The following is a 72089-nucleotide window of genomic DNA, read 5'->3' on the forward strand; positions in this document are numbered from 1 at the left end:
ATTATTATTATTATTATTATTATTATTATTATTATTATTATTATTATTATTATATCATCATCATAATTATTATTATTGTTATTATTATTATTACTATTATCATTTGTTATTATTATCATTATTATTATTATAGAAAATTGTGGAATCAAATGAAAGAAATAGCATTCCTTTGTTGAAGTCTTTAGTATTTTTCTATATAAAGTCATGGGGGCCAAATGGACCCCAAATCAGGAAATCGTACTTTCTAGTATTTTTCTCTTTAAAAGTCATGGGGTCCATTTGGACCCCAAATCAGAAAATCTCAAATTCCAGATGAGCATGTTCAGTGTGAGTAAAATATGCACGTGACAAACATGAAATTTGGCATGATCATGGACCTCATCATTTTAGGAAAAGTCACCAAATTTCAGGTCTCTGTGTCAAAAATTGACTGTTTTATGAATAAAAAACACCCCCCTGGGGTCTTTTTGGCCCCCAAGTATGGAAATAGGGTTAAAGCCCAGCCCGTTGACATTCTAACGTCGCGTCAGGCAAAAGTGGATACCAAATACTTAATAGTATTAGCTAACGAATGAAGTACTGAAAATATTGAGGACTTGGTATTAGTGTCCTTTATTAATCTTTAATATATTTGACATCGTATATGGAGATTAGATTAAATGCAACGTTGTGCTTTCGGCTTTGGAATTAATTTGCGTGTTGTAAAGCCGCCAAATTCCATACCGTCTATACCATTACCTCGTTCACTGCCACTAACTCATTGAATTCTCCGTGAATTAAATCTACAATTCTGTTATACAGCTCGTCTACTCAAGACGGTACAACTTATAACAAAATTTTCTGAAGTTAAAGGACATGTCTCGACATTGTTCAAATAAATGAAAAATGTTGGCTAAATTCAAGCCAATATTGATGGCCCTCACTGAATTATCAAGATTATAATATTTTTTAAAAACTGCTTCTTAAGAGATACGTTGATGTTATTGGGCTGCTTATATTACTATGACTAATATAGTATTTTTGACAATTTTAATACTAGTCATTTAAAACAAATAGTTATTGAGTGTTAAACCACTATCATAGATAGAAAAAATGTTATAAAGGCCCCCCCCCCCCCCCGCCCACACACACACACACATACACAACAAATTTTATTTTCTTTAAAGAAGAAGAAAAAATTAAAAAATCAACCCCCCTCCCCCCCCCCCCCCCCCCCACCACCAAAAAAAAGAAAGAAAAGAATACCTGACGAATCTTCCTCTGTGCCCAACCAACCCAAACTTTCGAGCAGGCATTTGAATAGGATACTTGCCAAAAAGAGAACACGAAAATAGTTCCTAATAAGGAAACGATCACCATTCTGGAAAAAAAAAATCCCAGAAGAAAACCAACCCCCCCCCCCCCCCTTCCCCAAAACAGAAAACAAAAAAACAACCCCCCCCCACACACACACACACACACGAAACTAACACATACACGCACGCACACACACACACACACACACACACACACACACACATATACACTCAACTGATTATTTGACTCACTAACAAAAAAATTTAAGACGATACGGATATATCAAGTAATTACGTAGAATCGAATCTAGCTCAGTACAATCAGAAACGGAATAGTGCCCAGCTGTAGTGTGAAGTACGAATAGTGCAAGCAACACTATTTGTCCTTACGGACGGCAATGGCGGTTGATGCTATTCGACCTTAAGGACGAATAGCAGTAATACCAACTGGGATGAATCCATGGAGCTTCGCCAACCAACCTCTCTTCCTGAGGATGATCCTTATTCGTCTTCTGATGACTTGCATTTCATTTCACTGACTCCGACTCCGACTCAGATACTGACTTGGAAGGCATGGAAGCTTCCGCATCAGAAAGAAAATTGACTCATCTTAATTCATCGTTTATTCCTGATAACAACGATTTCTTCGTTCCAATAAATTCAGCCCTGTTTCAATTAATATCAACGTTGGCTTGCCCAGCCTGCAAAATGTCAAGCCTTCAATTATCAACCAAATACAGCGGTGGACTCAACAATGTGATAGTCATTGATTGTGATTCGTGTGGGGAGAACATTTTCAACAAAATCTCTTCGTCTGGTGGTAAGGTGAAGGACATTACTCTTCGAACAGTGGTGGGCATGAAAGAATGTGGAATAAGCCATGCACACATTTCAATTTTTTTTCTATTCTTGGATTCAATGTGCCATTCCATCATAAAACATTTCAGGACCTGTCAGAAAAACTCAATCGCTCAGCAACAAATGCTGCTGAGGAATGCATGAATCGAGCAGCAGTTATTGTTAAAGGTAATTTGAGTTCAGATAACATTCCAGAAACGGCTGTCTCTTATGATGGAACATGGCATAAGAGAGACTTTTCAAGCCATACAGGTGTTGGTGTTGCCATTGACATTGGTACAGGTTTTGTTCTGGACACTCAACTTTATCCAATTTCTGTTTGGCTTGTGAGAAAGGGTCCCGGCAAGATGATGAGAGATATATTTCATGGAGAGCTGCTCACCAGTGTCAAAAGAACTGTTCGACAACAGCTGGTGCTATGGAGACAGAAGCTGCCTCAGCAATATTTCATCGCTCTGTTGCCTCCAGGGGCCTCATGTACACAAAAATGTTATGTGATGGAGACGCGAAAGCTCATGAAAGAGTGAAAGATGTTTATGGTGAACATATCCAGGTAGTGAAAGAGGACTGTGTTAATCATATTAGTAAAAGAATGTTTAATACCCTTACAAAATTAAAATCGGAAAATAAGGCGACTCTAAATCGCAAACTAACAAAGTGTGCCATAGAAAAAATTACGAATGTGTACACTGCTAATTTAAAAAGGAGTGCTCCAGATGTTGCGCAGATGCGCATTGATGTTCAAGCTGGTATGCTGCACATGAAAAGCACGGATGACCATCCACAACATCATCTTTGTCCATCAGGTCCTCTCTCTTGGTGTTTCTACAATCGAGCATAGGAGCCACGGAAACACCGTCCAACTTTTTCGTCTTTTTTCGGGAAAATTCTTCGTCCTGTTGTGGACCGCCTTACGGATGAGACATTACTGAGTCGTTGTTCGTCAATGAAGACCCAGAATGCCAACGAGTACTTCAACTCGACCATATGGGCACGGTCTCCCAAGGAGACTTTTGCGAAATGCTCAACAATGGAGACGGCAGTGGCTCCGGCCATTCTAAATTTTAATTGTGGCCCTCGAGGCATTCTCCATGTCTTTAGAGAAATGAAAATCCCAATTAATTCCTTATTGTCCTTATATTTAGAAAAGGCCTCTGGACTTAGAGTTAAAAGAAGTAAATGTTCTCAAGAAAAGGAATCAAAGTGGGCGAGAAGGCAGAAAAATACAAATAAATTATTGAAGGAAGATGAACTGGAGAAGCGTGAAGGTCTGATGTATGGTGCGGGTGAATTTAACGAATAGGGTTAATTAATTAAATTTTTTTCTTTGAATACTGACAATTTAAGGGTGGTTAAAATGAATTTGCAATTTATTTTTTGGGGTATATCTAAGTTTGGGTTAGTTTTTATGGTATCATCCAGGTTCTGGTAATGCGTGTGATTTTATTTTATTTTTGGCGTATCCGCCTAGTTAATCTCAATTTCAATTTTGTGTCTAAATTGATTTAATTTAATTGTATTTTTTAAAGTACAGTGACTATTTTAGTCCTAGAGAGTTGTGTTTTCCATTAATGTAAGAAAGTTTGATGCCCGGTTCCAGTTTCTATGTTTTCAACATATGCGAAATCTTTAAACGCGGTTTTCTCAAAACAGTGTGTTTGGGTCACTGACTATTTTTAAAAATCTATCATTGGTTGTTGGAATAATTTATTATTTTTTTTTGCGTGGAGTGTTGTAAGTAGTTAGAAAAGGTACTCTTTGAATTTCATTAAGCTACTTTGAGAACTTTTTTACGTATGGTGGTTTTTGTTCGATTTATTCTCTCGAAATCCGAAGATTTTTAAAAGCCTTACAATTGTAATATTTTGATTGCATGCTGACAATGAACTATTAGAGATAGTCATTTCAAACTTGAACATTACCTAGATCAATGCTCTTTAAGTCATTTAAAGCAATCAGTTGATGTGTTGTTGAAACATTGAGGCTATGATAGATTTTTAAAATAAACCCCTATTTTCATGAAAAATCCAAGATGGCGGTCAGTTTTTGTGAATTTTTGAAGAACTTTTTTTTCAGTATATATGTGTTCTATCACCTAACCTCTCTCAATCTCATAAATGGTTGCCATATGTGTTCAGGACTAGCATTTGAAAATTTCCCCCTCATCTTGCCTGTCTTAAGGCACTTAACATACATTACCCACTCAACTCAGGTTTAGATACGAAAAGATACAATTTATAAATATTTAAAATGGATTTTCTTACTATAATCATAGTTTTTTATTTAGTCATGGAAAACACTTTTTAAATTTTGAAAATCCAAACATAAATCAGGAAATGATAGCAAATTCATTTTTCAAGACCAGAAATTTTTGCTTGCCAATTAAAGTAAGAAAATGCAATTACTGTAATGTAAGAAAATGTTCCAAATTTGATGTCACGTAACTAAACACCAAAAGATTTATCATACTCCTGAGACACATTAAAAGCTCAGTGACAAGATTAATAAAAGATAACAAGATTTGAACCAGATACATTTTTTCCCCCATATCTACAGTCAGTTGAAATTCCCTAATAACACTCATGAAACTAAATGTTTTGACCTCAAGCATGACGAAATAATAGCAAAACTAAATACCTAAAGATAATGATAATACAAAATGACACGTACTTCACGTCAACAGGTTGAGAGTACTCCAGTGAAGAAGTCCAATTTTTTTCAGACATTTTCTTCAAGTGGTTTTTGAAAAATGAAGAAGAGGACATAAGGAAACACGCATATTTGCACATTGGCAGAAAAATACTTTAACTATGAGCAAAATGCATAAAAGACTAACTATCTCGCCTTGGTCCTCTCTGAGATCCTTAACCGAGAGGGTACAGTAAGATGCATTATTCCATTTATGGAGGATGAGTTTTCCACTGTAAATTGTCTCTGTCTGTTATCATGGGTATCGATATAGAACGCTTTCCTCTTATACTGTGGATCATGCGCTTGTGCCCAGCAGGTGTGTCTATTGTGGCCTCAACCCCTTACCACCCCCAAAGTCGTTTAGCGTCTTATGGCGACTGTATCCTGATTTCTATGTTACTGAATTAACAATAAAATTGTTTGCTACCCTTTAGATAGGATGCTAGTCTGAAATAAAGTACTTTCCACGACAGTCTAAAGATCTTCCCACCTTATTATTTTTGATTAACTCCCTTTGTTTGAGAGGCAAGTGTTGTATATAAACTGAGGTATCGTAAATATCACTTTTTAAAATAATGAAGAAAAAAAATCATCTCTTTATTAGTTTCTTTTCTCGTCTTAAATTTACATCTCTTCCCGATTTTAAAAAGCACAAACCAAACAAATCAACAAACAAACAAACAAACAAACAAACAAAAAATACACATCACCCTTTTATCCGTTTTGATCCATTTCTATTGGTGTAAAGAATGATTATTTTTTACCTTCTACACATTTACTGCTTCATTAGCCACTAGTGGACTGAAAACACAGCCGTGTATAGAGCAGTATAATTAGGTGCCCCAAACGTAAACAAAGGTCTAGAAGCACATGGCAAACCACATGTTCCTGTCTTGACAGCTCAAGTTCCAATGTAAATCATAGAAAAAAATAACCTTTAAAATTTGGCTGTTAGGTGGCAAAAGAAACACATATTCATAAATACTCGATCATGCATCAAATAATGTCTAGATATGGATATTTTATGGAACAAAAGGTAAAATTTATCAAAAGTTACAGTCTATCTATTTTTAGACCAGAGCAAATTATTGCGCTGGTGTGAACAAAACGCGAATTATTCGGAGCCTGATTTTCAGAATAATTTAGTCTTATATTATTTTTTCTGCAACTGTTAGATTTTATGTAAACATATTTTCAATACTGAAAGTGTATTGCATACAACTCAAACTACAAAATTGGGAGACCTATATTGTGCGTAAATTTTTCCGGTCCCTAACGAAAATCACTAGCAACTTGTTATTGTTTACGTTTGGGGCACCTAACTTTATTGCTCTATATGGTATATAATTGATACCTTAATCGATAATGAAGACATTGCTATTGACCCTATTATAGTCATCATCAGAAATGGACAGGCATATAATTTATGGCAATTCAACGGCTTAATAATATCATTTACAGCGTTTTATTTACTCTCGGGAAGTCTTGATTGAGAGTTGGTCGAAATCCGGCTCCTGAAATAGATCTCAATTCTCGATACCGATATATCAATTATTGACGAGATTCTTAGCTTGCTGCCAGATGACCATGGGCCTGGCCAATTTGAACAAAATTGGCCACATAGAGAATATTGTTTCTACAATTAATTTAAATTAAGATTTATATCTATTTTTAATTTTACCTTGGCGGTTAGAATTTTTGTGATTATGAAAACCGATGAGTTTTCCAAAGAGATCAGTTTTAGCATTGTTTGCCCATCTAAGGTTCTATTTGGTTACTTTTCACATTGATCACCTGCCTTGAGCACGCCCGTACCTTGAGGCCTAAGGCCAAGGGCCTTCATCTTCCCCCCCCCCCCCCCCCCCACCCGCCCCAGTCTTGACTTTGTCATCTTTCAACATCCTTTCTTTCAAAACCATTCCTTTGTCTTGTAGAGCTAGTCCATTGTTCATTGTCTATCATTTGAACAATGGCTACTCAGACGCATGAACCCTCGAGTTCTTCGCTTGATTTGTATGTTGGAAGAAAGTTTAAAACATTAGATGAATTCCTGAAAGTTCTCGAGCTAAGGAAAGGAAGAGGTGAAACGTGGGTAAAAGCAACGGGTGGCAGCACTGTAGCCTACGCAAATAAATTCATAAAGAATGATGAGCGGCATTATCCGGAGGGTCTTAGGATCAAAATAGGCAACTACAAATGTTTGCACAGTGGAACCAGTTCGTCAATCGCCAAGGAAAGATAGTTCCTGCAGCTTTACTATTATCCAGGGACGGCTGGTAATAATGGGCAAGGTGGGCAAATACCAGCCTGTTTTTTCAAGTTAAATGCTGTATTACCAGGTCCGAAATAATCAAATTTAAATTAGATAATTTCAAAAGTTACTACTTAAACTTGATACTTCGTACTGAAATCAATTTGTGTGTATTTTTGATAGATTGCGAATCACCATGCCCCCCTGAATGCATAAACCAGGATACGCTCCTGTTCTTTTTTATCCCCCCCCCCCCCCCCCAACCACTCCACTCAGCCCACATCGTTATCTCATCGTCACGTCGCCTGACGATTTTTGCTGTCTGGCCTCTCTAGTATACTAGGTCGGGCTAATTCAAATGAGCCCACCTTATTAACCAGTGAAAACTAAATAGGGATTTTGGCAAACGAACTTTTTCTTATTTATTGCCTTACTTGTGCTGGTACCATTGATGTACCATTGATGTAATGACTTTGGGAAGGTTCCAGTATTGAATTACATTTATTAATTTACTAATTTTATATCAATTTAGTATTAATTTGTGTTGTTTTTATATATTTGTTTATCCATTTACACCATTTCTTTTTTTCTCGTTTTCTTTAGTGCTTCTCAAAACTCATTTATTTAAATTGTTTTCTTATTTGTTTTTTGTTGTTGTTGTTTTTGTTTTGTTTTGTTTTGTTTTGTTTTGTTTTTTGTTTTTTTTTTTTTGTTTTTTAACAAATTAATTTGTTAGTTTTTTTTTTAATTCTTAAAGTAATTACCGCTGTATTTTTATTGCCAGACAAAATAATTTTGCAAAACAATGCAATTTTCTATTGTATTCCGTCTAATAAAACAAAACACTTTTATTCAAAAGTCACGACTAAATAAATATATAAAATACAACCACCATTTTGGTTTTCTCAAAAAATGAATAAGTATACGAGAAATTCTCTTCTGAGAAAGGAGAGAGTTGAATTCTAACTAAGTTATAGAGGAAATAAATACGTTTAAAGGAAGGGTGGGCAGATTCCGTACTTGCCCGTCCTGAAGCTAATAAATACATAATAAGATAGTTCGCGATGAAAGGCGGGAAGCTAGGGGTTGGTTGTGTGAGGAGTAAAGATAACACGGTCGTTATTGTGATAGTCCCTAACGAATGCATGAGGAGAGATTGGTAACATTATTTTGTCTTAATTGTATTTTACTTATTTGATTTGTTGAAAAAATATATTCTTGTATGAGTTACATTGGCAATTGCCTAAAATAAACGTTTTTGAACTTTGAACTTTGAACTTTGTATTGTATGAAGTATTGGCGAAAGCCTAAGATTAAATAAACTCTGTTTTTGCTTGTCTTATTTTGACTATGGAACTAATACTTGTCATAGGAGACCTGCTTACTTGAAATAGGAAAATAAAAATCGCAGTTTTCAGGGCTAATAAAATCGTAGATATTTTAACTACCCTTTAAAAAAATCACCGGAATTTTCGTCTGTAGATATCAAATTTTAAAAGACGAGAAAAAGTGATTGGAAACGTAATAATGATGGTGATGGTGGTAGTGATAGTGGTAGCGGTGGTGGTAGTAGTAATGATGGTGGTGGTAGTAATGATGATGGTAATATTATTATTGTTATTGTTATTATTATATTATTATTATTATTATTATATTATTATTATTATTATATTATTATTATTATTATTATTATTATTATTATTATTATTATTGTACGTATTGGTGGTATTTCTATTGTTGTATTTTTTTTTTTTTTTTTTTTTTGGTGGTTATTAATGGTATCAGTTTATTGTTTGGTTCCATTTACCATTTTTTTCCACCTTCATGTATGTGGTCATCAAATTGTATGATTTATTGTCGAAAGCCTAAGATTGAATAAACTTTGTAATATCGTATGGTAACTATCATTGTCGACGACATAGTTGTTGTCATCATCATCATCATCATCATCATCATCATCATCATTAACAACAACAACAACAACAACAACAACAACAACATTAACAACAAGTACTACAATAGCAATAAAAACAATATCAAATTATCATACAATTTCCGTCATCGTCTCCACAACTATCATTCTAACCAACAGCACCACCAAAACCACTACCATAATTACATCCTCCTCCACTACCACCACCACCGCTACCACTATTCCAACCACTACCACCATCGGCACAATCATTCTAACCACCAAGACAGCAGTAAAAATGATGCAATTTGAGCTCTGAGTGAAACTCGAGTCATATCGCTGTTGTTGCTTCTCGATGAAAACTTTTAATGTTACTACATACTACTGAAAACCAGTAATGTAACAGAAATATTAATCTCGCCGTTGAGGGATTAAAGCATCTCTTTAATTTTTCGAGTGAACGAAATGGACTTGTATTGTCAGGGTGTTGTCGCATTATGTCTCGTCGCTTTATTTTTTTGTTGTATTCTCTTTCGTGATTCATTTTTTATTGCGTTTGGAATAATTAAAATCTACTGGTATTGTCATTTCATTGTGAATGTGATTATTTGTGGTTGAAATATTATTTTTTAAAGGTGAAAAAAAATAATTTAAAACAATAAAAAAAATAAAAAATAAATAAATAAATTAGTTAATTTAATCATCATCATCATTGCCTTTTTCACCCTGGGTCAGGGTATAGGCCACAGACAAACAGTTTCCATCCTTCTCTATCCTGAGCCAACTTTTTTATCCCATTCCAGGTCTTACCACTTCTCTGTACATCAGCTTCTTTAATTCTTCTCCATGTTCCTCGTGGCCTTCCCCTTGATCTTCTGCCCTGAGGGTTCCAGTCCAATACTTTCTTTGTTATAGTTGAGTCATTCTTTCTAAGCGTGTGTCCAATCCACCTCCATCGTCTTCTTCCTATATCCTCTCCCACTGGTTTCTGCTGTGTTCTTTTCCATACTTCTTCATTTTTTATTCTATCCATCCATTTTATTCTGAGTAGCTTACGCATGCACCTGTTTACAAAAATCTGTACCCTCCTTATACATGCCTGTGATGCGTTCCAAGTTTCACATCCATACAGTAGGACAGACTTCACGTTTGAGTTGAAAAGTCTTAGCTTTAGTTGAAGGGAGATATCTTTAGTTCTCCAAACTCTGTTCAAAGATGTGAATGCAGCCTGTGCCTTTCCTATTCGTGCTTTCACCTCTGCTTCCGTGCCTCCATCCTTGTCAATTATACTTCCGAGATAGCAGAAAGTGTCTATATCTTCGAGTTCCTGATCTTTTACTTTGATCTGCTCCCTTTGACGCGTACCTATCCTCAAGACCTTTGACTTTGCAGGGTGAATTCTTAGACCAATTGATTCCGAGAGGCTGTTTATAATTGTGGTTTTTGCTTGCATCTGGTCCTGGGGGTGGGACAAAAGAGCCAGATCATCTGCAAAATCCAGATCATCCAACTGTGTCCAGGGGTCCACTGTATCCCATTTCTTCTCCCTTTGGAGGTTTCCTTCATTAGCCAATCAATGGCAAGGATGAACAGGAATGGAGAGAGCAAGCATCCCTGCTTGACACCAGTCTTAATTTCAAAGCTGTCAGTAAGCTGATCTTCATGTACAACCCTGCAACTTGATCCTTCATACATTTCCTTAATGAGGTTTACTATCTTTTCAGGGAGTCCATAATGTGCCAGAATTTTCCACAATGTTGCTCTGTCAATACTGTCGAAAGCCTTCTCGTAATCCAGAAAGTTGACAATAAGAGGAGAGTTCCATTCTATAGACTGTTCCACTATGACTCGCAGAGAGGCAATCTGGTCGGTGGTTGAGTTAATTTAATAGTATATATATATATATATATATATATATATATATATATATATATAATATATATATATATATATATATATATATAACCGAATCATCTTTGCCCCACCACTGTAAATAGGCTAGAACCGCCACTGCTATTATCTATATTGCTTTGTTCAAGTACTACATGTTTTTTTTTTTTTTTTTGTTAGAACAGTTTATTTGACGGAATAGCAAAGTTGATTTGCCAATAAGGAGCTTTCAGTCTAGCTGCTAGGACATTGCTTTTCTCTTGGATCTTTGTTATACCTACTTCTTTTCTCTGTCAAATTAGTTTCCCTTTGCTTTAAATTTTCATTTGGTGCGTTAGCAGGTAATCGCAGGCTTGACATCTGAGTGCAATTGGAATGGACTGTTTGAACATTATTATTATTATTATTATTATTATTATTATTATTATAGTTGTATTTTTTTTATTACCATGCACTTTTCACATTTTGTCTTGCCTTTTGAAATATGGTCGTTTAATAAATATTGGACTGAAATCAAACTACATACAATCTATTTGTTTAATCTTTTCCCTCATTGTTACTTTGATTTTATGTCTTTCGTTGCATCTTTGTATTCTGTTCTCGAATTCATGAACAGCCACTTGAATATAGGGGGATAATTAATTCCAATGGACATTGCTGTGAGATTTTGTCCTCGTCCTGGAGTACTGTGGGTGGAATTCCCCTTAGGGTAGGGGAAAGCTGACTGTCTTGGGTGGTTGTTGATTGGCCCTTTACTTTGCTGTCTTCCCCATCGCCCTTTTATCATTTATTCTTTCCATGTTCTTGTTCTGGAACAGAATTGAGACCATGTGGCTCCCCCTGCCTGGAATCATATAGTAGGAGAGAGATAGTTAAATGACTTTGCCCAGCATTTGACATGTCTGTGAGAAGTGATACTTTTATTTTTTTATTTTTGTAAATCATCTCTCTGACTCTGAGTCTTGATAAAATATGAGTATGAATAACCATCTAGTATTTATCTCCTTTTGGCGAGCAACACCGTCTCAATGTCTGTGTGTGTTGATACTTGGTGGTCGTACATTGGGTAGACTGCTGCTGTGACATATTTAGGCTTTATTCTTAGGTGCCTGTGACCCAAGATTGCAGGCATTTTTTATGTTTTGTGTACATTTTTCTCTTTCATTAAAACGACCGCAAAACGTCATAATCACACCCCCTCTCGGTGGACTCTCCATCGGTCAACATCCTGACTAAACTATCACTTTTTCCCTCTATACTAGACCATTTGGATTCCATGTCATTAACTGTCACCTCTATGTGTACAGTTCTTCGGGACCATTTTGTTTAGCCTGGGACTGGGATCTTGAACGAAACGGTACATATGTTAGCTTTTATAATAATTTGCATTTGCACCCATTTGAGTGTATGATATGCTATCTACGTAGGCCTTTTTATTGGCGAATTCGTCCCCAAGTGGTACAGTAGAACTCGGAAATAGCGAGTTCGACGTGTCCACTCCTGATTACTCGCTATTCCCGAGTTCTCGCTATTCCCGAGTTGCCAGGAAAGGTCACTCGGCTGTACAAAAATATGGAAAGACAATGTGTGTGGGTGTGTGTGTGTGTGTTTGTGCATGTGTGCCGCGCGTGCGTGCAAATGACTGTGTGGATAAAGTGGGGTGAGGGCGGGGTTGAATACGGCCTTCGTTAACTACGCAATGATGGCCACAGGTTGAAGTTGATCCACCCCTTCCATTTCCATCAAGATTTCGTGTGTGTGTTTGTGCGAGTGTTTGTATGCACTAGGCATGTTTGATGAGGTAAGCAAGCGCATCACTCAATCACTGACCCATTGAAAATGATGGTTCCACGCTCCCCTCTCTCGTTGATCGTGTTGTTCGTTAACGAATGCTACTCGCTGACCGATACTGCTAAGTGTTGACATCTTGGCTGCCAGTGCTTACCTCGCGTGTCGCGTGGCACCACATTGGGTGAATAATTGACCCCCACCCCAATACACACACACGCACACAAACACACACACCCAAATGTGTTTCCCCTACTATGTACTACTACAGACTAGGCTACTACTACTATGTAATGTTACTCGTAACGAAAAATAAAAAAAGGAAAGAAGCTAGGCTAAAAATATTTAAATCGCCCTTGTCTGTTGTTTTGCTTTACTTCGTTCGAAGTCCTAGGCTGGGGCAGGAAATGCTCGTTATTTCCGAGTTGACCTCGTTTTCATACTCGCTACTTTCATGCTAATTTTATTGACTCAAATAAGAGAAAAAAACGGGGATTTAGAGTTTACTCGCTATTTCCGAGTACGTTACTTTCATGTTCTACTGTAATTGACAACCCCCCCCCCCCCCCCCAAATCATGAACAGGGAGATCACTTGCCATTCCCCCCCCCCCCCCCCCCCCCGCGCCTATACGTTTTTGCTCCTGTCTTGGAATAAAATTACTTGGTTTTGTTTTGGCCCTGGTCGGAGACCTTGGCTGAGAGGAAAGCAGTTATTTGTGTAGTTAGTTTTTGGAGATAATGGGGTTTCTTTCCTTGTAAGTCACCTCTTTGTTTTGTAATTTATGTAGGGTTGTATTTTTTTGTTGTGTGTGTATAATGATTTGTAATCGAGTCTATCTGTTTCAGTTGTATCATGTGCTTGTGTCTGGTGAGACTTTTGGGTGATCTCAAACTAAGTACACGGATGGTCCGCTATTGGAATCTACATCTGTTCCCTTTTTTAACCATTTCCGTTTGCCTTATTAATTTTTTCTCGTATGCTAATATAACTTCCTTTCTACTATCCCTAAAATCACCTCAATGTTTTATAACTATTATAAGTGCCATCAAACCTTCAAAAACAAAGTCCTTGAAAGAATGTTTTCCCTGCGGCTCACGCCGATATTGCATAAACCAAAAGTGTCCCAAGCCCGTAACCTTAACTTATAAATAAAAATAGGAGCCAAAAATCATTCTTTTTTTAATCGTGCGGGTGCAAGTAGCTACAAAGCAGTCCTTAATATCTCTCTCTCTCTCCCCCCCCCCCCTCTCTATCTCTCTCTCTCTCTCTCTCTCTCTCTCCCCCTCTCTCTCTCTCTTTCTGATGCTCCGCTCCCTTAAACATATTCAAGACCCTATGACCATAAAATTTTGTTCTCTTTCCTTTTTTGTTGTTGTTGTTGTTGTTGTTTTTGTTTCGTTTTTCTCCGGACTCATATTGCCACGCACAAGAAATGCACAAGGCAATAAATTTTGACGTCTCACTGTGTCCGAAATTAGAATAATAAACTTAAAAGTGAGAAAAGTAAATAAATAAAAAATGTTAAAAGTCAATCAAACTTCTCGAGTCACCAGGAATGGTGTCAACGTGTTGAAGTTGAAAATTAAGAATTTTTTTTTGTTAAGGAAGTTTAGGGCAAAAAAAAAAAAAAAAAAAAAAAAAAATTAAGGAAGAAAGAAAAGATGCCGAGAAAAGAGCTCGAATCCCTAACTCACCCCACCTGGGTTACAGTTACGCTGTGCTAAGCAGCCGGCCACCTCGATTTCTCGCGCTAGGTCAAACAGCCCGTGCCGTAAAATCTCTTCCGGTGGACTGAAAACACACTTCCTTTTATTATCTCTGATCTCTAAATCATAATTATTGTCAGGACTATTTTTTATAAAAATGCACAACGGCAATGTTTTTTCAAATTTCTAACACGCCGGGATGAAACCTTACGCGTCTTTTTACGCGTCTTGCATTATTTAAAAACTCCCAGTAGTGTGTATTCCTATGCAATTATTTTTTAAATGACACCATGCATGTCTTCGACAGTAAAATTCTTCAATAGTTATAACTAGGCCAAACAATAATTTTGTCATAGCAACAACATGGCGGCCATGAGTGTAAAGTGTTATATTATAATTTCGTCACTTGTCTTTTGTTTAGCAATACATAGACATGAAGAGACAAACCAGATAAGACATAAATCAAATGGATAAATTGATAAAATCAACACTTTGTATAAAAACAAGGCTGGATAGTCATCCAAAAAAAAAAAAATAATTAAAAATTACAGGTTAACAAAAATCGAATAAAATAGAGGTTTATTTCGGCTGTTCCATTGTTAAAACATACCCTCTTACCGACCCGAGTTATCAATTGAAATAACAATATATATTGTGTTTATAATTGTTTCTAAAACATAAATTATGATGGTACCTTAATAAATATAATATTCATGTGGTTTCCAAGAACTTTACAGTATTTGTTTTTGTCAATGATTTGAGATCTCCTTCTCATGGCAATTTGTGTGTTGTTACAAACTACAACGAGGTGTAAAAAATCTGATCACACTCAAAGCTGAAAACGAGGATTCGGTGGGCATTTTAAAAATGGGATACATCGGCCATCAAACAACCTTCATTAAAACACATTGGTACGGATAGAGATAAGATGTTTGTCTTTTAGACAGACTCGGTTCAAAATTTGTGTGAACAACATGTCCGTTTTTTTTCCACTGCTATACAGAGTTAAATTTAATGTTCATTTTTTAAATGGTTGAGTAGGTATAGGAATAAAGTTGAAACATTCCTTTTTAAGATGATAATAAATTTAGCTCTGTACGTTTTTTGATGGTCGAGATATTAATGGCTGAATGACCCAGTCATTTTTTCGATGGGTGATGCAAAATATATGGGGCTTTTCTTCTGCCACAAATATGACGTCCATTGTGGTACAAACTTTTACTCTTCACCTCATCCTCCTTTTATACTCATTTCGATAGCTTTATCCTCCAGTTTTTCCACATTTAATTCTATACATTTGCCCCTTCATATAATTCTCCCATTCCCTCTCCCTTCTGTAAGGAAGGAAAATGACATGGCAAGTGTGGGATGGTGGGGGTGGGGGGTGGGGAGAAAGAGGTATTCTTTCATCTGGCCCTCTCTTGATAAAATCACAGAGTAAGATAATTTGACTTTAGCATGGAAATTTTGGTCTTGATGCTGTCTCATTGGTTAAGACACGTAGCATAAAATTACCCCACTCAACTCAGGTGTGAATGACTCTTTTCTGGTCATAGACTGTGACGAATATTGTAATAGTGTTAGTACAAAAATTACACCGAACAGCTGACTGGTACTGTATGTAATTGAAAAATTGCTCTATATTGGCCTGCTTGGGGAAAAAAATGAAAGATTTTTAAGTGCATTGAGCATGGTAAATAAATTAATGGAACACCATCAAGGGTTATACGAATGTAAAGATGGTCAGTGACTTGGGGTATGTGGAGGTCATGGGTTATCATAGTCTGGGCCTGATGAATGACAACAGTGAGAGGTTTTCTGACGTGTGTGTCCTAGCAAAGTATACTTCTCAGTAAATGCCTTTCCACATGTCACACATTTAAGTGGTCTTTCTCCTGTATGAGCTTGGATGTGTTGATTTAAATATGAATTTTGAGTAAATGCTTTTCCACAAGTCGCACATTATTATGGTTTATCCCCTGTATGAGTTCTAATGTGTACTTGTAAATATGAACTCCGAGTAAAAGTCTTTCCACATGTCACACATTCAAATGGTTTTTCTCCTGTATGAGTTCTAATGTGTACTTGTAAATGTGATTTCCGAGTAAATGCCTTTCCACAAGTGACACATTTAAATGGTTTTTCTCCTGTATGAGTTCTAATGTGTACTTGTAATTGTGAATTCAGAGTAAATGCTTTTCCACATGTCACACAATAAAATGGTTTTTCTCCTGTATGGGATCTGATGTGATTTTGCAAATGTGAATTCCAAGTAAATGCCTTTCCACAGATCGGACAATTAAATGGTCTTTCTCCTGTATGAATTCTGATGTGTACTTGTAAATGTCCATTCTGAGTAAATGCCTTTCCACAGGTCACACATTTAAATGGCTTTTCTCTTGAATGCGTTTTGATGTGTCGTTGTAAATAAGAATTCTTAGAAAATGCTTTTCCACAGGTCACACATTTAAATAGCTTTTCTCTTGAATGCGTTTTGACGTGTTGTTGTAAATAAGAATTCTTAGCAAATGCTTTTCCACAGGTCACACAATTATATGGCCATTCTCCATTTTGGATTCTTGAGTGATTTTGCAACTGTGAAGTTGTAGTGTTTTGAGATTTTGTATCAAATTGTGGCTCGTCTATTTCACTAAAACCAAATCTTTGATCTGGTCTATTGTGATTTGTGGAAAGATGTTCCACATTTGTATCATGATTGTTCTGGAAATCAGTGCCAGGCTCTTGCCATACCACACAACTGTCTGTAGTTTCATCCACGTCAATTTCAATTTGGATGTCTTCATGAAGTCCATCATTCAAAGACTGGCCACAGCTGTCAAGATCGTTGTTGTCTGTAAAATAGATAAGAATATTTTTACTTCCACAAACTTAGAAACTTAAAAATATATTGAAGTGATCAATTATCCCCAATGAAAGAATTACAAGTTTGTGTATTATTTATATAGCAATGACTATGAACATTTTTGTTTGCTATTTTTTTGTAGGAAATACTACTCTTAAATCAAAGCCCTGTCTCCACTGAGTAAAAATCTTTTTGAATTTTGAAAATCCATTAATATATAACAAAGTTATGCAGTTTCAAATGTGTTATTTATTTGGATGACTCACAAAGAGAAAAAAATACGGAAAATATGGGACGCTTTTTCTGCGTTTTATTCTGGTTTGTGGCTGTATCTCGCTTAACGTGGAATTAGATATCAAAACTTGAAAATTTTATGGCAAAATTATCCGAAAATATGATGAAGACATCAGAAGAGTTTTAACTTGTATAGTTTTAGAGCTGTATGGCTAGGGTCAACTATAATTTTGTTTTAAAATATACATAATATTGATCATTTGGAATTTTTCCCAAGTGTAATTTTGTGTCTACAACCCATAGAAATGACACGAATAATGCCTGCTAAATTATTATTAATCAGTCCCATAAGACCATGGCTTATGTTATTTCTAGTATTTATTTGAGAGAGAGAGAGAGAGAGAGAGAAGAGAGAGAGAGAAAAGAGAGAGAGAGAGAGAGAGAGAGAGAGAGTGTTAATCTACTATCCCTATGACATAACAATGAAACAATACCTATTTTTTTTTAAAGTGCGCGAGGATTTGTGTCATCCGTCATCGCAAACAAGGTTGCCAGATGGCCACGTGTGTGGCCAAATATATAATTTTGTTTCTTTTATTAAATTTTATTCACCTATTTTTGTCTCAGTGACATTTATCCTAGTCTATTCAATTTTCTGTTTGTTACAATTTAGTTCATTTTAAGTGGGCCAGTCTTAATAGTGAAAGCCATATGATTTTCTATTCAGCCACTTTTGAAGTCGAATTTGGTCAGATAGATCTGGCAGCCTTGCCTCGCTCACGTCATTGTCGTGTCGCACGATGTGGGAGCAAAATGGCCATCTCCATATTTTCACTCATTGAAATGCAAATTGGGTTGATGTTTTGTGAGAATACGGGAAAAGTACTTATCATAATCGAATGAAATTTGAAATATAAATAGAAGAAATGTGCATATATAACCTTATGAGCGACAAAATCTCTCCTCTTTGTAGTTTTAGAAATATTGTACTCCAAAGAGTAAAAATCTATTTTTAATAGTCTTCTGGTAATCGTACGACTTTTGTCACTTGACATAATTCGCCTGACATAATCTAAAATGGCCTCTTTTCATACTGTGTGCCAACTTTCAGTCATATTCATCAATAAACAGCGTCGTAATTAATTTTTTAAAATAACATGTACGGAACGGCTTCGTTCCATATTATGTCGCAAATTTGGGCACTTTGTGAGCGAAAAAGAGGCCCAAAGGTTTGTGCGGGATAGTCATTGCTATATTATAACTATAACTAACATAGAAGATTGATTTTTAGATATGACTCATTCTCAAAATGTGGTTCCATAAATGTCACAAATGGTCCAATCTTTTAACAAGCACTCAAATCTGTGAAATTCCACCAACTGTAGTGAGACAAGACTATTCATTTTCAACAAATCACAAATACCTTTGAGTGAGGACGTAATCAAGAAAAATAAAGAGAAAAACTCTTTATCTCGAAAAATGTTGAGCCATAAGAACGAAAATATCAAAGACCGGTACAAGAAAGTACGAAATCAAGTGACAAAGCTCACCAGAAGAGCAAGAAAAGAGAATGAAAAGAACATATCCAAGGAGGCAAAATCCAACCCCAAGCGAATATGGCAGTACATTAACTCGAAAAGCAAAACACGACAAGGAATAAGAGAATTGTGTACCAATTCCAATGATCCAAAGTCAGAAAGGTCAAACTCAGACGAAGAAAAGGCAAACATTCTAGCAGAATTTTTCAGTAGTGTCTTCACTGTGGAGCCCGAAGGGGATGTTCCAACCTTACCAAATAAAAAAATTGAAATTGATTGGCAAAAAATTACCATCAATGAAGAGGAAATAAGGAGAATCCTCAATAACCTGAAAGTCGACAAATCTCCAGGACTGGACAATATTCACCCTAGACTTATTAAGGAACTTTCCCATGAGTTTTCAAGGCCCCTGATGATAATATTCACAAAATCTATAGAACAAAGAAGAGTCCCAAATGACTGGAAGAAAGCAAGAATAAGTGCAATATTTAAAAAAGGAAATAAGACACTGGCAGGGAGTTATAGACCAGTGAGCCTCACATCGATTATCTGCAAAATACTGGAAAAATTTGTGAGAGACAATGATTACTCACCTAGATAACAACAACCTCTTCACTTCAAAACAATACGGATTCATGTCTGGAAGATCAACAACATTGCAACTATTACGAGTCATGGATGAATGGACTGATGCATTAGACCAAGGAGCATCTATAGACTGCGTCTATATGGGTTATCAAAAGGCTTTTGACACTGTGCTGCACCAAAGACTAGTAAGCAAGTTAATTACATATGGTATTGGACCAGAAATGATAGAAAGGATAGAGAAGTATTTGAAGGAAAGGAAACAGTAAGTAACGATAAATGTTGCATGCTCTGAGTGGAAAGAGGTGACCTCCGGAATCCCGCAGGGATCAGTTTTGGGTCCTCTGCTTTTCGTAATTTTCATCAATGATCTACCAGATACCGCAGACTCTTATGTATATATGTTTGCAGATGATACAAAAATATTCAACATCATACAAATAGCAGATCATATGCACGCATTGCAAGAGGATCTAGGCAAACTCGCATCGTGGAGTGATAGGTGGTTGCTAAGATTTCACCTTGATAAGTGCAAACATATGCACATTGGAAACCTAAATCCAGATGAAAGCTTCAGATATAATCTAATGGGACATGAACTTGAGTTGGTGGATGAAGAAAAAGATATTGGAGTTATCATCGATAATGATCTAAGCTTTGAAAAGCACATCAACGAGAAAGTGAAAAAGGCAACTGCAATGTTTGCAACAATTTGCCGAATATTTCAAAACCTAAATGAAGATACTTTCATTCCACTGTACAAAGCACTAGTGCGAACACACTTGGAATATGCCAGCTCAGTCTGGGCACCATTCAAAAGTAAACACATCGAGCTTATAGAAGGCGTCCAAAGAAGAGCTACCAAGCAGCTCCTGAGTATGAAAGGGATGACATACGAAGAGAGATTAAGAAAACTGAAATTACCAACACTAAGTTATAGAAGAATAAGAGGTGACATGATTGAAGTGTACAAAATGTTAAATGGAAAATATGACCAAAAAGCTGGTAATCTACTTAAACTCTGGCCCGAGCACTCCCTGAGGACAGGAACAAGGGGCACTTCTAAGAAACTTTACACAAAGGGCCAGACTAGATGTGCGCAAGCATAGTTTCGGTGTTAGAGTGGTCCAAGTGTGGAACAGTCTACCAGAGAAAGTTGTCAGTGCTGATTCACTTAACTCATTCAAGAACAGACTGGATAGCTATTGGACAAACCAAGAAATCTTCTATGATTACAAGGCTAGCATCACATTCTGTCTTCACGGTAATCTGCAACCGGAAGAAACAAAGATGACACCTGAGTCCAGCGAAGAGGATCATTGAGAACCTGTGCTGGAAATCATCTCTAAGTATCTCTAAGTAACAATTTTATTTTAATTCTCATAGATTGGACCACAGAAAGTCATAAGTGACCTATTGTATTGACATTGCATTCACCAAAATAGTACGCAATAAACTAATTATGGAAAACTATGATATCACTCATTATGCTCTGATTGTCATTGGCTGGTAATTATTTGGAAGACCTGGGATATCTAATAAACTGGAACTATAGATATTAAATATAAGATGTAAATTGGAAATTATTTTTTCTTTTGAATGCTGCTTTTTGATGTAATCCTCATACACTCCAGCACGATTTCCTCAAACTCATTTGAATGTCCCGAATTTTTTCCTTATTATTCTTATTTATCATTCCATTCCTCCTAGACCTAATTTTTACCTTGAACATGGTTTCCTCAAACTAATATCAAACAGCCAATGTAAAGATTAATTAAAGGTTGTCTTTAAAAAAAAATGTAACGGATGATTTTCACTACTGATGATTTATTGTGACATTGACATTTACATATGTGTGTATCTATCTACACTGCAGGTTTATGTATACAGTATGATACACATACAGACACACACAGCCTAACACATACTCTATAGCCATTTTGCAACACCACTGTGCTTATTCTTATCACTTCGCCATTCATTATAATTTCAATGCCACGCACCATGATTTGCTAATTGTATGCTAGAAAGGTAAATAAATGTTGTGATACAGCAGCCCTCCCCCCATCCATCACACACAAACACACATCAACTCGTTGTAACATGTTGTGTATAATGTTACCTCCCTCAACATATCAATAAAGTAAATAAAGCTCTCTTTATTCGTCCTCCAGCGGAGATTTGTCTTAGGGATTATTCCAAGTGAAGACTGGAATAACTCAGGTATCAACCGCAGACCAGAGCGGCAAATTGAACAAACGAGAGGTGGCTTGCTTAGGGCCACATAATGTGTAAATATTCGAACCAGGTATATTTCAGGTATGAAGCAAAGACCATACCGCTGAGCCATAATACCCCTGACAATAAACATTTCCTTTAGAGAGGTCCCACAATTTAAAAAAGGGACAAATATTTAATGGTCATCAATAACCTCATCAATAAAATACCTTGTACAGTCTTCAAGACCATAGATGTGACCTCTGACCCCAAACCACTGGAAGAGACTGGCCCCTCACAAATTGTTTTACAACTCTGGTCTCCTTTGTTGACATTACAGGGTTCCTGAAAAAGGAAGAGAATACAGAATACAATGAAAAGATACCACGAAGCTACAGATTATTTAGACCTTTTTCAGGTCAGCTATTTTTAGTGTCAACCTGTGGCCACAATGTACAACAAACTTTGTGAACAAAGAGGGACTGGCACTGTACCTTGCCAGATATTCTTAAGTGTATCTGGTTTATCATATGATTGGTCTTGAAAAGAGTGCAACATGTCTTTCATTATAAAGAATATAATATCAATTGAAACTCCTATCTGGTAAACATGAGACACTGTTTTGTTTTTGTTTTTAAGAGTTTTATGGCGCTGGTGACACATTTGGCTCATTTCAGGGTCATTAAAAGGAAGAAAATGGGAGAGTGAATTGCAAGTATCCAAGAAAAAGTAAGACGAAGGAGAATGGTTCAAAAAGGGAACAGATGTAGATTCCGAGAGCACACTATCAGTGTACTTAGTTAAAGATCACCTAAAAGTCTCATCCAAACACCATCTAAGGATCCCACTGAGAGGAATACACTTAAATGTCTACAGAATATATCCAAAACAGACAGTGTAACAATATGTAACAGACAGATGATTTACAAGCAAAAAAATCATCTCCCAAAAAATAATACTAAACATTTCCCTCTTAGCTAAGGACTAAGTATCTGTCATGTAAACAAATGGATCTTGTTGCTATTTTGGTGTGATCTTCTCTGAAAATGTGAGCTAAAATTGAGAGTGAAAAGGTCTATATCAAGGTTGGACAAACACTAGCACCAACAAACTTGTTACAAACAAAACAAAAACAAGTTGAGCCCCTGGAAAAGACTCTTTGCTCACATTCTCTCACCATAATCAGGTGTAAAATGAATACCTGGCTGTTAACAGCGCAGAAAAAAATTGTTACATAATCGCCTAACAGGCGTTATGTCTCTCGTTCTAAATGTTAAGTGCTGCTGTGGGTCAGGGACCCTTCGTAAACTGCTTTGAGCACATTTAGTGGATTTAGTGCACTATATAAAAGCTCTATTTAAATTTTTAAAACTTACTTACAGAGGAACCCCTTGAATAACGACATTGTCGGGACTGGGGAAATGATGTTGTTATCTAGGGTTGTCCTAATTCTGGGGTTTCCAAGATGGTGACAAAAGGGGTTGTGATTAGACTTTGATGCAAAACGCAGACCACGGATTATAATTGGACACATCACAACCATGTTACAAAGTCAGAACAAACCCCTGATGTCAAAGGCTTACAATTACAAACTATGCTTTTACTCTTTGATGCATTATAATTTCATTGTTTTGATTGTAATCAGTGATCGAATGCTATTATTTTCCCTCTGTGGTTTATTGGGACTGGGACTGGAATGAATACAGTTGTATTGTCATTATTAACCATAGGGACCAAGTATGGCATCGCATTGGTTGGATAAAACTAGAACTTTTTTATCAAGAGTCGATGTCAATTGCTGATTATAGGTTATCGGTGTCAGTGATCAGAGTTTTTACTAAAATGTATGTCGCCATATTGAGGCTTTTGTTACTAACAATAACAAAAAAAATCAGTGACAGGGCACTGTGCTATAGAGTGGTTGGACTGTATTTGTAACCATCATCATTGTTAATATCATCATCTTCGTTGTCATCATCATCAGACTCTACATGTAAAAGAAAGAATGTTCTCTTACCTGATATTGTGTCCCCATTGATGATGTCACAGAAGAAAGCTCTGTTGATGTCGTGTCTTCAAGTTTAATTTTATCACTGACATCAATCCTCTGTGAGCCTTCATCTGCTAGTTTAACATGGACATCATTACATTGTGAAAAGCTTAAGGGAGAGTTCTCTGCCTTGATGTCTACAGCTTCAAGTTTAATATTGACGTCACTGAATTGTGAATAAGTGAGGGAAGAACTCTCTGCTTCAATGTCTTCATCTTCAAGTTTAACATTGACTTGCATGGTCTGTGGATGAGACTCTGGTATATTTTCATCTTCTACCAATTCAACTTTAACACCAACATCAGAAGACTGACATAAGGTTTCTGGTGATATTTTAGTCTCCATTAGATCTTCAAGGGCGTCAGTAAATGATGGAATGGAATCCTCTGTCGTTACAACATCTTCCAATCCAACAATTGGATGTGATGTCTTGGAATGTGTGAAATCTTCATGTGAATGCCACTCACGTTTGGTTCAATTTTATAACACCCTTCCATCTCTACTTCTCTCCACTTCGATGTAAGGAAAAACACTGGCTAAAAAACAAACACATGACAAGATATGTATGAGAAAATGAAAAAGATATCAAAGAGAGTTTGTTTTGTTGTTATGTTAGTCTGATGGTGCTTTAGGCACTGACAGGTCACGAAAGCATTATGTTTCTTTCATTGGTCCTTGTTCTTTTCATCTTTAATAATACGAGGATTCAGACTTTTGGCGTTCAAAAAAACGTATGACAGCTCTGATTTCCTCCTTTGACCAAGTTTCAAAGTGGGCCGCCATCTTTAAAATCGTCTAGCAATTCATTGTGCAAAATGATGCACTTCATAATTTCTGGGAATATCCGTAAGGAAATAAGGAATATCATGTCGTTTACAGAATTAAAAAATCTCCACTGGTTGCTGAGCAATGGGCATTTTTCGGTTATTTCTGAAAGAGCCCTCGTAACAATAATAATAATAATAATAATAATAATAATAATAATAATAATAATAATAATATAACAATAATAATAATAATAATAATAATAATAATAATAATAATAATATAATAATAATAATAATAATAATAATAATAATAATAGACTCTTATGAGTGCACAGAATCCTCAACAATGAGGCTCCTGGCGCTTTAAATTACATCAACACAGAACAATATAGAAAGTACTTGACATCAAAAAAGAAATGTTTTCAAGGATTTCTTGAAAACAGACAATCATTTGTATTCTCTGTGGAATGGTGTTCCATACAAACAGACTAAAATGAGAAAAGGGCCTTGCTTCCGCCTTTGTACGAAAGCGTGGGATAGCCAAACGGGTGGTGTCATTGGAGGAATGCAAAGGTTGGGTTGTCGAATATTTCTTTAGAATTTCTGTGAGATAGGGAGTGGCAGTGTTTTCCAGACAACGATGAACTAGGACACACAATTTGACCCTTTTCTCAACAGGAAGCCAGTGTAATCTTCGAAGGAGAGGTGTGGCAGAGTCAAACCCCCACCTTTGAAAGACCAATCTGGCAGCATTATTTTGAACCAACTGCAGCTGCCTGAGCTTATTTTTCTGAGACACCAAACAACAGAGCATTACAGTAATCCAGCTTTGAAAATAAAAGAGAAACAAGTTTCTTGGTAACATCATCAGAAAGGAACTGTCGAATAGATCCAATTTTTTTCAAATGACACATCAATGATTGGTTAATTGTCTTAATTTGATGGTCCATCGACAGTTCCGAATCTAAGAATGCTCCAAGATTTTGACCTTGTCCACAATATCTATTGACAGCTTTCCCCTCGTTCCAAAATCTTCTGTTCCCGACATACATCATCTCTGTTTTGTCGTCATAGGCTGTTCACATGTACTTATGACATTTTGTAAGTTTTTAGTACATTCAGATCCAAACAGCTGGGTGTCATCAGCATACTGGTGGTAGGACAGGCCAAAGTCCCTGATAACCTTTGAAAGTGGATGTATGTCGAGAACAAAAAGCATGGGTCCAAGAACTGACCACTGTGGGACACCACATTCTGAAGGAATTTGATCAGACTTCAAACTATTTACAACTACAACTTCACTTTAGAAGACTAGAAGAGGTGTCTGATGATTTCTAAAAGCCCATATTTTGACACCTATCAATCATAGTGAAAATCCCCCCTCTCTCTCTACCCATCCAATAGAGTACTTTTTAAAAAATGCCTCCCATTAAACCCACCCCCCACCACTACCACCCCGCCAATTTATTTTAAAAAAACCTCTTGCTCTCTCCATTCATCAATAATAAATAAACACAAAATATACCATATGACAACCTGTCAGCTTAGGCAAGATTACTCCACTTGACAGGGACCACATCTTTTTGAAAGTGCCCTAAATTGAGATGATGAGATATGGATTAAAGCCTTGACCACATACAAGTCAGTGATAACAAACCTGGCACTTTTGGGTAGTTTATCAAAATTTAATACATTAGGCAAACAAGACAGAGCTAAGGTTAGAAAACATTGCTCGGCAGGGACCATTTCTTTCTGAAAATACCAGTTTTAAAAAATGAGTATGTTTATAGAAATGAAGCTATCCAAGTTTGCCCAATGACGATACATGATGCTATGGGATCTTGGCTCACTAATAGTATTGTGGATTCATGACGATATGCACTTATTAGCAGGTCTGATACCCCAAATTGTTATGGGCCCATTATTGTATAATGGAAATACTCTCAAACGAATGCTGAATATTGTCCACGACAATAGTGTAAAATCAAGCCTATTAGCTAGGGGAAGTAGGGTAAAATTGTGCAAATTAGTGATGAAAGCACCAATTTTGGTACAAAGTAACTTGAGACCACTGTTAATGGATATTCATATAGAACCACATTGAGAAATTCCTCTAACAGTGTAAAATAGGGAGATGAAAATCCGCCTATATGAGCTATATTAAAACAAAGGGGCGTAATCCATGAAATATTTGTTGACAATTCGGTGCTTTAAAAATATATTATTTTTAGCCCGTGTCAGCGGTTGATTATTTTGGCTTAAATAATTATAATTGTTAAAAATGTGACTTTATGTGATATAGGAACTGTATGGGCTGGTCGTAGAGCTTTATTGCGAGGACTGGAAGGGGGTGGTGGGAGAGGAGGAGATGGTGCTGTTGTTAGTTTTACTTGTGTTGTGTTGGTTGTCATCGTGGTGAAGATGATGGTGGAGGTGATGTTGGTGATAATGATGATGATGATGATGATGATGATGATGATGAGGTGATTATGGTGATAATAGTAGTGATGTTGGTGATGATGATGATGAGGTGGTGGTGGTGGTGATCTTGGTAGTGATGATGATGATGACGAAGACGATGAGGAAGATGATGATCAAGATGATGTTGATGATGATGTTGTGGTGGTGGTGGTGGTAGTGGTAGTGATGATCATGATGATGATGAGGTGATTATGGAGATAGTAGTATTGATAATGGTGGTGGGGATGATGATGAGTGGTGGTGGTGATAGTGATAGTGGTGATGATGAAGATGATGATGAGTATAATGATGATGAGTGGTGGTGGTGATAGTGATAGTGGTAGTGATTATGGTGATGTTGGGAACTATTCGAAAATGAAAGACTTTCTTGGTGATGTATATTAACATTTTTAGATGATTAGGATCCAACAAAAATCATATTTATTAGACAAATTATGACTGTTGAACACATTTTTCTTGGGAGGCTTGAGAGGATTCAACAGCAGCGTTTTCTAGTTTATCCTGATCTCTTTGAATTATTTTAATGGCGCAAGATAAGCCAATACCTTTTTCCACGGCAGTGTGTTCAAGAAAACCATATGTTGTCTTATTGAAGGCTAAAAATGTTTCTTTTCCTGAGGTTAGCTGTCGAGGCCTGGTAGGACTGGCTGGAGTCTGTCTCTGAACATGATTGGGTGAACATACGACTGGGTACAACCTCTTTAACAGCATTCTTTGCTATACATCTTGATTAATTCTGACAATTTATGAACTCTCCCGCTCTCTGCTCTGTTCTATACTTGAATGTTTTATATATAGCATGGCTCCAGAAAGGAGCACTTTTGTGAAACACAACGAATAACAACTGGCAACAACCTAACAGAAAACATGAATAAACAACTCCAAACAGATGCTATATTATTAGACTTTAGCAAATCATTTGATAAAGTCAATTACCATAATCTGGCTAGTAAACTGCGGAGATGAGTAACACACACGACTAGATAATGGATTTTCTCACTAATCATAAACAACTGAAAGATCAACTGAAAGAGCAATGTCAGACTCAGCTCCAGTATTACAGGTGTGTCCCTAGGTACTGTACTATGTCCCCTCTTGTTCCTTATCTACATCAATGAGTTGCCTGAAAGATTGTCGCTAGGAACTCAACTGAGACTATTTGCGGATGACAGCCTTTTGTACAGAGCAATAAGGCATAAGAAAGACTCAGAAATTCTTCATCGGGACCTTGATTCCAGAAAATTACTAACAAAAGGATGATAATACACAATACACAACAACACACGAGAAGAATTCACCAAAGCAAAATATCTCGGAGTAAAGATAAACAATCGCCTGACCTGGAAAGACCACATTGCAAACATATGCAGGAAGGCAAACTCCACCCTGGGATTCTTGAGAAGAAACCTCTACTGCTACAAAGTAACCATAAAAGAGAAATGCTATAAAGTTTATGTTAGACCAACACTTGAGTAAAGCGGTAAGGTATGGGATCCCAATCACACCTCCGAAATTAGGTAAATAGAATCAATCCAAAAAAAGCTATAAAATTCGTTCCAACAAAATCCTCAATCAAATCAAAGCCCTATTTGGCACCATTGAAGGAAAGGAGAGAGAAGAATAAACTAAATGTATTTTACAAAGGTCAGAAAAACCAGGTCAAGTGTCACTACACGGCCTCCAACAGAACAAGAGGAAACCTGGCAAATTTATGTTGCCACAACCTGGAGTGGACTATAATCTTCACTCGTTTCTGCCCTCAACTATAAGACTTAGGAACAATTTGGATAACTCCCAGTAAAACAATTGCGTATGCTGCTGCTGAGCCTTCCACGAGGAAGTTTCAGCTTGAAGAGGAAGAGGAAGAAGAAGAACAATTTCAGCAACAGCAAAACTAGAACCTTGTTTGTTTTGGTAATATTTAGCATTTTTTGATGTTCATAAAATGGACATGACAAATCTTCTGATAATGAACTTCCTGCGCAATCAAATCGCCATTTGAGAATATGGAGAGAATCTGGACATAGTTTATAATTTCTGCAGCCATGCGGATATTTTCGTTCATGTCTTGAATGCAAAGCATACAATGTGTCCTATTTCTTGTGATAACGTCATCTGAGGGAAAACGCATATTCTGCCTCCTTGGACAGTGGGAAGATGAGAGACTGTCTAGATCGGGATAATTTGACAAATTTTCTTGTGATTTCTCATTTTTCACAGCGAGCCTTCTGATTTTTTGTGGCCATATATCAAGAGTGACATAATTTGTGCCATTTGGTATCATTTTGCTTCAGGACCTCCAGTGTATCCTCAGAGTGGTCTTCAACAGACAAATATAGCTTGTCAGTATCATTTTCTAATCCGTTAAAAGTCTTAACATCATAGCTGGTAAAACGCTACGCTACAAAAGTCACATACCATTGACCACAATATTTCCGCTTTGACAGAGCTGGGCATTCTAATTTTTTATTTTTTAATCTCTTGACAAATTAATCATTTTGACCAATCCACATCAATGCTGCACTTTGCCATTATATAATTATTAGTAGTTAGTACAAGATTTAGTACATTGTCAATGCCATGACTTAATGGGTTAAGTGACTTGATCACGGGATTGTTGGTGCTGGGGATGAGGCGATGTTCATGGTGATGTTAAAGATGATGATGATACGGACATTTTCAACCTGAAATTTGATTTGAACCATACTATTACGAAAACCATAATTATAACACAACTGTATTGAATTAGTGTGACACATAAAATTGTTGCTTAAGCGATATCTAGGTGCTCAGTATGCTGCTAATGATGATGATAACAATGATGATGATGGTGGTGATGATGATGATGATGATGATGATGATGATGATGATGATTATTATTATTATTATTATTATTAGGTGGGTAAAAGGCCACAGAGAGACAGACTTCAAGTAGACACCGTTCCGTGACCTCGCCGACCCAAAAGCAGATAACATAACTAGCAGCCGCAGAATGCGATGCATTGTTTATAGATATCTTCACATTAGCGGAAGTCTATTATTTTCAAATAATTCTAATTTAATAAGACATTAAGAAAATAAAAATTATACTCTTTGAAAACTATCGGAATATACAAAAGATATGAGAGGGAAAGCAATCATTATTATTTTTTCTTCCGTATTCGCATTCGACCACCACAACTTTGATTTCTTCAATTTCACAATCTCATGTTCCGCGTCCCAATGCCGGTAAAATTTGAAATAACCAAATTGGTATACTTTTGGATTTAAAAAAAAAATACTTTTGAAAATTGGTAAATGAATGAATTTGATAAGTTGTATGTTATGAATAAATGATAAGTTATACTTCCGATTTCGATTTAAGCAACAGTGTACATGTGTACTTGGTACCGATGACGTAGTCTGTGACCTTTTGACACCAAAGCAAAATGTCGTTGTGAAGGCGGCAAGTTTCATCACCACCGTGAATTTTTACACTATTTAAATTGCTGATATCTCAGCTCTTGGAGTAATGAGAAAGTGGTTCTATATCACAATTTCAACCTTAGAGCACACACTTTTTTTCATTAAAAAATCATGCTTTCATCACTAATTTGCACAATTCGGGGGTTTTGTGTCCCTAATTCCCCTAGCTATATATTTGTGTTCGGTTTACCAGACCTGCAAATATGTGAACACAGCGTACTTCCGATTCACATGTGAGGAGATTCTATAGAGATAAAATGAGTTTGATGCCACACACCTCTTGGCATTGGTTAAGAGTGAGGTCCCTGTCGCCATCTTGCATTGTTTACACAGAGACAATGGTCATATGGTTTAAAGTGTTCCAAGACTAAAAATTCTTTCCAGCATCCAAAGTTTAAACGTGCCAGTTCCAGAGGAACACACTCAAATGTTTACAAATCATATGCTAAAAATATAAAAAAAAAACAGTACATTATAGAGAGATAATTTACAAGGGAAAAAAATATAATCTCCCAAAACTACTATACATTCAACTGTTTCCCTCCCAGCCAAGGACTCCGGCGAGGGTCGGGACAAAACTATGTAACCTCATTCCAAGACAAAGACAAAGCAATTGGAAAAAAAGAGGTAAAGAAGACACAGCAATACGTGTAGTTAATTTGGTTTTTTTTTTGTTTTTTTCAAAATACTATCTCTCTCCGTCCAGAGACAAATGTCCCCTATGGGATGAATAAAGGAAATTTTATTTTGATTATAAAACTTCAAACGTATTAAAATTATTTAGTTAGGCATCAACTTTCATTTTTAATAAGTTTTAATGATTATGACTTTGAATTTGAACTGTTTATGAAGCTCTGCAATCCAAGCCAAAATGTCACAGTTCTACAAATTTTTTGAAACAGTAACAGTAATAGTAGGCAGGTCTGTTTCTCTCTCTATCCCCCCCCCCCCCCCCCCCCCCCCGCCCACTTACTTCTCGCATCCCTTCCCCTCAGTTTGCCATGGTGGTGCTATTTACTACTATTTATCAAGAACATCCAAGGTGACAACTCAGTCTCTGTGCAACCCTAAGTATTTAGTTATTCAGACTCGAGTCTGAATAGTCTCCAGTGGCTATGCAGACTCAAATTCCAATGGCCATGTGCAATCAACAGATTATTTGGACTCAAGTCTAAAGAGCCTCCGGTGGGAGTATAGCTTTTGTTTGTTGTTTTTAAAAAATTAATTTTGATTATTGATAATTACATAAAATTAATGCAAACCAAAATTACGATCTTAGTAACCATCAGCAGGTAGTCTAAACTCGCTTTATTTGACGCGAAAGACAAAATCATTGATCAGTTGGATTTCCAGATAGAAATCAAAAAGAAAAGAGTTAAAACTCTTCAAAAGAAACAAAAGTCCGTCAAAGTAACTGTGGTACAAATGAAAAGTTTTCTAACTATAACATAATACCAAATAATTGTCCAGGACAATAATAAATTAAAATTAATTAAAAATTACCTATTATGATGATAGTGTGAGGCAGGCAACAGTCCGTCTAAAGTAAGGATATGAGCTGAGTCAGTGTGATATGGACAAAACAAAACTTCGGGAGGCCTTCCTGAAGCTCCTACATCCCCACTATTAATGTTCTAGTGTAGGGGGTTTCAACGGTTTGGGCTTGGGAAGGGGGAAACTTTTTAAAAATAGTGTTAGGGGGTTTGGACTCGGAATTGCCTCTTCGAAGTCAAAGTGGTGATCTTGCCCCTTTCTTCTTCTAGGTTCCATGCCTGGTCCAGGCTTCGGATACTGCATGAATTATCTCTCTCCATTCCTCCCTGTCTCTTGCCTTTTCAAACAGCTCTTGGATTGTTAGGCTGGTGAAGCCCTTCAGTTGGTCTATGAGGTTTTTCTTTGTCTCCCCCGGGCGCGTTTACCAGATATTTTTCCACAACTTGCCAGGTATTCATTCTTATCTTTCCTTACTATGTGTCCGAAAAAGGATAGTTGTCGATCCACTATTAAGGGCATTAGTTTCCTTTGTTGGTATGTTTGTTTTAGCACTTCTTCGTTCGTTTTGTGTGCAGTATACGGTATTCTCTGCATCCTTCTCAAGCACCACATTTCAAAAGCTTCAATGTTCTTTTGTGTTTCTGCATTTGTAGTCCAGCTTTCGCATCCGTATAACAAGATTGGCCACACGTATCACTTCAAGACTCGGAATCTAATCCCGAACGACATCTGTTTGTTTTTCAAAATGTTTCCCAGGTCCATGAAGGCCTGTTTGGCTTGAGCTATTCTTGCTCGTATGTCTCGGTTACATCTTCCATCTGTTGTCACTATTGAACCTAGGTATTTAAAACTTTCTACGTTGGTAAGTTGCTCGCCGTGAATCGTTATATTGCAGGTGTTGTTGTTTTCGGGGTTTTTCTGTATTACCATGCATTCCGTTTTGGTGATATTCACTTCCATTCCCTTGGCTTCACTATCTACTACCACTTTGTCAACAATCTTTTGAAGTTGGATTTCTGATGTTGCAATGAGTACCGTATCGTCTGCGTATCTTATATTATTTATGTTGTGACCTCCCACTTTTATTCCCTCCATATTATTTATGCCCCTCATGATTGTTTCTTGGTATAGTAAACAGATCTGGTGAGGCAACACACCCTTGACGGACTCCTTTCTTAATAGGAATGGAATTTCCTGTAGAGTTTCCGATTTTGATAGATGCCTGCTGGGTGTAGTATAATGTTTGCATGAGTCTGAGGTCTTTCTCATCAGCGCCAATGGAGTGCAGTTGTTTTAGTATTTCTTCGTGGCGTACTCTATCAAAAGCTTTTTTGTAGTCGACAAAACAGAGGTATAGTGGGGTCTGAACCTGTATAGCTCTTTCACTTAAAACACGGAGGAGGTATATTGCGTTCCTTGTCCCTCTGTCAGGTTGGAATCCATATTGTTCTTCTGCGATTTCGGGGTTAATCTTATTCCTTAGCCTGTTGATAATTATACGCAACAGTATTTTGTTGATGTGGCTTATTAAACTTATAGTTCTAAAATTTTCGCATCTGACTGCACCTGCTTTCTTTGGTATTGCTATGAAAATAGAGTTACAGAGATCTTCTGGAATTTTCCCAGTAAGTATTGTATATATTGTTGAATAATATGTGAAGTTCATCAATTGCTAGATCTCCTAGGCTTTTTAATACCTCTACAGATATTTTACCAATGCCTAACTCTTTGTTTTTAACCAGCCGTTTTTATGAGTTGATCACTAAATCGTAAAACTTACCCATGAGTATCACAAAATTATATTATTTCCTCGCAATTCTTTCGTTTAGGAAGACTGATTCTAAAACTTGACATTGTAGATATAGCCTGGTAGTTTGAGCACTTTAATTTATTGTCCGTTTTCTTTCTCTGTCTCAATTCGCAACTTTCGTCTTTTAAATTACTTTTATAAGTCTCTCTCTCTCTCTCTCTCTCTCTCTCTCTCTCTCTCTCTCTCTCTCTCTCTATATATATATATATATATATATATATATATATATATATATATATATTATATATATATATATAATATATAATATATATATATATATATATATTTACATATATAGAGATATATATATCGAAATCAATAACTAAACTTAAACTTCTAATAAATTAATTTTCAAAGTGCAAGAAACAAAAAAGAGGAGCTATCAGTCCTAATGGACGAAAAAAATGTGATATTATTATTGGAACCGAGACATGGCTTAAACCTGACGTAAACTACTCAGAAATTTTCCCTCCAGGATTTGACATTGTCAAAAATGATAAATGTAACCATAATGGAGGTGTATTAAAAACAATATCACAAGTGAGCTCCGACTGTAATTCTTTCTCGTGATCCTTATTGAATTTAACCTGACTTAGATGATTAACGATAACACACTTGATTTCATTTAATTGAGATTTATTTATTTGACCATGTCTATATCTAAAACAATAAGAAGTTGGGCGATTCACATACTAATGCTGGGCGTTAGTCGATACCAGTACTCGTAATATTTACTACACATCACATCATGACATCCCCCTTTTTATAAAAGTTCTTTGTTCTGTGTTTGCTTTGAACAGACATAGTGTTTCCTTGTGTCTAATCTAATGAGGAAAAAATAGAGTGAAACCTATCCAATGCTCTAGCAGTTTATTCTAGTGTCTATGGTGCCCTAGTGAGTATTTGTAGTGTTTAGTGGTCGTATTCACAATTCATTCAGAATCTAAATGGCCATGCCTAGCTTGTGAATTTATTGGGTTTTCTAACAATACGACCACTTCTAGTTGTGTAATGCCTTTGGTTGTCTGTATGATTGTGTTCCTGTGAAGACTGTAAGTCTTCACGATCAAGTGCGCGTTCGTGCGCTACTTCATCAGTCGGTGGTAAGCGCTGGGGCTCGACCTCCAGATTCGTTGATTTCTGGATATTTGCCTCTGCGTTGATTATTGATGCGGCATTTCTGAAAGGCAGCTCCCATGCATTATGAACGGGTCGGATGTGGTGACGATTTCGACGCAGAAGTTGCCCATTGGCAGTCGAGATATGATAGGATCTCGGTTGTTTGTCGATGTTCGTAATGGTACCAGTCTCCCATCTCTTACTTCTTGGATTTTGGCTGGTAATGGGTTGTCCTAGTGATAGTGGTGGGAGTGCTGACGTGTTTCTGTCATGGTAATGCTTCTGTGCATGTTGTCGCTTTTTCAAGCTGTTGATTAATTTTTAGTTATCATCACCGGTTGGTATTTTTCGTAGGAGACCATCTTCTAACATTCTTCCCAAAAGCATCTGAAATGGCGATGGGATATTGTTGTCGATGGGTGTTGATCTCAATGCTAGCATGGCTTTGTAGGGGTCAGTAGAAGTTTCAGCTGCCTTTAGTAGCGTTCTCTTGACCAGTTTAACTTGACTTTCGATAAAGCCATTACTCCGTGGGTAATGTGGTGAACTTGTATCATGTCGAAAGTTGAAGTGTGAAGCAAATTCTTTATAGGCATTCCCACTAAAGTGTGGTCCATTATCCGATCTAACGATTTGGGGTATTCCTTGTTCACTGAATATCTGTTTTGTCAAGGTGACAACTTTGTGGCTTGTGCTTTGGTTCTTGTGGATTTTTCGGATAAATGGGAATTTGGAAAAATAATCTGCAACAATCAAGTATTCTTCTCCCCACAAGTAGAATAGATCGGTTCCAACTGTGTGCCAAGGACGTGGTGGAATGTCTGTTTGTATTAGTGGCTCCTTTGCCTGACTTGGTTGGTGTGCTTGACAGGTGTGGCAATTTTTTTTGTTTCTCATCAATGTCTTTATTGGTATTTGTCCAGTAAACAGCCGTTCTAGCTCTTAATTTAGTTTTTTCTGCTCCGAGATGGGGTTCATGAAGAGTTTTGAGAATTTGTGTCTGCATTGATTTTGGAATGATGATGCGCCTACTCTTCATAATTATGCCTTCTTCTAGCCCTATCTCATCTCTGAAATTCCAGTATGGTTTACATAAGATTGGAACATCTTGTAAGTTTTCGGGCCAACCTGTAAACACAAGTTCCTTTAATGCATTTAATTCCATATCCTTTGCGGTTTCGCTCTTGATGTTTTGTAGAATATCTGTGCTGAATTGAGACATAACGCTGTGGATCTTAACATTTGTAAGGAAATGCCTTTGCGTTTTATGGCGCTGTAGGGAAGTACCTGTGGTATGCACGACTCAGGACATCCAACCTTATCTTGATTTATTTCTTTTGTCACTCTAAAACGTGAGGGTGTAGCATTTCCGTCGTGTCTTAGAGTCTGATCTTCGACATCCCCAATTTAATCCCTGACGTTATCGGAGCTGCGAATGGCCATTGTCTCCATAGACCATGGTTGACTTCGTGACGATCCATCCATCGTACGCGCTTTGTATTCATTTAGGGGTGAACATGTTTAGGGGGAGAAGAACATTAAATTACAACACCCACCCCCATTTCGCCTCGAGTTTTTTCCATGATTCATGCGAATAGGGATGGTAAAGATAGTGACTTTTAATTTCATCTTCAGTTCTGCTGTAAGTCCGTGGTGGAGAAGGACGTTTTGTATTTTCTGTTGTGAAAGTCCATAGTAACGTTCTTTCACGGCTTCTAACTCCTGTCTCTGTTGTGAGACAGTATTACCAAACAGAAATTAATGTTGTTTGATTTCTTTTTGAGTAGTGCTCTGTTGGTGAGATTTCAGTGTTATTTGTAATCTATTGAAATATTGTGTTCTATTGTGATTATCGGCATTTCTGATTTAATTGATTGTTTATGATAATAGTGATACCCGAGTTTCCAGTGCTATTTTGCGATGTATCAATTATCCGGTTAAATACTGAGTTTTATGTTAGTGTTGATATTTTTAAGAATTGATTTTCATTGTTTTCATTTTCTTTCCCAAATCTAGAGATCTGGCCTTTCTTTAACCTTTTTGTGACTTTACCTGACCATCAAGTCACCTTTATGTGACTCATTGTAACATCAATGAACATTGACTATAACGTATAACCTTTAATAACAAGAACTGAAACCTATTACTTAATGAACAAAAACAAGAACTGAAACCTGTTACAAAATAGACATAATTACATACTGTGACCTATACAGGATTTGAAAAACAATCCATTGTTTGATAACAGACATTGTCTGGAACCTAATACATTGGTACTGTGTGTCATTCATCTGGACATTTAGCTCATCAAAACCCACACTTGGAATAACACACAGGCAACTACAGCACGTAGAATATCATCTTCACACAGACGGAGATAAGTTGGGGACCCTGAGGTCATACAAACTAAATAATCATGTTTTTCTATCATTATTCATATATCATTTAGCTTTATATTCACATCATTCAATTCTATCACCAACTCATCATATCTGTCAATCATTAGTTTCATCAATATTATTTTGACATTTATCCTTTTATCACTGACTATATTATCAATATCATAATTCTACTTAGAAGCGTCATCTTGATAACATTCATTACATCAACATCATCATCATTATCATCATCCACCATACCATCTTGATTCATCTGCTATATTCAATCATATACATTTCATTTATATCCAGCTCATTACATTAATTAATAAACACTTCATATCATATACACTTAAATCTCGGACTTGTTGTGTTCATAATTTGTGAATCTTTGGCAGTCAGCCTCACCCCCCTTTTTGTTATTTTTTTTTTATATAAGTGTCGCCGTCTGGGTCCGAACCGTGCACACTCGTGCCCTGACCGTGTGACATAATTTGGTGGAGCTGCCGGGTAGGATATCTGATTGCCATTGTTTTTGCATATTGTGAATTGATAAGTTTTGAGAAACACATACATCTATACACACCAAGAGTAATTGTATAATTCCAGTTATATCTAGCTAGCACTTAGCCACGAGCTGTTTTTAAGGACGAACAGTTTTGAACCTAGTTCCTCTTCATTCAGATATATTGTTTCAGTCGATAACACAGGTTACATTAATCTTGTTACACCCCCCCCCCTCCTGTTTCTATCTATTATATAGATAATCCACTTTAATCGCTCTAAACACCCTCTCCTCATTTCATTGTCATCCACAGTCTCGGTGATTATTCAACCTTATCAAAGTTATTCTTTTGCTCTTCCCTTTAGCGACGCCATTGGCTGTCTACGTTTTCTCTTTGATTTTTCATTGTATAACATTTTAGTTTACGGCCGTTTCTGCCTACATTACAGTTCCAGACATGAGTACTAGCATTGAAAAGTTAGCTAAGATTGGATCATCTTTGGGTCTCTCAGGAAGTGATTTGAAAGACTGGATAGAGAAGACTATCAAAGATGAAGACGACAGAAAACAGAGAGAACTTGAGGCAGAGAGGGCAAGGGCGGAAAGAGATATCGAAATTGAAAGAGAGAGGGTTAAATTAGAGACGGAAAGGTTGCGAGAAGAGACAGCACTGATAACTTTGCGATTGGAATTGCAGCAGAGGAAAAATGAAGGCAGGGAAGAGGGAGCAATCGGAGGTCAGGCGGAAAGTACTAGTCACATGAAAACTATTAGACTACCAAAATTACCACCTTTTCATGCTGCCAATGATAATCTCCACGACTATCTTCAAAGATTCGAAAGGTATGCGCGAGTAAATGGATGGGAGGAGGAAGATTGGGCCACCCATCTCAGCGCTCTCCTTACTGGCAACGCCTTGGAAGTATACAGTCGCCTATCCGACGATGAGGCCAACGACTACTCTATCCTGAAGGCAAGCCTCCTCAAGCGATATAATTTAACGGAAGATGGATTTCGCGAAAAATTTCGCAAGTCAAGACCGGAGTCGGGAGAAAGCATTGAGCAGTTTAGTAACCGGATTAGCAGTTACTTCAGCAAGTGGGTGGAAATGGCAGGAAAGAACAAGGAAGATGCCGGTGACATAATTGACCTCATTATTAAGGAGCAGTTGATGGACATTTGTGGGCGAGAGCTCCTCGTGTTTGTCAAAGAAAGAAAGCCCACAAATGTGAGATCAGTCGTGGATCTGATCAGCCAATATATGGATGCTCACGGCTCAGCAGGTGCCTTCACGAGATCAGCACCAATCAGAACAAAGCAAGAGATGGACTCGAAACAAGTTAGGCCAGAGAATCTCAACCAGAGAGTATTTAGCGGACCGCCTAGGAACGGTCCAGTCACATGTCACATTTGCAAAAGAGCGGGACACATTGCCAGAGATTGCAGAACAAAACCCGGACTGGCCGCAGTAACGGTCATTACATGTGACTACTGCAAGAAACGGGGGCACACTTTGATAGACTGCCGGAAGAGGCAGTTTGATGAGAAGAGGCTACAACCTCCACAGGTCGCCTCAATGTCAGCACCTAACTACACTAACGAAGATTCAAAACAATGCAGCCATGGGCACATGCAACTAATGTGCGGCTGCACACTCCCAGTAACGTCGGCCTTATGCCTGGGCCACGAGGGACGAGACAAGAATATGCCGGTAGCCAACGGCTTACTGAACGGCCGACCGGTGACTGTACTCCGGGACAGCGGATGCAGTTGTGTGGTGGTCAAGAAGGGCCTAGTTGACGGCAGTAGCAGTGGAACACGGAAAGTCCCGGTCCTACTTGCTGACGGCTCTGCTAGAGGGACCACGACGGTGGACGTCACCATTGACTGTCCATATTTTAAAGGTGAAGTCAGTGCGGTGGAAATGGAACACCCACTATTTGACGTCATCCTTGGAAACATACCAGGGGCGAAATGTCCTGGTATGTGTAACAAACGTTCTGTGCGAGCAGTCGAGACACGAGGCTCAAAGCACAAAAAGACGAAGAAGTTAGTGACGTTACCTGCCCCGAAAATTGACGTCACGCCTGCATATTTAAAGGCTCAACAAGAAGCTGACACATCAATAGCTAAAGCTAGAGAATTTGCAAGCAGCGGTGAGAAGAAAATCACCAACAAGAAAAGTAAACAGTGGTATGCATACGAGGACGGAATCCTGTACCGCCACTACACTTCGCCCAAGATACACCATGGAAATCCAACGAAACAGGTGGTGCTACCGAAGGGACTGCGCATCACAGTCATGCGGCTCGCGCATGAGTGTGTCTTTGTTGGGCACTTGGCGGCCAAGAAGACAACAGAGCGCATTCTAGAAGCGTTTTATTGGCCGAGCATTTGGACTGACGTGCGCAAATTCTGTCGTTCATGCGATGTATGTCAAAGGTGCGCACCAAAAGGTAAAACCCAGAAAGTTCCCTTTCAGGAGATACCCTTAATTGAGACTCCATTTCCGCGTGTTGCTGTCGACCTCGTGGGAACGATCATGCCGGCATCAGTCAAGGGAACCAAGAACCTTGTCCGGACTATTCAGCCAGGCTAGCTTAAGCTGCTGAAGACATTGCTCAGGCATTTCCTGGTCTTTTAGACAAAATCCAAGATTTTGTCTTAAGTGGGGGGCTGTAAGGAAATGCCTTTGCGTTTTATGGCGCTGTAGGGAAGTACCTGTGGTATGCACGACTCAGGACATCCAACCTTATCTTGATTTATTTCTTTTGTCACTCTAAAACGTGAGGGTGTAGCATTTCCGTCGTGTCTTAGAGTCTGATCTTCGACATCCCCAATTTAATCCCTGACGTTATCGGAGCTGCGAATGGCCATTGTCTCCATAGACCATGGTTGACTTCGTGACGATCCATCCATCGTACGCGCTTTGTATTCATTTAGGGGTGAACATGTTTAGGGGGAGAAGAACATTAAATTACAACACCCACCCCCATTTCGCCTCGAGTTTTTTCCATGATTCATGCGAATAGGGATGGTAAAGATAGTGACTTTTAATTTCATCTTCAGTTCTGCTGTAAGTCCGTGGTGGAGAAGGACGTTTTGTATTTTCTGTTGTGAAAGTCCATAGTAACGTTCTTTCACGGCTTCTAACTCCTGTCTCTGTTGTGAGACAGTATTACCAAACAGAAATTAATGTTGTTTGATTTCTTTTTGAGTAGTGCTCTGTTGGTGAGATTTCAGTGTTATTTGTAATCTAAATATGTATAGTTAGATATATAATAAATATATATATATTATATATATATATATATATATATTGTGATAATAATAATATATATAATATATATATATATATATATTTACGAATATACAATATATAGATATATATATAATATCGAAATCAATAACTAAACTTAAACTTCTAATAAGATTAATTTCAGAAGTGCAGAAACAAAAAAGAGGAGCTATCATCCTAAGTGGACGAAAAAAAATGTGATATAGATTGGAACGAGACATGGCATAAAACCTGACGTACACTAACTCAGAAATTTTCCCTCCAGGAATTTGACATTGTCTAAAAAGATAATGTAACCATAATGGAGGTGGGTATTAAAAACAATATCCACAAGTGAGCTCCGACTGTAATTCATTCTCGTGATCCTTATTGAATTTAAACCTGACTTAGATGAATAACGATAACCCACTGATTTCAATTTAATTGAGATTTAATTGATTTGACCATGTCTATATTAAAACAATAAGAAGTTGGGGCGATTGCACATACAAGGCTGGGCGTTAGTCGATACCATACTCGTACTATTTACTGACACATCATAACATGACAACCCCCTATTTATAAAAGTTCTTTGTTCTGTGTTTTGCTTAGAACAGACTATGTGTTTCCTTGTTTCAAATCTAATGATGAAAAAATAGAGTGAAACCTATCCAATGCTCTGAGCAGCTTATTCTAGTGTCTTGGTGCCCTAGTGAGTATAGGTAATTGTAGTGATTAGTGTCGTATTTCAGCTATCTTTCAGAATCTTAAATGGCCATGCCTATCTTGTGTGAATTTATTGGGTTACTAACAATACGAACCACTTCTAGTTAGTGTAATGCCTTTGGTTGTCTGTATGATGTTGTTTCCTGGTGAAGACTGTAAGTCTTCACGATCAGTGCGCGTTTCGTGCGCTACTTTCATCAGTCGGTGGTAAGCGCTGGGCTCGACCTCCAGAGTTCGTTGATTTCTGGTAAGTATTTTGCCTCTGCGTTGATTATTGAAGCGGCATTTTCTGAAAGGCAGCTCCTGCAAGCATTATGAACGTGTCGGATGTGGGTGACGATTTCGACGCAGAAGTTGCCCATGTGGCAGTTCGAGATATGTAGGATCTCGGTTGTTTTGTCGATGTTCGTAATGGTACCATCTCCCATCTCTTTCTTCTTGGATTTTGGCTGGAAAGGTTGTCCCTAGTGGTGGGAGTGACTGACGTGTTTCTGTCATGGTAATGCTTCCTTTGTCATTTGTCTATTCTTTTTCAAGCAGTTGAATAATTTTTAGTTAACATCACCGGTTTGGTATTTTTCGTAGGAGAAACCCATCTTCTAACATTCCTTCCCAAAAGAATCAGAACTGGCGATGGGATATTGTTTGTCGATGTGGTGGTTGATCTCAATGCTAGCATGGCTTTGTAGGGTCAGTAGAAGTTCAGCTCCTTTAGTAGCGTCTCTTGACCAATTAACTTGACTTTCGAATAAAGAGCCATTACTCCGGGGTAATGTGGTGAACTTGTATCTGTCGAAAGTTTAATGGAAGCAAAATAATAATCATGTTTTTCTATCATTATCATAATCATTTAGCCTTTATAATACACACATCATTTCTATCACCAACTCATCATACTGTCATGTCATTAGTTCATCAATATTATTTTACATTTATCCTTTTATCACGAATAAAGTTATCAATATCATAATTCTACTTAGAAGCGTCATCTTGAATAACATTCATTACTCAACATCAGTCATCATTATCAAATCATCCACCATAACCATCTTGATCATCTCTATATTCAATCATATACATTTCATTTAAATCCAGCTCATTACATTAATTTAATAAATCAATTCTTATCATAATACACATAAATCTCGGACTTGTTGTGTTCATAATTTGTGAATTTTGGCAGTCGACCTCACCCCCCTGTTTGTTATTTTTTTTATATAAGTGTTCGCCGCCTGGTCCGAACCGTGCACCACTCGTGTGCCCTGACCGTGTACATAATTTGGTGGAGCTTGCCGGGTAGGATATCTGATTGCCATTGTTTTTGATATGTGTATAGATAAGTGTTTGAGAAACACATACATCTATACACACTCAAGGAGTAATTGTATAATTCCAGTTATATCTACTAGCACTTAGCCACGAGCTGTTTTTAAGGACGAAACATTTTTGCACCTAGTTCCACTTCAATCAGATTATATTGTTTCTAGTCGATAACACAGTTACATTAATCTTGTTACCCCCCCACCCCCCTCCTGAGTTTCTTCTATCTATTCTATAGATAATCCACTTATCGCCTCTAAACACCTCTCCTCTTCATTGTCATCCACAGTCACGGTGATTATTCATCCATATCAAAGTTATTCTTTTTGCTCTTCCCTATAGCACGCCATTGCTGTGTCTACTGTTTTCTCTTTTGATTTTCATTGTAATAACATTTTAGTTTACGCCGTTTTCTGCCTACATGACAGTTCCAGACATGAGTACTAGCATTGAAAAGTTAGCTAAGAGGGATCATCTTTGGTGCTCTCAGTAAGTGATTTGAAAGAAAGACTGGATAGAGAAGACTATCAAAGAAGAAGACGACAGAAAACAGAGATACTTGAGGCAGAGAGGGCAAGGCGGAAAGAGAATATCGAAATTGAAAGAGAGAGGGTAATTAGAGACGGAAAAGGTGCAGAAGAGACAGCCACTGATAACTTTGCGATTGGAATTGCAGGCAGAGGAAAAATGAATGCAGGGAGAGGGAGAAAACAATCGGCGGGTCAGGCGAAAGTACTAGTCACAAACATGAAAACTATTAGACTAACGCAACTACAAACCTTTTCATGCTGTCCAATGATAAACTCCACGACTATCTTTCAAAGATTCTAAAGGTATGGGCGCGAGTAAATTGATGGGAGGAGGAATATTGGCCACCCATCTCAGAGCTTCTCCTTACTGGCAACGCTTGAATATACAGTCGCCTATCCGACGATGATCCAACGACTACGTCTATCCTGAAGGCAAGCCTCCTACAAGCGATATAATTTAACGGAAGAATGGATTACGCGAAAAATTTCGCAGTCAGACCGAGTCGGGAGAAAGCATTCGAGCAGTTTATAACCGATTAGCAGTTTACTTCAGCAAGTGGGTGGAAATGGCAGGAAAGAACCAGGAAGATGCCGCTGACAAAATTGACCTCATTATTAAGGAGCAGTAGATGGACATTTTGGCGAGAGCTCCTCGTGTATTCAAAGAAAGAAAGCCCACAAATGTGAGATCGTCGTGGATCAGACAGCCAAAAATATGTGATGCTCACGCTCAGCAGCAGCCTTGGACAATCACACCATCCCAAAAAAAAAAGGAAAAAAACAAAGCAAGAGGATGGACTCGAAACAAGTTAGGCCAGAGAATCTCAACAAGAGTATTTAGCGGACCGCCTATGAACGTCCAGTCACATTTCACATTGGCAAAAGAGCGGGACACGGATTGCAGAGATTGCCGAACAAACCCGGACAGGCCGCAGTAACGGTCCATTACATGTGACTACTGCAAGAAACGGGGGCACACTTTAGATAGACTGCCGAAGAGGCAGTTTGATGAGAAGAGCTACATACCTCCACATTGTCGCCTCAATGTCACACCAACCTACACAAACGAAGATTCAAAACAATGCAGCCATGGCACATGCAACTGAATGTGCGGCTTGCACACTCCCAGTAACGTCGGCCTTATCCTGGGCCACGAGGACGAGACAAGAATAGGCCGGTAGCCAACGGCTTACTGAACGGACGACCGGTGACCTGTACTCCCGGGTACAGCGTATGCCAGTTGTGTGGGGGTCAAGAAGGGCCTAGTTGACGGCGTTAGCAGTGGAACACGGAAAGTCCCGGTCCTACATGCTGACGCTCTCTGCTAGAGGGACCACAACGGGGACGTCACCATTGACTTTCCATAATTTAAAGGTTAAGTCAGTGCGGTGGAAATGGAACCCCCAACGATTTGGAACGTCATCCTTGGAAACATACCAGGGCGAAATGTCCTGGTATGTGTAACAAACGTTCTGTGCGAGCAGTCGAGACACGAGTCTCAAAGCACTAAAAGACGAAGAAGTTAGTGACGTTACCTCCCCCCGAAATTGACGTCACGCTGCATATTTAAAAAGGCTCAACAAGAAGCGGACACATCAATAGCAAAAGCTAGAGAAATTGCAAAGCAGCGTGAAAGAAATCACCAACAAAAAAGTAAACATGGTATGCCTACAGGACGAATCCTTACCGCCACTACACGTCGCCCAAGAAACACCATTGAAATCCAACGAAAAGGTTTGTGCTACCAGGACGGCGCATTCACAGTCCATGTCGGCCGCGCATGAGTGTGTCTTTGTTTGGGGCACTTTGGCGGCCAGAAGACAACATAGCGCATTCTAGAAGCGTTTTGATTGCCGAGCAATTTGGACTGACGAGCGCAAATTCTGTCGTTCAAGCGAGTAAGTCAAAGGTGCGCACCAAAAGGTAAAACCCAGAAAGTTTCCCTTCCAGGAGATACCCCGTAATTGAGAATATCCATTTCCGCGTGTAGCTGTCGACCTCGTGGGAACGATCATGGCCGGCATCAGTCAAGGGCACGCAAGAACCTTTGTCCGGACTATTCAGCCAGCTAGCTTATCTGCTGAAGACATTGCTCGGCATTTCCTGGTCTTTTAGACAAAATCCAAGATTTTGGTCTAAGTGGGGGGCTGTAAGGAAATGCCTTTTTGCGTTTTATGCGCGTATGGAAGTACCTGTGGTAATGCACGACTCAGGACATCCAACCTTATCTGATTTACTTTCTTTTGTCACTCAAAAACGTGGAGGGAGTAGCATTTTCCGTTCGTGTCTTAGAGTCTGAGCTTCGACATCCCCAATTAATATCCCTGACCTTTTATCGGAGGCTGCAATGGCCATTGTCCCTCCATAGACCATGGTTTGACTTCGTGACGATCCATGCCATCGTACGCGCTTTGTTTTCTATAGGGGTGAACATGTTTAGGGGAGAAGAACATTAAATTACAACACCCACCCCCAATTCGCCTCGGGAGTTATTTTCAATGATTCATAGGCATAGGATGGTACAGATAGTGAATTTTAATTTCATCTCAGTTTCTGCTGTAAGTCCGTGGTGGAGAAGGACGTTGTGGTATTTTCTGTTGTGAAAGTCCATAGTAAAGTTCTATCACTGCTTCTAACTTCCTGTCTCTGTTTTGAGAGACAGTATACCAAACAGAAATTAAGGTTGTTTGATTTCCTTTTTGAGTAGTGCTCTGGTTTGTGAGATTTCAGTGGTTATTTAGTAATCTATAAAAGTTCTTGTGTTCTTGTGTTTGCTTTGAACAGACCATTTGTGTTTCTTTGCTGTCTATTCTAATGAGGATAAAAATAGATGGTTGTAACACTATCATTGCTCTAGCAGGTTTTTCTAGTGTCTATGGTGCCCTAGTGAGTATTTGTTGGGTGGAGTGTAGTATTCTCAATTCATTGCAGAATCTAATTATGGCAATGCCTATGCTTGTGAATTTATTTGGGTTTTCTAACAATATACGACCACTTCGTGGTGTGTTAATTTGCCTTTGGTTTGTATGTTTGATGGTGTTACTGTGAAGACTGTTAGTCTTCACGTTCAAGTGCGCGTTTCGTGCGCTAACTTCATCGTCGGTGGTTAAGCGATGGGGCTCGACATCCGGATTCGATGTTGATTTCTGGATATTTTGCCTCCTGCCGTTGCATTATTGATGCGGAATTTCTGAAAGCTGCTCCCATGCATTATTGAACGGGTCGGATGTGGTGACGATTTCGACGCTAGATGATGTTGACCATTGGCTGTCGAGTTATGATAGGTTCTTCGGTTTCGTTTGTCGATGTTCGTAATGGGTACCAAGTCTTACCTTCTCTTACTGAGTGGATTTTGGCTAGGGAGTAGGGGTGGTCCTTGGGTGAGGGGGGGGTAGTAGTGCTGAGTGTTTCTGTTCTCTGGGTTTTTTTAATGTTATTGGTGCAGTGTTGTCGCGATTTTAACATAGACTTGTTGATTTAATTTTTCTTTATCATAACAGGGTTGGGATTTTTCGTAGGGAGTCCATATTCTAAACTTTTCTTACCCAAAAGCATCTGACATGGCGATGGGATATTGTTGTCGTTGGGTGTTGGTCTCAATGCTAGCATGGGGACTTGTAGAGGGTCAGTAGAAGTTTCAGCGCCTATAGGAGCGTTCTCTTGCCCATTATTAACTTGCTACTTTCGAACAAATCAATAACACCAATATTTAACATCCTCTCGCTCCTCTCACTCATACACCATAACCCCCTCCCTAATCCTATATCCTCCAACAAACACTTCCCAACCCCCCCCCACCTAAATATATTACCAAAAACCTAACAAAACATTCAAATTCTTAAATCCTTTGTTCATGTAATATCTGCTTTTTTCAAGGTGTTGACAACTTTGCGGACTTCTTGTGCTCTTTGGTCTTGTTGGATTCCTTCAGGATTAACCTGGTGAATTTGAGAAAAATAGAAATATAATCTGCAACAATCAAAGTAGTATTCTCCCCACAAGTAGAATAGATCGGTTACAACTGTTGTGCCAAGAAGGACGTGGTGCGTGGTGGATTGTCTGTTTGTATTAGTGGCTCCTTTGCCTGACTTGGTGGGTGTGCTTGAAAGGTGTGGCATTTTTTTGTTTTCATCAATGTCTTTATTGGTATTTGTCAGTAAACAGCCCGTTCTTGCTCTTAATTTTAGTTTGTTTTTTGCCTCCGAGGATGGGGTTCATGGAAGAGTTTTGAGAATTGTGTCTGCAGTGATTTTGAATGATTGTTGCGCTACTCTTCTGAATTATGCCTTCTTCTTGCCGTTTCATCTCTGAAATTCCAGTATGGTTTACGAAGATTTGAGGATCTTCTTGTATGTTTCGGGCCAACTGTAAACCACAAGTTCCTTTAATGCATTTAATTCCTTATCCTTTGCGGTTTCGCTCTTGATGGTTTGTAGAATATCTGTGCTGAATTGAGACATAAGCTGTGGATCTTATCATTTGTAAGGAAATGCCTTGCGTTTTTGGGCGCGGTGGGAGTACCTGTGGTATGCACGAATCGGACATCCAACCTTATCGTGATTTATTTCTTTTGTCACTCTAAAACGTGAGGGTGTAGCATTTCCGATCGTGTCTTAGAGTCGGAATCTACGACAGCCTCCAATTTAATCCCTGAGTTATCGGAGTTGCCGAATGGCCATTGTCTCATTAGACCATGGTTGACTCGTGACGATTCCTCCATTCGTACGCGCTTTGTATTCATTTTGGGAAACTGGTGGACATGTTTAGGGGGGAGAAAGAAAATCATTAAATTACAAACCCCCCATTTCGCCTCGTGTTTTTTTCCATGATTCTTGCGAATAGGATGGTTAAGATAGTAGTGACTTTTAATTTCATCTTCAAGTTCTGCTGTTAAGTCCGTGGTGGAGAAGGACGTTTTGTATTTTTGTTGTGAAAGTCCATAGGTTCGTTCTTTCACGGCTTCTAACTCCTTGTCTCTGTTGTGAGGGACAGTCATTACCAAACAGAAATTAAATATTTTTTTGGTTGGTTGATGTTCATTTTTGGTGGTGTGCTCCTGGTGGTGTGTTGTTGTTGAGGATTATTCAGTGTTATTTGTAATAATCTATTGAAAATTGTTGTTTTCTGTTGTGTTATCGGCCCATTTCTGATTTAATTGAGTGTTTATGGATTATAGTGATACCCGAGATTCCAGTGCATATTTTGTGACGAATTGTATCATTTTTATCCGGTTTTTTTTTTTTATTGTTTTAGTTTGTTTAAGTTGTTAAATTCTGTGTTGTATTTGTTAGTGTTGATATTTTTAAGAATTGATTTTCAATGTTTCTTTTTCTTTCCCAAATCTAGTGATCGGCCTCATCCTCCCTCCCCTTTTTCTTTAACCTTTTTGTGACTTTACTGACCTTCAAGTCTCCCTTTATGTGACTCATTGTAACATCATGAACATTGACTCTATATCGTATAACTTTAAATAACATGGATAGGAAACCTCTTACTATTGATACAAAAACAATGAACTGAAACTTGTTACATAATAGACATTTAATTACATCTGTGACATTTCAGGATTTGTAAACAATCCATTGTGTGATATCAGACCATGTTCTGGAACTAATACATTGGTTACGGTGTGTGTTATTCATCTGGACATTTAAGCTCATCAATAACCCCTCACTTGGTATAACTCACAGGAAACTACTAGCAGTAGAATATCATCTTCACACAGACGGAGATAAGTTGGGGTCCCCTGAGGTCATACAAACTAATAATTTGTTTTTCTATCTTTATTCATTAGATCATTTAGCTTTATATTCACATCATTCAATTCTACACCAACTCATCATATCTGTCAATCATTAGTTCATCAATATTATTTTGATCATTTATCCTTTTGTTCACTGACTATATTATCAATATCATAATTCTACTTAGGAAGCGTCTCTTGTTAACATTCTTTTACATCTCATCATCATCATTATCATCATCCACCATTCAATCTTGATTCATCTGCTATATTCAATCATATACATTTCATTTAATATCCAGCTCATTACATTAATTAATAAACTCTTCATATCATATTCACTTAAATCTCGGACTTGTTTTCTTTGTGTTCTAAATTTGTGAATCTATGGCAGTCAGCCTCTCCCACCTTTTTTGTTTTTTTTTTTTATATTAGTGTCGAACCGTCTGGGTCCGAACCGTGCACACTCGTGCCCTGACAGGGTTTGTGACATAATTTGGTGGAAGCTGCCGTGGTAGGATATCTGATTGCCATTGTTTTTTGATATTGTGAATTGATAAGTTTTGAGAAACACATACATTATACCAATCCAAGAGTAATTGTGTAATTCCGTATATATAGCTAGCACTTAGCCACGAGCTGTTTTTAAGGACGCGAACAGTTTGAACCTAGTTCTCTTCATTCAGGATATATTGTTTCTGTCGATAAACACAGGTTACCTTAATCTTGTTCCCCCCCCCCCCCCCCTCCTGTTTTATCTATTATATAGATAATCCCTTTATTCGCTCCTAAACTCCTCTCCTCATTTCCATGTCATCCACAGTCTCGGGGGTGATTATTCACCTTTATCAAAGTTATTCTTTTGCTTTCCCTTTTGCGACCGCCATGGCTGTCTACGGTTTTCTCTTTGATTTTTCATTGTATAAGACAGTTTAGTTTACGGCCGTTTCTGCCTACATTACAGTTCCAAGACATGAAAGTACTAGCATTGAAAAGTAGCTAAGATTGGATCAATCTTTGGGTCTCTATATAAAATTTATTTTTTTATTTTAATTTTTATTTAAAATATATATTTTAAAATATAAATTTATTTAAAAATTTTTATATTTTTATTTATTTTCCTTTTTTTCATATTTTTGATATTTTATTTTTGAAAAACATTAATTTAAAAATTTAAACTTTATTTTTAAATTTAAATTTTTTAAATGCAAGAAACAAAAAAGGGGGAGCTTTTAGTCCAATGGGCGAAAAAAAAAAAGTGTTTTTTTTTTGGGAAACCCAGGGGCATGGCTTAAAACCTGACGTTTTTAAAACTAAATGAAAATTTTTCCCCCCCAGGATTTTTTAATTGTCAAAAATTTATAGATGTAACCAAAAATGGGGTTTTATTTTTTTTAACAATTTTTCAAAGTGAGCCCGACTGTTAAATTTTTTCTGTGTTTCCTTTTTGAAATTTTTTGCCCTTTGTTTTATTTAAATAAACACACTTGAATTTTTTTTAATTGAGGGTTTTATTATTTTTGGGGGCCTTTTCTTTATCTTAAAAAATTAAGAAGTTGGGGGTTTTTTATTAATTAAGGGGGTGGGCGTTGCGTTTCCAGTTTTCGTTTTTTTTACTACAAACTTATCTTGGGGCCCAACCCCTTTTTATAAAAGTTTTTTTGGGTTTGTGTTTCTCTTTGAACCGGAAAAATGTTTTTCCCTTTTGTTAATTTTAAAGGGAAAAAAAGGAAATGAAAAACCCATTTCCCAATTTCCCCTAGAGCTTTTTTTGGGGGTTTATGGGGCCCCGTGGTTTTTGTGTGTTTAGGGTTTGTTTCCCAAATTTATTTAAAATTTTTGGGGGAAAGCCTTTTGTTGGGGAAATTTTTTTGGGGTTTTTTAAAAAACGACCAATTTAGTTGGGGTAAAGCCTTTGGGGTTTTCTTTTTGATTTTTTTTGTTCCTTTGGGAAGGGCTGTAAGTCTTTTACGATCAAATGGCGTTTTTTGCGTAAAATTTTTTTTAGCGGTTTTGGGAAGCGTTTGGGGGTCGCCTCCCGGGTTTTGTTGATTTTTGGGGGGTTTTTTCCCTGCGGATTATTTTTGCGGCATTTTGAAAAGGAAACTCCCAAGCATTATTTTAAAGGGGTTTGGATGTGGTGACCCCATTTCGCGCAGAAGTTGCCCATTGGCAGCGAGATTTGTAGGATCTCGGTTGTTTGTCGATGTTTGTAATGGTACCAGTCTCCCATCTCTTACTTCTTGGATTTTGGCTGGTAATGGTTGTCCTAGTGATAGTGGTGGGAGTGCTGACGTGTTTCTGTCATGGTATTGCTTCTGTGCATGTTGTCGCTATTTCAAGCTGTTGATTAATTTTTCGTTATCATCACCGGGTTGGTATTTTTCGTAGGAGACCATCTTCTAACATTCTTCCCAAAAGCATCTGACATGGCGATGGGATATTGTTGTCGATGGGTGTTGATCTCAATGCTAGCATGGCTTTGTAGGGGTCAGTAGAAGTTTCAGCTGCCTTTAGTAGCGTTCTCTTGACCAGTTTAACTTGACTTTCGATAAAGCCATTACTCCGTGGGTAATGTGGTGAACTTGTATCATGTCGAAAGTTGAAGTGTGAAGCAAATTCTTTATAGGCATTCCCACTAAAGTGTGGTCCATTATCCGATCTAACGATTTGGGGTATTCCTTGTTCACTGAATATCTGTTTTGTCAAGGTGACAACTTTGTGGCTTGTGCTTTGGTTCTTGTGGATTTTTCGGATAAATGGGAATTTGGAAAAATAATCTGCAACAATCAAGTATTCTTCTCCCCACAAGTAGAATAGATCGGTTCCAACTGTGTGCCAAGGACGTGGTGGAATGTCTGTTTGTATTAGTGGCTCCTTTGCCTGACTTGGTTGGTGTGCTTGACAGGTGTGGCAATTTTTTTGTTTTCTCATCAATGTCTTTATTGGTATTTGTCCAGTAAACAGCCGTTCTAGCTCTTAATTTAGTTTTTTCTGCTCCGAGATGGGGTTCATGAAGAGTTTTGAGAATTTGTGTCTGCATTGATTTTGGAATGATGATGCGCCTACTCTTCATAATTATGCCTTCTTCTAGCCCTATCTCATCTCTGAAATTCCAGTATGGTTTACATAAGATTGGAACATCTTGTAAGTTTTCGGGCCAACCTGTAAACACAAGTTCCTTTAATGCATTTAATTCCATATCCTTTGCGGTTTCGCTCTTGATGTTTTGTAGAATATCTGTGCTGAATTGAGACATAACGCTGTGGATCTTAACATTTGTAAGGAAATGCCTTTGCGTTTTATGGCGCTGTAGGGAAGTACCTGTGGTATGCACGACTCAGGACATCCAACCTTATCTTGATTTATTTCTTTTGTCACTCTAAAACGTGAGGGTGTAGCATTTCCGTCGTGTCTTAGAGTCTGATCTTCGACATCCCCAATTTAATCCCTGACGTTATCGGAGCTGCGAATGGCCATTGTCTCCATAGACCATGGTTGACTTCGTGACGATCCATCCATCGTACGCGCTTTGTATTCATTTAGGGGTGAACATGTTTAGGGGAGAAGAACATTAAATTACAACACCCACCCCCATTTCGCCTCGAGTTTTTTCCATGATTCATGCGAATAGGGATGGTAAAGATAGTGACTTTTAATTTCATCTTCAGTTCTGCTGTAAGTCCGTGGTGGAGAAGGACGTTTTGTATTTTCTGTTGTGAAAGTCCATAGTAACGTTCTTTCACGGCTTCTAACTCCTGTCTCTGTTGTGAGACAGTATTACCAAACAGAAATTAATGTTGTTTGATTTCTTTTTGAGTAGTGCTCTGTTGGTGAGATTTCAGTGTTATTTGTAATCTATTGAAATATTGTGTTCTATTGTGATTATCGGCATTTCTGATTTAATTGATTGTTTATGATAATAGTGATACCCGAGTTTCCAGTGCTATTTTGCGATGTATCAATTATCCGGTTAAATACTGAGTTTTATGTTAGTGTTGATATTTTTAAGAATTGATTTTCATTGTTTTCATTTTCTTTCCCAAATCTAGAGATCTGGCCTTTCTTTAACCTTTTTGTGACTTTACCTGACCATCAAGTCACCTTTATGTGACTCATTGTAACATCAATGAACATTGACTATAACGTATAACCTTTAATAACAAGAACTGAAACCTATTACTTAATGAACAAAAACAAGAACTGAAACCTGTTACAAAATAGACATAATTACATACTGTGACCTATACAGGATTTGAAAAACAATCCATTGTTTGATAACAGACATTGTCTGGAACCTAATACATTGGTACTGTGTGTCATTCATCTGGACATTTAGCTCATCAACAACCCACACTTGGAATAACACACAGGCAACTACAGCACGTAGAATATCATCTTCACACAGACGGAATAAGTTGGGGACCCTGAGGTCATACAAACTAAATAATCATGTTTTTCTATCATTATTCATATATCATTTAGCTTTATATTCACATCATTCAATTCTATCACCAACTCATCATATCTGTCAATCATTAGTTTCATCAATATTATTTTGACATTTATCCTTTTATCACTGACTATATTATCAATATCATAATTCTACTTAGAAGCGTCATCTTGATAACATTCATTACATCAACATCATCATCATTATCATCATCCACCATACCATCTTGATTCATCTGCTATATTCAATCATATACATTTCATTTATATCCAGCTCATTACATTAATTAATAAACACTTCATATCATATACACTTAAATCTCGGACTTGTTGTGTTCATAATTTGTGAATCTTTGGCAGTCAGCCTCACCCCCCTTTTTGTTATTTTTTTTTTATATAAGTGTCGCCGTCTGGGTCCGAACCGTGCACACTCGTGCCCTGACCGTGTGACATAATTTGGTGGAGCTGCCGGGTAGGATATCTGATTGCCATTGTTTTTGCATATTGTGAATTGATAAGTTTTGAGAAACACATACATCTATACACACCAAGAGTAATTGTATAATTCCAGTTATATCTAGCTAGCACTTAGCCACGAGCTGTTTTTAAGGACGAACAGTTTTGAACCTAGTTCCTCTTCATTCAGATATATTGTTTCAGTCGATAACACAGGTTACATTAATCTTGTTACACCCCCCCCCCTCCTGTTTCTATCTATTATATAGATAATCCACTTTAATCGCTCTAAACACCTCTCCTCATTTCATTGTCATCCACAGTCTCGGTGATTATTCAACCTTATCAAAGTTATTCTTTTGCTCTTCCCTTTAGCGACGCCATTGGCTGTCTACGTTTTCTCTTTGATTTTTCATTGTATAACATTTTAGTTTACGGCCGTTTCTGCCTACATTACAGTTCCAGACATGAGTACTAGCATTGAAAAGTTAGCTAAGATTGGATCATCTTTGGGTCTCTCAGGAAGTGATTTGAAAGACTGGATAGAGAAGACTATCAAAGATGAAGACGACAGAAAACAGAGAGAACTTGAGGCAGAGAGGGCAAGGGCGGAAAGAGATATCGAAATTGAAAGAGAGAGGGTTAAATTAGAGACGGAAAGGTTGCGAGAAGAGACAGCACTGATAACTTTGCGATTGGAATTGCAGCAGAGGAAAAATGAAGGCAGGGAAGAGGGAGCAATCGGAGGTCAGGCGGAAAGTACTAGTCACATGAAAACTATTAGACTACCAAAATTACCACCTTTTCATGCTGCCAATGATAATCTCCACGACTATCTTCAAAGATTCGAAAGGTATGCGCGAGTAAATGGATGGGAGGAGGAAGATTGGGCCACCCATCTCAGCGCTCTCCTTACTGGCAACGCCTTGGAAGTATACAGTCGCCTATCCGACGATGAGGCCAACGACTACTCTATCCTGAAGGCAAGCCTCCTCAAGCGATATAATTTAACGGAAGATGGATTTCGCGAAAAATTTCGCAAGTCAAGACCGGAGTCGGGAGAAAGCATTGAGCAGTTTAGTAACCGGATTAGCAGTTACTTCAGCAAGTGGGTGGAAATGGCAGGAAAGAACAAGGAAGATGCCGGTGACATAATTGACCTCATTATTAAGGAGCAGTTGATGGACATTTGTGGCGAGAGCTCCTCGTGTTTGTCAAAGAAAGAAAGCCCACAAATGTGAGATCAGTCGTGGATCTGATCAGCCAATATATGGATGCTCACGGCTCAGCAGGTGCCTTCACGAGATCAGCACCAATCAGAACAAAGCAAGAGATGGACTCGAAACAAGTTAGGCCAGAGAATCTCAACCAGAGAGTATTTAGCGGACCGCCTAGGAACGGTCCAGTCACATGTCACATTTGCAAAAGAGCGGGGCACATTGCCAGAGATTGCAGAACAAAACCCGGACTGGCCGCAGTAACGGTCATTACATGTGACTACTGCAAGAAACGGGGGCACACTTTGATAGACTGCCGGAAGAGGCAGTTTGATGAGAAGAGGCTACAACCTCCACAGGTCGCCTCAATGTCAGCACCTAACTACACTAACGAAGATTCAAAACAATGCAGCCATGGGCACATGCAACTAATGTGCGGCTGCACACTCCCAGTAACGTCGGCCTTATGCCTGGGCCACGAGGGACGAGACAAGAATATGCCGGTAGCCAACGGCTTACTGAACGGCCGACCGGTGACTGTACTCCGGGACAGCGGATGCAGTTGTGTGGTGGTCAAGAAGGGCCTAGTTGACGGCAGTAGCAGTGGAACACGGAAAGTCCCGGTCCTACTTGCTGACGGCTCTGCTAGAGGGACCACGACGGTGGACGTCACCATTGACTGTCCATATTTTAAAGGTGAAGTCAGTGCGGTGGAAATGGAACACCCACTATTTGACGTCATCCTTGGAAACATACCAGGGGCGAAATGTCCTGGTATGTGTAACAAACGTTCTGTGCGAGCAGTCGAGACACGAGGCTCAAAGCACAAAAAGACGAAGAAGTTAGTGACGTTACCTGCCCCGAAAATTGACGTCACGCCTGCATATTTAAAGGCTCAACAAGAAGCTGACACATCAATAGCTAAAGCTAGAGAATTTGCAAGCAGCGGTGAGAAGAAAATCACCAACAAGAAAAGTAAACAGTGGTATGCATACGAGGACGGAATCCTGTACCGCCACTACACTTCGCCCAAGATACACCATGGAAATCCAACGAAACAGGTGGTGCTACCGAAGGGACTGCGCATCACAGTCATGCGGCTCGCGCATGAGTGTGTCTTTGTTGGGCACTTGGCGGCCAAGAAGACAACAGAGCGCATTCTAGAAGCGTTTTATTGGCCGAGCATTTGGACTGACGTGCGCAAATTCTGTCGTTCATGCGATGTATGTCAAAGGTGCGCACCAAAAGGTAAAACCCAGAAAGTTCCCTTTCAGGAGATACCCTTAATTGAGACTCCATTTCCGCGTGTTGCTGTCGACCTCGTGGGAACGATCATGCCGGCATCAGTCAAGGGAACCAAGAACCTTTGTCCGGACTATTCAGCCAGGCTAGCTTAAGCTGCTGAAGACATTGCTCAGGCATTTCCTGGTCTTTTAGACAAAATCCAAGATTTTGTCTTAAGTGGGGGGCTGTAAGGAAATGCCTTTGCGTTTTATGGCGCTGTAGGGAAGTACCTGTGGTATGCACGACTCAGGACATCCAACCTTATCTTGATTTATTTCTTTTGTCACTCTAAAACGTGAGGGTGTAGCATTTCCGTCGTGTCTTAGAGTCTGATCTTCGACATCCCCAATTTAATCCCTGACGTTATCGGAGCTGCGAATGGCCATTGTCTCCATAGACCATGGTTGACTTCGTGACGATCCATCCATCGTACGCGCTTTGTATTCATTTAGGGGTGAACATGTTTAGGGGGAGAAGAACATTAAATTACAACACCCACCCCCATTTCGCCTCGAGTTTTTTCCATGATTCATGCGAATAGGGATGGTAAAGATAGTGACTTTTAATTTCATCTTCAGTTCTGCTGTAAGTCCGTGGTGGAGAAGGACGTTTTGTATTTTCTGTTGTGAAAGTCCATAGTAACGTTCTTTCACGGCTTCTAACTCCTGTCTCTGTTGTGAGACAGTATTACCAAACAGAAATTAATGTTGTTTGATTTCTTTTTGAGTAGTGCTCTGTTGGTGAGATTTCAGTGTTATTTGTAATCTATTGAAATATTGTGTTCTGTTGTGATTATCGGCATTTCTGATTTAATTGATTGTTTATGATAATAGTGATACCCGAGTTTCCAGTGCTATTTTGCGATGTATCAATTATCCGGTTAAATACTGAGTTTTATGTTAGTGTTGATATTTTTAAGAATTGATTTTCATTGTTTTCATTTTCTTTCCCAAATCTAGAGATCTGGCCTTTCTTTAACCTTTCTGTGACTTTACCTGACCATCAAGTCACCTTTATGTGACTCATTGTAACATCAATGAACATTGACTATAACGTATAACCTTTAATAACAAGAACTGAAACCTATTACTTAATGAACAAAAACAAGAACTGAAACCTGTTACAAAATAGACATAATTACATACTGTGACCTATACAGGATTTGAAAAACAATCCATTGTTTGATAACAGACATTGTCTGGAACCTAATACATTGGTACTTTGTGTCATTCATCTGGACATTTAGCTCATCAATAACCCACACTTGGAATAACACACAGGCAACTACAGCACGTAGAATATCATCTTCACACAGACGGAGATAAGTTGGGGACCCTGAGGTCATAAAAACTAAATAATCATGTTTTTCTATCATTATTCATATATCATTTAGCTTTATATTCACATCATTCAATTCTATCACCAACTCATCATATCTGTCAATCATTAGTTTCATCAATATTATTTTGACATTTATCCTTTTATCACTGAATATATTATCAATATCATAATTCTACTTAGAAGCGTCATCTTGATAACATTTATTACATCAACATCATCATCATTATCATCATCCACCATACCATCTTGATTCATCTGCTATATTCAATCATATACATTTCATTTATATCCAGCTCATTACATTAATTAATAAACACTTCATATCATATACACTTAAATCTCGGACTTGTTGTGTTCATAATTTGTGAATCTTTGGCAGTCAGCCTCACCCCCCTTTTTGTTATTTTTTTTTTTATATAAGTGTCGCCGTCTGGGTCCGAACCGTGCACACTCGTGCCCTGACCGTGTGACAACATTTAATCCGGGTATTTCGTCTTTGTTTTCAGGAGTTAGTCTTGATAAGCATTCAGCAATTTGCATTTGTTTTCCTGGTTTGTACTTTATGGTTAGGTTATATGGCTGTATCCTTAACAGCATTCGTTGGAGTCTTGGTGGTGCAGCTTTTAAGTGTTTGATATGTATTGATTCGAGGGGTTTATGGTCACTTTCCACAGTGAACACTTGTCCATACAAATATGTGTTGAATCGTTCGCACCCGAAGACCACTGCTAGTAACTCCCTTTCTATGTTCGCGTATCTTGTTTCTTGGTCCGTTAGTGCTTTACTGGCAAATGCCACGGGCTGTCCGTTTGGAGGATTGTTGCGCCAAATCCCTTCGTTGATGCATCTACTTGAAGAACGATGGGTTTTTTGCTGTCAAAGTATGCCAATGTTACATGCTCTGAGATAGAAGATTTTATGGCTTCAAAAGCAGCAGTGTGACTAGCAGTCCATTCGAACGCATTTTCTTTCTTTAATAGTTCCCTTAATGGGGAAGTGAGCGAACTGGCATTCTGGATGAAGTTACCCATATATGTTGTGAGGCCCAAAAATGATTGCAGTTCTTGAATGTTATGTGGGGGTTTCATGTTTAGAAGGGCGGACACCTTGGCAGGATCAGGTTTGACTCCATTTTCAGAGCAAATGATTCCGTAAAATTTTATTTCTTTCTCTTTTATTTTACATTTGTCTGGGTTCAGTTTGAGACCTTTCTGTTCGCATCTATCTATCATCATCTTGAGATTGTTGTCATGTTCATCCTCATCCTTTCCGAATATTACAATGTCATCGGCTATGCCTATTGTTCCAGGGCATCCTTCAAAGGTTTGGTCGATCTTTGCTTGGAATATGTCTTGGCTCATGCTAAGTCCAAAGGGCATTCTTGTGAATCTGTATCGGCCGAAAGGAGAGTTGAATGTCGTCAGATAACTGGATTCTTCATCAAGTTCCACATTCCAGTATCCACATTTGGCATCTACAATGGAGAAAAATTTAGCTCCACTTAATTTAGGTAGAATTTCTTCTAGGGTCGGAGTGACATGGTGCTCTCTTTTTATCGCTTTGTTGAGGTCTTTGGGGTCTAAACAGAACCTCAGTCTTCCATTTGGTTTCTCTCTGTAGACCAAGCTGTTAACCCAAGCTGTTGGTTCCCCTTCCTTAATTTTAGTGATGATGGTTTACCATTTCATCCAATTCATTCTTGATCTTGTCTTTTAGACTTATTGGAATTTTCCGAGGTGCATGAATTACTGGAGGGACATCTTTATTTATGTGGATATGATATTTTCCTTCAAATTTCCCAATTCCATTGAAGACATCTGGATATGTCTCAATAAATTGGGTTTTGTTCTTAATTTTGGGGCTTTCTTTAATTTGGCAATTAAGTGTCACCAACTTGAGTGCCTCAGCTGAAGGGAGTCCCATGATGGCTGAACCTGCATCCTCTGTTACATAAAATTGTGCGCTATGTTGCACATTGTTGTGATAACATGGGATTGAACATGTTCCAAATTGTCTTATTTTATGTCCTCCATATCTGTCAAAGTTCTGTTTGAAGGCATCAACGTCATTGGAGTTCCATCACTGTTTAGATTATCTGGGAACATTTTCTGATAAAGTCGTAGGGGTAGAGCGTTTCCTTGAGCTCCAATGTCTACTTTGACTTTCAGGGTTGTCTTCTGTGTCTTGAATTTGGGTAGTGTAATTTGAAGTGTTGAGAAAACTTCATCTCTGCCTGTCTTATTTATTGAATCGATGTGTAATGATTCGAAAGTCATGTTATCTAAGTCATCATTGAGTTCGTGGATGGCTTTTGACTGCTTGGATTTGTTGTAATGTAGTTTGCGGTACATTTTGCTGTAGTGATTTGTTTTTTTGCAATAGTTGCAAATTTTGTCTCTAGCTGGGCACTTTGAAAATGGGTGAGGTGATGATCCACAGTTTTGGCACTGATTGGATGGTTGGTGAGTGGTGTGGCGTCGGGTTTGATTGGTTTTGCTTGAGATAGGTTTCAAGTTCTGTTTGTGAGGCAGTTTTCTCACTTCCTTGATACCGACGGCCTGGTTTACTGCAAGGTTTGACAGTTGTGTCCTGGAAGCTTCAATGGAACGAGCTATATCCAGTGCTTTGTCCAGAGGTATGTTGTCTTCTTGCAGCAGTCTTTTTCTCACCTTCTCGTCCAACGTGCCACATATGATTCTGTCCCTTATCAAGGAGTCCTTTAAATCACTGTATTCACAGTCTCCAGCAAGAAGCCGCAATTCCGTTACGAATTGATCAATTGATTCGGTTTCTCTTTGTGTCCTACTGTTGAACTTGTATCGTGCCATTGTTATATTCCTCTTTGGTTGGCAGTACTCAGTAAAACGAGAGAAAAGTGAAGCGATACTGTCTTCCTCCTCACACCAAGTATTGCAGATATCTCTACCTGCTTGACCCACGTATAGCAGAAAATAACTGCATTGCTGCTCCTCTTTCTTTTCAGCTAGGGGACCAGATAAAAGTAGCTTCATATGCTGAGACCACCTTTTCCAGTTTTCGGCGATGTTGCCGTTTTCGAAATCCATACATGGGGGTCTGTGGGCATCCATTGTTTTGGCAATAATTTAGACGAATAAACGGCAAATATTCTACAAATACTTATCTGGATTGTTTTTTTTACTTCTGACACCATGTAATTCTTTCTCGTGATCCTTACTGAATTTAACCTGACTTAGATGATTAACGATAACACACTTGATTTCATTTAATTGAGATTTATTTATTTGACCATGTCTATATCTAAAACAATAAGAAGTTGGGCGATTCACATACTAAGGCTGGGCGTTAGTCGATACCAGTACTCGTAATATTTACTACACATCATATCATGACACCTACTATCAGACCCAGACACAAAAAAAAAAGTATTCTGCAAAAATAAATAGAGAAAACGAAAACAAACAAACATCACTGGTGACTTCAATCAACCAGATGTTGATTGGGTAAATGAGACAGCCCCAGGCAACAAAGCATTAGAATTCTTAGAGTTCTATAGAGACTCTTTCCTCTACAGCATGTTAAGTCGCCAACGCATTTTCGAGGGGATCAGAAACCAACACTCATAGACCTAGTTTTATCATCTGAAGAGAGCATGGTGAAAAATTTGACTCATAATGCTCCCCTTGGCAAAAGTTATCATCATGTTTTAGCTTTTAACTTTGTGTGTAGCACAAAAATTGAAGTAAAAAAAGAAGGACGGTATAACTACAAAAAAGCTGACTTTGATAAACTGAGAAAGTGTGTGAATGACAGCAATTTACTTGCCAAAATTCAGGATAAGGATGCAAATGATACATGGAACTGCATCAAAAAGACTGTAGAAACTGCAACTGAGGAATGTATTCCTAAAAGTGGATCAGGGCCTGCAGGCAAACGCAAGACACCTGTCTGGTGGAGTGAGATGGCTATGTCTAAGTTACGTAATAAGAAACAGACATACAAGAAATACTTGGGAACACTAGACCAGAGAGACTGGCTAGCCTACACAAGAGCCAGGAACCAAGCAAAAGCGGCGTGCCGGAAAGCAGTTCTAGACTATGAAAAGTCTATAGCGCAAGATGCGAAAAATAATCCAAAGGCATTCTTCTCCTATGCTAAGAGTAAGATGAAAGTGCAAGAAGGCCTAGCCGACCTCAAGGACAGTGACGGTAAACTTGTGTCAGCTGACAAAGATAAGGCAAACCTCCTCAATACATTTTTCTGTAGTGTATTCACAAACGAGAGAGTGGGGGATATTCCTGATTGTGAAAAATCTGAAGTTGACTCTTCTCTAAGTGACATTATATTCACTTGTAAAGATGTGTGGAATAAGCTTAAAAATTTAGGCTCCTCAAATCCTTTGGCCCTGATGAGATACACCCATGTGTACTAAAAGAACTGGCAGAACAGCTAGCAGAACCCTTAGCAGAGTTGTTCAACAAGTCACTTAGGGAAGGGAAGCTGCCCAGCATCTGGAAAGATGCAAATGTAACTCCACTTTTTAAAAAGGGTGAGAAGAGCAAAGCAAGTAACTATCGTCCGGTATCATTAACGTGTGTGATTTGCAAAATAATGGAATCCGTGATTAGGGACAAAGTAGTCAAATACTTAATGGAACAAAAGTTGCTGTCTGAGTATCAACATGGTTTTATATCAAAACGCTCATGTACCACTAATTTGTTAGCTGCTCTCGACTCTTGGACTAGGTATTTGGACAGTGGCATACCTGTCGATGCAGTGTACCTTGATTTCGCCAAAGCATTTGACAGTGTTCCACATCAACGCCTTATTAAGAAACTTGGATCATATGGCATCAGTTCATGTTTGCTAGCTTGGATCTCAGATTTCCTGATTGGGAGAAGACAGCGTGTTAGGGTGAACGGCAGTTTTTCGGACTGGGCACCAGTATCGAGTGGTGTTCCGCAGGGAAGCTGCCTTGGTCCAGTTTTGTTTGTAATATTTATTAACGATCTTCCAGACGTTGTGGACTATCTGTGCCAAATGTATGCAGTGACACTAAGGTGTTCTCTAGAGTAGACAAGGAAGAGTTCATAACTCAGCTCCAAAGTGATCTTGACAGCTTTGTACAGTGGCTGATAAATGGCAGCTTAGGTTTAATGCAGACAAGTGCCATGTCTTGCACTTGGGATATAGAAACCCACACCATCAGTACACAATGAGAAATCATGACTCTAGCGAGACTGTCATACTTCAGCCTACTAAAGAGGAAAAAGATTTAGGTGTGTTAGTAGATAAGGAACTGAAGTTCTCTAAGTACATAGAAACCCAAGTAAATAAAGCAAACAGAATCGTTGGCCTCATTAGGAGGTCGTTCACTCATCTTGATAGAGATAACATGAGACAATTGTTCACTGCACTTGTACGTCCCCACTTGGAATTTGGCAATGTAGCATGGGCACCACGACTACAGAAAAACAAAGACCTCATAGAAAGTGTTCTAAGACGCGCAACTCGGGTCATTCCGGATTCAAAGATCTAGAATACACAGAAACGACTGAAAAAGATAAGAATACCTAGCATGCAGTATAGGAGAGACAGAGGAGACCTAATTGAAGCGTACAAATACACACATAATTTATACTATGTTAGCACGAGCCCTCTAAATCTTGATTCCACCAGCACCACCAGAGGACACAGATTCAAACTCTCCAAAGAAAGGTGTTCTCTAAACCTTAGGACAGAACTTTTTCTCAGTTAGGGTAGTCGACAAATGGAACCGCCTGCCTGCAACAGTTGTCGACGCCCCTTCATTGCAGGCATTCAAGTGCCGTCTTGATGCTCATTTTGAAACAGAAAAATACTGTTTGTAAAGTTAAATTCAGACACCTCCTTCCACTATGTGGCATGCCCAGTTTTGAGAGACTTGAATTATATATGTTCACGAATGCACAAGAGCAGATAAAAGGCTGTAAAAGCCTACATAAATCTGGACTTATATCATATCATATCATATCAAACATTAGTAATAGGTGCTATTTACAAACCACCTTCAAGCACAATAGACTATAAAACACCCGTGTCTGTGAAACTCCACAAACTTACCATGAAGAACTTAAACTCAAACTTTCTCATCGGTGGTGACTATAATCTTCCTGATATTGACTGTGAGAACGGGACATCAACAAACAGACACAATAATAAACAAATGAACTTTTCCTGGAAACAAGTATGGTCCTTAATCTACAGCAAATGCTGCATGGAACGTTTTCACAAACTGTCCTAACCTAGTAAACAACATGAAATTGATATCAGGATGGAGAGACCAAGACATCCCTCAAGTAGAATACCTGTGTAACCCTCCCAGAAGAAAGCCAATGAAGCGTAAAATATATTTGTGGAAAAGGGTTGCCATTGTGTCTATGAAAAATGAAATTAAACCATTTTGGTAGCTTTTTTCTTTAAAAACATCACAAAAATGTGTCCATTAACTCCCTTTGGAATTGTGTAAAGAATAACCTCCTTTTAATACAAGAAGACAATATACCAACAAAACTAACAACTTCTTCAAACCTTGGATGAATACAGAGATCAAACGCATCTTGAGGAAGAAGACAAAAATTGTTCAAAATAGCAAAACTGTATCTATCTGAGACTGTCCTTAAGAAATATCGAGATATCAAACGATCTGCGAGAAACCAGAGCCGAACAGCTTATAATAATATATTGTGGTTTCCAGCTAGGTAATTACCGATGAGTACCTGTATTCCTTCAATAGCCAAATTATCTATCATTCCAATGACAACATTACTTCTGATCATGTGTGATACGAAATTAATTTTACAAAAGGAATAACTTCAATTGAATAGAATTCAAATAGACAAAATATATGTAATAAATAATAACTAGATAAAAACATAAACACTAGCCTATCTCCCTGAATCCAGTGGGCATCGGCAATACACTGATGTAACGAAGGATCATTGACACAGACTAGAGTAGACAAGACAAATTTTCAAATTGGGTCAGGGTGAGGGATCAAGGTTACACCCAGGTTATTTTACTCGCACCAAGTCAAATAATATGAGTCAAATAAGGCAAATATTATTGGGTTGATCAAGTAATAAAAATCAAGAAATATATTGGGTGCCACTGTGATGACTTGGGCCGCTCCTGGAGAGTTTGTAGTCAAATAGCCCGAAACGTCAACAAAAAGAAAACACTAGGAGAAAGATAGACAGAGGGAACTCGTGGATAAGTTCCCAGGGAGTGGGAGATCAGACGATTGCACTGAGCCTAGCCTGAGCAAAGGAAAGAGAAAGGAGAAGCTTATGTTTCATTACTAGACAATGGTAACAATGATAAAATAAAGAAATCGGGATTAACAAACACAATACATTTATTACGCAAACTAAGTTACATCTACTACACAAATAGGAACGACACAAATCTATTCCTCCTTCTCGTCTCTCTCTTGACATCCATAAGTAAGAAACACCACAATAATAAAATAATATAAAGCAGTATTGTGTTCAGCTCAATGAAACTTTCAAGAACTCCCTTTGATTTCATGCGCCTAGCTTATATAGCGCTGGTTCGAACCCCCTGGTTGGATGGTTGAAATATTCAGAAAACCTAGCAACCCGAGGAGGGCACAGTCGACCCCATCCTCAATGAGATTACATATGTCATAGCAACCAGTGCCAGGGCATAACAGAAACAATATGTACGAATTTACAAAGGGTTGGGACATGGGTTAGGTTCAGTGGAGCCACCATGTTTCTCCATACGATTTTCTTCTCACCAGTCGGGTGCTTTTTCATTGGTTATCACCAAACCTGAATGGCTCTTTTATTTGTCTCTTGCGATGCACGCATGAACTGATGGTGGGTTCATTCTTGCACCCTCTCAGTTGAGGGACCTCGGACACCACACAGGGGCTGTAAAGATTTTCTCGACAGGTGATGCAAAATATATGGGGCTTTTTTTTCTGCCACAAATATGACGTCCATTGTGGTACATACTTTTATTCTTCACCTCATCATCTTTTTTTATACTCATTTGGATAGCTTAATCCTCTAGTTTTTCCACATTTAATTCTATACATTTGCCCTTTGGGGGGCGGGTAAGGAAAGAGGTATTCTTTCATCTGACCTTCTCTTGATAAAATTGCAGAGTGAGTTTTTTTGATTTTAGCATGGAAAATTTTGGTCCTGATGCTGTTTCCTTGGTTAAGGTACATAACATACATTATCTCACTCAACTCAGGTGTGAATGAGTCTTTCCTGGCCATAGACAGGGACGGATATTGTAAGAGTGTTAGTACAAAAATTATACCTAACAGCTGACTGGTACTGTATGCAATGGTAAAATTGCTCTTCATAGTCAGCTTGGGGAAAAATTGAATGATTGTGAAACAAATTGAGCGAGGTAACTCCTTGGAAATGCACAATATTGATTTATTTATTAATGTAACACCATCAAGGGTTATATGAATGTAAAGGCGGTCAGTGACAACTTGGGCTATGTGGAGGTCATGGGTCATCATTGTCTGGGCCTAATGAATGACAACAATGAGAGACTTTCCGACGTGTGTGTCCTAGCATACTTCTCAGAAAATGTCTTTCCACATGTCACACATTAGTTTGACTTTTCACCCGTATGAGTTCTGATGTGTTGATGTAAATGCGAATTCTGAGTAAATGCCTTTCCACATGTCACACATTTATATGGTCTTTCTCCTGTATGAGTTCTAATGTGGTCTTGTAAGTGTAAATTCAGAGTAAATGCCTTTCCACAAGTGACACATTTATTTGACTTTTCACCCGTATGAAATCTGATGTGTCGATGTAAATACGAATTCTGAGTAAATGCCTTTCCACATGTCACACATTTATATGGTCTTTCTCCTGTATGAGTTCTAATGTGGACTTGTAAGTGTGAATTCAGAGTAAATGCCTTCCCACAAGTTACACATTTAAATGGTTTTTCTCCTGTATGAGTTCTAATGTGTACTTCTAATTGTGAATTCTGAAAAAATGCCTTTCCACAAGTGGCACATTGAAATGGTTTTTCTCTTGTATGACTTCTAATATGTACTTGTAATCGTGAATTCTGAATAAATGCCTTTCCACAAGTGACACATTTAAATGGTTTTTCTCCTGTATGAGTTCTTATGTGTGCTTGTAATTCTGGACTCCGAGTATATGCCTTTCCACAAGTGACACATTTAAATGGCCTTTCTCCTGTATGAGTTCTAATGTGTACTTGTAAATCTGAATTTCGATTAAATGCCTTTCCACAGGTCGGACATTTAAATGGCCTTTCTCCTGTATGAGTTCTAATGTGTGCTTGTAATTGTGAATTCCGAGTAAATGCCTTTCCACAGGTCGGACATTTAAATAGCCTTTCTCCTGTATGAGTTCTAATGTGTACTTGTAATTGTGAATTCCCAGTAATGCCTTTCCACAAGTGACACATTAAAGGCCTTTCTCCTGTATGAGTTCTAATGTGTACTTGTAAATTGTGAATTCCCCAGAAAATGCCTTTCCACAGTCGACCATTTAAAGGTCTTTCTCCCGTATGATTCTATGTGTACCTGTAAATTGAATCCTCGAAGAAGTCCTTTCCACAGGTCCACATTTAAATGGCTTTCTCTTGTATGAATTTGATGTGTTTCTGTAAATGACTTCTGAGTAAAGTCTTTTCCACAGGTCACACATTTAAATGGTCTTTCTCCTGGTATGAGTTTATGTGTACTTGTAAATTTAAATTCTTAGCAAAATGCTTTCCACAGGTCTACATTTAAATGGTCTTTCTCCTGTATGAGTTCTAGTGACTTGAATGAAGTCATAAAAATGATTTCCAAGTAATTAATGGTCTTGTTCACATGAAGTCGGAACATTTAAATGGCCTTTCCCGGTAATTAGATTCTGTAGTTGTGTGTTGTTGTAAATAATAATTCTTAGCAAATGCTTTTCCACAGGTCACACATTTAAATGGCTTTTCCCTTGTATGCGTTTTGATGTGTTTTTGTAAATAAGAATTCTTAGCAAATGCTTTTCCACAGGTCACACAATTATATGGCCGTTCTCCAGTTTGGATTCTTGCGTGATTTTGCAACCGTGAAGTTGTAGTGTTTTGAGATTTTGTATCAACTTGAGGCTCGTCAATTTCACTGAAGTCAAATCTTTGATCTGGTCTATTGTGATTTGTGGAAAGATGTTCCACAGTAGTATCATGATTGTTCTGGAAACCAGTGCCAGGCTCTTGCCATTCCACACAACTGTCTGTAGTTTCATCTACGTCAATTTCAATTTGGATGTCTTCATGAAGTCCATTATTCAAAGACTGGTCACAGCTGTCAAGATCATTGTTGTCTGTAAAATAGATAAGAATATTCTTACCTCCACAAAACAATAACTAGAATAAGAAATACCTCCACAAAACAATAACTAGAATAAGAAATATATTGGAAGTGATAAATTGTCCCCAGAAAAAAATTACACTTTAAGTATTATAACTATAACTGACATAGAGGTGTCTGATGATGTATTTCTAAAAGCCCTTATTTTGTTATTTTGACACCTGAAAATCATAGTGAAAATCCCCCCCCCCCTCTCTCTCTCTCTCTCTCTCTCTCTCTCTCTCTCTCTCTCTCTCTCTCTCTCTCTCTTCCCCCCCCCCCGCCATCCAATAGAGTACTTTTTTAAAAAATGCCTCCTATTAAACCCACCCCCCACCACTACCACCCCGCCAATTTATTAAAAAAAACCTCTTGCTCTCTCCATTCATCAATAATAAATAAATACAAAATATACCTTATGACAACCTGTCAGCTTAGGCAAGATTACTCCACTTGACAGGGACCACATCTTTTTGAAAGTGCCCTAAATTGAGATGATGAGACATGGATTAAAGCCTTGACCACATACAAGTCAGTAATAACAAACCTGGCACTTTTGGGTAGTTTATCAAAATTTAATACATTAGGCAAACAAGACAGAGCTAAGGCTAACATTGCTCGGCAGGGACCATTTCTTTCTAAAAATACCATAAAAAAAATAAATAATTGGTTTGGTTATAGAAATGAAGCTATCCAAGTTTGCCCAATGGCGATACATGATGCTATATGGGATCTTGGCTCACTAATAGTATTGTGGATTCATGACGATGTGCACATATTTGCAGGTCTGATACCCCAAATTGTTATGGGCCCATTATTGTATAATGGAAATACTCTTAAACCAATGCTGAATATTGTCCATGACAATAGTGTAAAACCAAGCCTAAAGTTGTGTTTGGTTTACCAGACCTGCAAACACGTGCACACAGTATACTTCCAATTCACATGTGAGGAGATTCTATAGAGATAGAATGAGATTGACGCCACACACCTCTTGGAATTTGTTAAGGAGTGAGGTCCGTGCTGCCATCTTGCTTTGATTACACAGAGAAAATGGTCATATGGTTTAAAGTGTTCCAAAACTAAAAATTCTTTCTAGCAACGAAAAATGTAATCAAATTTCAAACGTCCAGTTCCAGAGGAACACACTCAAATGTTTACAAATCATATGCTAAAAATAAACAATAAATAGTACAATATAGAGAGATAATTTACAAGGAAAAAAAAATATTATAATCTCCTAAAACAATACTATACATTCTACTGTTTCCCTCCCAGCCAAGGGTCAGGACAAAACTAAGTAATCTCCTTCCAAGACAAAGACAGAAAGCAATTGGAAAACAGAAAGAGCAGTAAAGAAGACAAAGCAATAGTTAATTATGTTAGTAGGTGGTCTGTTTCTCTCTCTATTCCCACCCCCTCCCTCCCTTTACTTCTCGCATCCCTTCCCCTCAGTTTGCCATGGTGGTGCTATTTACTACTATTTTTCAAGAACATCCAAGGTGCCAACTCAGTCTCGGTGCAACCCTAAGTATTTAGTTATTCAGACTCGAGTCTGAATAGTCTCCCGTGGTTATTCGGACTCAAATTCCAATGGCCATGTGCAATCAACAGATTATTTGGACTCAAGTCTAAAGAGCCTCCGGTGGGAGTATAGCTTTTGTTTGTTGTTTTTAAAAAATATATTTTAATTATTGAAAGAACCGGAAACAGAGGCAGGCAGAATACAACATAGATTGTCTGCCTGCTGGATGACACAGGAATGGACAACACCCGGGAGCTGCATACACTCATGGAGGACAGGACAGAATGGCGAAGACTTGTGGCTCATGTTGGGCGCCCCATAGGGCGGCCTAAGTAAGTAAGTACTAAGTTACTATACGAGGGATTTGACGTTTGACTGTTGAAGCCTATCAGGAGGAATAAATGGGTCGATGGCTCATTGAGACGATCGAGACAAGAGTCATCCGCCAGCCTCTCAAATTGAATCCTCAAGGGACGCAAAAGATGCGCGCCCGAAGCAGACTTGGAGACGCTCACTAACTGTGCTTGAAGAACTGAAGATGGCAGCAGCATCTAATGGTTCTCACACTACAATGTTATGACAAAACTCATTACAGCACTCATTACGTGCACCGTCGCCAACCCTCCCGGAAACTTCATCACAACACACCGTTCAACTGGATGCTCTGTGGATTCGGGCTCTTGACCACAACGGGTACATGTTGGACAGATGGCAAATCCCCATGGATGAAGTGAGGCTCTTGACCACAACGGGTACATGTTGGACAGATGGCAAGTCCCCATGGATGAAGTGAGGCTCTTGACCACAACAGGTACATGTTGGACAGATGGCAAGTCCCCATGGATGAAGTGAGGCTCTTGACCACAACGGGTACATGTTGGACAGATGGCAAGTCCCCGTGGATGAAGTGAGGCTCTTGACCACAACGGGTACATGTTGGACAGATGGCAAGTCCCCATGGATGAAGTGAGGCTCTTGACCACAAAGGGTACATGTTAGACAGATAGCAAGTCCCCATAGATGAAGTGAGCGTGCTGTTAGATGCAGGCCTCACTTGAGAGACTACCAAGAAGATAGTCAAAGACAGATGCTGAGACGGACGCTAGTAGAGACCCCGTGTTCCACGAGGAGCAAAGAGTATTAAGTCAAGTAAGTCAAGTAAATGATCCTCATCTGGACCAAACCCAAACCTGGGAACGCGCGAGGTGCCTGGTTTTAGAGGGGTTATTTTTTCTTTTTTTTTTTTTTGTTGTTGTTGTGTCTTGATTTTTGGGGGTCTTTTTATTTTCCATTACGAAGGTCATTTAAATTTTAAATCGATCCATTTTTAAAGGACTAGTTTTCTGACCAAAACAAATAAATAAATAAATAAAAACTTGACCTTTTTTATAGCGCAATGTCCACTAAACGTGCTCAAATCGCGTTACAGAGAGACCCTGACCAGCAGCAACACGTAACATGTAGAACGAGACATTAAGTGCCAGACAATATAGAAAGTAAAGTTGTCGTCGTATATATCGCCACGAAATTTTCATTCTTAAATTCCGTCTGGCACTTTTCTACTCACTTCATTTTCTGTTATTATCAACAAAACAACAAAAGCGCCTGCTCCACCCACTTTTCTGAATGGCTGCCTCTATTCTCATCCCCCCCCCCCCCCCCGGCCGATTGGATTACCGAAAATAACGTCGCCGGCTTTTTGCGATTTGGATTTGATTGTTTTTTTTTTTAATTGTGCAACTTGTGACAAGAAACTTAACAAATTACTGCATTACAACCTTTGGATTAAACATACAACAATTGTGGACTACTATTATGAAGACTAGCATCCTAGACTAGGGGGATGAGAATAGTCACTTCGTTTCTGAATTGATACTCACCCCCAATACCGGAGCTTACCCAATGTCCCCATCATCTCCATGTTACATGTTTGTGTTG

The 72089-nt window shown here is 38.3% G+C and overlaps 6 protein-coding genes across 9 annotated transcripts; 2 read left to right on the forward strand and 4 right to left on the reverse strand.

Moving 5' to 3' along the window:
* Nucleotides 1-14957: 14957 nt before the first annotated feature.
* On the reverse strand, nucleotides 14958-33953 carry LOC144958064 (uncharacterized). 4 transcript variants are annotated; one of them, XM_078889666.1, is made up of 5 exons: nucleotides 33868-33950; nucleotides 26184-26241; nucleotides 23848-24416; nucleotides 22061-22175; nucleotides 14958-17245 (listed from the first exon to the last, which is right to left on the reverse strand). In XM_078889666.1, the coding sequence occupies exons 3-5, from the start codon at nucleotides 24223-24225 to the stop codon at nucleotides 16359-16361; spliced, it is 1380 nt and encodes a 459-aa protein (XP_078745792.1). In that variant the 5' UTR covers nucleotides 24226-24416; nucleotides 26184-26241; nucleotides 33868-33950; the 3' UTR covers nucleotides 14958-16358. The 4 variants fall into 4 exon arrangements, with proteins under 4 accessions (XP_078745792.1, XP_078745791.1, XP_078745790.1 ...); XM_078889665.1 differs by having other exon boundaries at nucleotides 26173-26241; XM_078889664.1 differs by lacking the exon at nucleotides 26184-26241 and having other exon boundaries at nucleotides 33868-33953.
* Nucleotides 33954-38356: 4403 nt separating this feature from the next.
* LOC144957542 (uncharacterized) lies at nucleotides 38357-40498 on the forward strand. The gene has a single exon (XM_078888889.1). It carries the CDS (start codon nucleotides 38357-38359, stop codon nucleotides 40496-40498), a length of 2142 nt encoding a protein of 713 aa, XP_078745015.1.
* A 13423-nt stretch (nucleotides 40499-53921) lies between these two features.
* Nucleotides 53922-57017, forward strand: LOC144957543 (uncharacterized). The gene is made up of 2 exons (XM_078888890.1): nucleotides 53922-55612; nucleotides 55696-57017. Exons 1-2 carry the CDS (start codon nucleotides 54871-54873, stop codon nucleotides 57015-57017), a joined length of 2064 nt encoding a protein of 687 aa, XP_078745016.1. The 5' UTR covers nucleotides 53922-54870.
* A 2001-nt stretch (nucleotides 57018-59018) lies between these two features.
* Nucleotides 59019-59624, reverse strand: LOC144957544 (uncharacterized). Its single transcript, XM_078888891.1, has one exon. The coding sequence runs from the start codon at nucleotides 59622-59624 to the stop codon at nucleotides 59019-59021; it is 606 nt and encodes a 201-aa protein (XP_078745017.1).
* A 636-nt stretch (nucleotides 59625-60260) lies between these two features.
* Nucleotides 60261-61334, reverse strand: LOC144957545 (uncharacterized). The gene has a single exon (XM_078888892.1). It carries the CDS (start codon nucleotides 61332-61334, stop codon nucleotides 60261-60263), a length of 1074 nt encoding a protein of 357 aa, XP_078745018.1.
* A 5325-nt stretch (nucleotides 61335-66659) lies between these two features.
* LOC144957546 (uncharacterized) lies at nucleotides 66660-71145 on the reverse strand. The gene is made up of 3 exons (XM_078888893.1): nucleotides 70800-71145; nucleotides 68212-68600; nucleotides 66660-67809 (listed from the first exon to the last, which is right to left on the reverse strand). The coding sequence occupies exons 1-3, from the start codon at nucleotides 71143-71145 to the stop codon at nucleotides 66862-66864; spliced, it is 1683 nt and encodes a 560-aa protein (XP_078745019.1). The 3' UTR covers nucleotides 66660-66861.
* Nucleotides 71146-72089: the final 944 nt, after the last annotated feature.

The sequence above is a fragment of the Berghia stephanieae genome, chromosome 12, assembly GCF_034508935.2.
Source record: "Berghia stephanieae isolate SIO BIC M18660-M18661 chromosome 12, UCSD_Bste_1.3, whole genome shotgun sequence".
NCBI classification, from domain to species: domain Eukaryota; kingdom Metazoa; phylum Mollusca; class Gastropoda; order Nudibranchia; family Aeolidiidae; genus Berghia; species Berghia stephanieae.

Coding starts and splice junctions, on each gene's coding strand:
- LOC144957544 (XM_078888891.1), bottom strand. CDS start 59,624: ATGCCCTTTGGACTTAGCATGAGCCAAGACATATTCCAAGCAAAGATC.
- LOC144958064 (XM_078889664.1), bottom strand. CDS start 24,225: ATGGAGACTAAAATATCACCAGAAACCTTATGTCAGTCTTCTGATGTT. Junction 22,176..23,847: donor CAATGGGGACACAATATCAG/GTAAGAGAACAT, acceptor TTCCTTTTTCAG/GAACCCTGTAATGTCAACAA. Junction 17,246..22,060: donor GGTCTTGAAGACTGTACAAG/GTATTTTATTGA, acceptor TCTATTTTACAG/ACAACAACGATCTTGACAGC.
- LOC144957542 (XM_078888889.1), top strand. CDS start 38,357: ATGAGTACTAGCATTGAAAAGTTAGCTAAGATTGGATCATCTTTGGGT.
- LOC144957546 (XM_078888893.1), bottom strand. CDS start 71,145: ATGTACCCTTTGTGGTCAAGAGCCTCACTTCATCCATGGGGACTTGCC. Junction 68,601..70,799: donor ACAGAGCATCCAGTTGAACG/GTGTGTTGTGAT, acceptor TCTATTTTACAG/ACAACAATGATCTTGACAGC. Junction 67,810..68,211: donor GGGAAAAGCCATTTAAATGT/GTGACCTGTGGA, acceptor AGGTACACATAG/AATCATACGGGAGAAAGACC.
- LOC144957543 (XM_078888890.1), top strand. CDS start 54,871: ATGAGTACTAGCATTGAAAAGTTAGCTAAGATTGGATCATCTTTGGGT. Junction 55,613..55,695: donor TTGTGGCGAGAGCTCCTCGT/GTTTGTCAAAGA, acceptor ACGGCTCAGCAG/GTGCCTTCACGAGATCAGCA.
- LOC144957545 (XM_078888892.1), bottom strand. CDS start 61,334: ATGGATGCCCACAGACCCCCATGTATGGATTTCGAAAACGGCAACATC.